The sequence below is a fragment of the Perognathus longimembris genome, chromosome 1 (genome assembly GCF_023159225.1).
Source record: "Perognathus longimembris pacificus isolate PPM17 chromosome 1, ASM2315922v1, whole genome shotgun sequence".
NCBI classification, from domain to species: Eukaryota; Metazoa; Chordata; class Mammalia; order Rodentia; family Heteromyidae; genus Perognathus; species Perognathus longimembris.
In genome coordinates, this window is record NC_063161.1 from 7334636 (window position 1) to 7403811 (window position 69176).

At 54.1% G+C, this 69176-nt stretch overlaps 2 protein-coding genes across 5 annotated transcripts; one reads left to right on the top strand and one right to left on the bottom strand.

Moving 5' to 3' along the window:
- Nucleotides 1-2011: 2011 nt before the first annotated feature.
- On the top strand, nucleotides 2012-45619 carry Tmem184b (transmembrane protein 184B). 4 transcript variants are annotated; one of them, XM_048355495.1, is made up of 9 exons: nucleotides 2012-2114; nucleotides 30179-30427; nucleotides 30955-31120; nucleotides 38306-38396; nucleotides 38817-38892; nucleotides 41374-41465; nucleotides 42007-42176; nucleotides 42562-42756; nucleotides 44545-44825. In XM_048355495.1, exons 2-9 carry the CDS (start codon nucleotides 30236-30238, stop codon nucleotides 44808-44810), a joined length of 1248 nt encoding a protein of 415 aa, XP_048211452.1. In that variant the 5' UTR covers nucleotides 2012-2114; nucleotides 30179-30235; the 3' UTR covers nucleotides 44811-44825. The 4 variants fall into 4 exon arrangements, with proteins under 4 accessions (XP_048211452.1, XP_048211469.1, XP_048211461.1 ...); XM_048355512.1 differs by lacking the exons at nucleotides 2012-2114; nucleotides 44545-44825 and adding exons at nucleotides 14044-14805; nucleotides 45367-45619; XM_048355504.1 differs by lacking the exon at nucleotides 2012-2114 and adding an exon at nucleotides 19712-20334.
- Nucleotides 45620-49524: 3905 nt separating this feature from the next.
- Nucleotides 49525-59893, bottom strand: Maff (MAF bZIP transcription factor F). Its single transcript, XM_048355533.1, has 3 exons — nucleotides 59653-59893; nucleotides 51623-51687; nucleotides 49525-51276 (listed from the first exon to the last, which is right to left on the bottom strand). Exons 2-3 carry the CDS (start codon nucleotides 51656-51658, stop codon nucleotides 50830-50832), a joined length of 483 nt encoding a protein of 160 aa, XP_048211490.1. The 5' UTR covers nucleotides 51659-51687; nucleotides 59653-59893; the 3' UTR covers nucleotides 49525-50829.
- Nucleotides 59894-69176: the final 9283 nt, after the last annotated feature.

The following is a 69176-nucleotide window of genomic DNA, read 5'->3' on the forward strand; positions in this document are numbered from 1 at the left end:
AGTTTATGTGTTATAGGAAGAAGCCAAATGGAAAAACCGGCAAATTATGTATTGGAAATGAATGCCAGGTGCTGGTGGCTCATACCTGTAATTCTAGCGACTCAGGAGGCTGAGACGTGAGGATTCTGGTTCAAAGCCAATGGACATAGGAAAGTCCATGAAGTTTTTCTTATCTTCAACTAATCACCAAAAAGCTGAAAGTGGAGCTGTGGCTCAAGTGGTAGAGTACTAGCCTTGAGCACAAAAACTCAGGGATAGTGCCCAGGCTCTGAGTTCAAGACTCAGGACCAGCTCTAAATACATACATACATACATACATACATACATACATACATATGTACATACATAAATGTTTTAGGAAAAGCAAGCTTAGTGAAGGGTGAATTTGGAATGCATTTGAGGATTTGGGCAGTTTTACTGGGCTGGGGATAAGCTGAGCCCAATCCTTAAAGAAGGTGAGAGAGGAACCGTTCTAATGTCTAGAGGGAATTGCTGTCCCAGCAGAGGGAACAGCCTATGCAAAGGACTTGAGGCTTCTCTCTCTCTCTCTTTTTGGTGCTAGTACCAGGTTTTGAACTCAGGGTCTGGGTGTTAGCCCTTAGCTTTTTTGTTCAAGTCTAGTTTTCCACCACTTGAGCCACACCTGCAATCCCAGCTTTTTTTTTTTGAGGGGAGGGGGCGAGAGATAAGAGTCTCACAGACTTTCCTACCCTGGATGGCTTTGAACTGGGATCCTGAGATCTCAGCCTCCTGAGTAACTAAGATTACAGGCGTGAACCACTAGTGTCCAGCTTAAGTGTGTTTAAACTATTCTAGGACCAGCGAGATACCGGGGTGAGATGAAAGAAGGGTAAGAGATGAGTTGAGACAGGTCTGCTCTGAGACCAACATGTCAGGCAGACTTGTAAGGACTTCAGCTTTGATTTAGAATGGAAGGTTTTGAGCAAAGCTCTATGGTTTGCTTTAGGTTTTATTTACTTGCTTGAATTACTGGTGGTCCAAGCCAGGGTGCTTCCTTGAGAATGCCAGGCACATGCTCTTCCTGTGACTTAGGTGTTAAAGAAGTGCTCTGAGTCCCACTTGGGCCTAGACCAGAACAAAGGCCAGGGACCCAACCCTCTTGGGGTCTAAGTGTCAGGTGGATAGAGAAAGAATTGGGACAGCTGTGGGAGCAATTATTCGACAGTCCGAGTCACAGGTGTGGACAGAAGTGGTCAGCACGGGGCAAGCTGCAAGTCCTCAGGACTGGTCAGCTGGGGGGCCTTGTTGAAATGAGCAAGTCCTTGTGGTCCGGCGAGGCCAGCTTGCACACCTGTCACAGGATATCCATCCAGCAGTCCTGTCCTTCCTGGATCCCAAGGTGATGGAAAAGAGACTGCAGAAGAGCCTGGCTGGGCGCGAGGGACACAGGTACCATGGAGGCTGGGACGCCAAGCCGTTCTCTGGCTTTTAGTCAAGCCCTGGAGGTCTGCGGACCCCAGCGGGGAGTCAGTGGCTTCCAGGGGAAGCAGCTTCTAGGTCCCCATTACAGAGTTGGAAGAAAAAAAACCCTTTCAGTGCTTTGCAGTTTCATCTCTGGTAACTGTGCACAGCACTCAGTGCGTCTTCATGACATGACTCCACACGCATGGCATCCTTGGCACAACCGACACTGTGTTTTGTCTCTCCCCAAATGATAGCCATTAGGGACAGTCAGTGAAGACTTAGCCACCCAGACAGGCGCTAGGAAGAGAGTTTGCCAGAGCTCAGGCCTGCAGTCCTAGGAAGCTCAGTGTCAGGCGGAACTTGAGGAGCTGAGAGAGCCCCCCCTCGCTCACCGCCCAGTGAGTTGGCAGAGCTAGATTAGAACCAGGCCGCCCCGCCCCTGGAAGCCTTCAGCCAGGGCTTCTCCGCGCGCGGCCCCTTTAAGACCCGGGGAGTGATCTCAGCCGCGCGCTCCCAGCCCCGCCCTCCCCGGCGGCGCTCCCGGCGCGCATGCGCGTGGAGGCGGCGCTCGGCGGGGCTCCGGACGCGCCGGCGGCGGCGGCGACACCCGGCGGCCGCGCTTCCCGCCCCGCCCGCAGGACACGGCCGCCGCGCGACGCCCGCACGCGCCCGTGCCATGGGCTCCTGAGGTAACCCGTCCGGCCCCGAGGGGTCGGCGGCAGACTCGGGGGGTGGGGGCGAGGAGGCTGGCGCGCGGGGGGCTGCTGGGGTTTGCAGAGGCCCGGGCGGGGGTGGGGGGAGAGGGGCGCCCGCGGGGATGTGGGCCGCGTGTCCCCGGCGGGGCGGGCACGGAGGGGGCCTGGCCTGGCCGGGACGGGGCGGGCGCGGGGCCGCCCCCGAGCTGCGGGGCGCGGGCGGCCGTGGGTGTGCCCGCTCCCCCTGCGCGCGCCAACGTGGCGGGGCCCGCGGACCTGGCGTCGGGGGGGCCCGGGAGGGAGGCGGCGGGGCTGCCGACCGCGGGGCCGTGCGGGGCCGGGCGCGGCCGGGCGCTGGCCGTGACCCCCCCCCCCCCCCGCGCCGGCCCTCGGCGTGGCGTGATGGGGAAGGCGCGAGCCGGGCGCTCGGGCGAGTGTGTTTGGAGCTGGGTCGCCGGGGACCCGCGGCTCCGGGGGGACCCCCGTGACCGGTTTGGGGTGGTCGTAGCAGTTCCTGTGAGTTGTGAGTTTTATCCACAGGCACGCCCTGGGGCGCCTGGCCCGGATCTGTCTACCTGGCATCCAGGGCTAGGAGGTCCAGGCAGCCATGCTGGGGAGTGGGTTTGGTTTCCCAGTCCATATCCTGGGGTGTGTGTGGGGGGGGGGGGGGAAGGAACATTTGATGAGCCAGACATTTCACCCCTTCTTCCCTCCCTTCTTCCCTCCCTCCTCCTTGGGCCCAGCGTGAGCCAAGCAGGTGTTTGCCTGTTTGATACCTGTGTGTGAGGTGAAGGCTATGTATTATTTATCTGGCCGCGGGTGCTTTATGTAAGGAAAGAAGTAGCAATCTGTGCCTGGAGGCTGAGGTGCTGCCTTCAGCCGGGCACACAGGCTGGCTCACCTGACCTGCACCGGAGGCGCAAGTCTCAGAGGGATAGCTTCCACCACTAGCCATACACACAGCGCCCCATCCCAGGTGCCATGACAACGAGCCCTGTGGGCTCTTGGCCTCCACACATCCCAGTGTCTTGTTGGAAGGACTTGTTGGGACAGTGGGGTGGGACAATCCAGAAGCCAGGCCTGTGCCCACTTGGACAGAAACATGTGATACCCCAAGCATCAAAGACCTCTCAGTAGTGACACTGATATACAAAACACAGGGGATGAAAGTAGAGAGTTCAGGCTGGGGGGAGGACCTAAGTTGCTCGGCAGGAAAGACTTGCACAAAGGGACATTTGGGCTGAGGCTGCAAGGATGACTGACATTTTGCTTTCCAAGTCTGTTTTCCCAGTTAACTTCAACAACAGCCATGTGAGTCAGGAATTGTTCTTCTGCCTACTTGAGGATGAGGACAACTGAGGCCCAGAAGAAACCCATGGCTCACTTGTCCATGACACAGGCAGGCCTAGATGGAATTATCCTTCAGCCAGAGCCTCTCTCTTGTCACATCTTGTAACTTATTAGGATCTACCACCACGCAGGGGTCAGGCTTCGTGCTATTTCCAGTTCTTACTATACTGTATTCTCTCCTTATGTTCCCTGGAGTAGAAACAACTAGGGGCACAGAGGTCTGATGATGAGTGGGACTGGAGGCTCCTAGTCTGCTGGGAGATGGGTAGAGAGTGATCTCAACCTGGTTGGAGACCCTTGTGACCACTGGGCGATATACTGAAGCCACTAACCTCCCTCTTACCCCCACTACCAAAGGCAATTCAGGCGACCTTGTGCAGTCCTGGGGATTCTGGATATGTTACAAGTTGCTCCCATGGTGGTAGGGATTGTATAAGGAGCCTTTTAAAATCCTCTCAGCAGGTTGGAAGAGAGCTTCCAGGACAGATGCTTGCCAGTGACCCAGTTGTCCTAGTTCCTTGGGATTGGCTGAATTCTGTGAGCTTCAGCTGTTTGGAAGTTGTTTCTTCCACTCTCTTTTTCTTCTGATGTTCGAACACAGGGCTTTGCACATGCTGGGCAAGCTCTCTACCATGGAGCCACTTTCCCAACCTGTTCCCACTCTTGTCTTTGAGATTTGTGCTGTTTGCTGGCGGGCCTGCCCAGCCCTCTCCCAGAGAGGGGCTCGGTGCTATTTCCAGTCCCTGCTGTGCTCATTTCTCTCAGTACATTCCCTGGAGTAGAAACAGCCTTGGCAAGGCAGGGTACAGCCCTTTATTGTTTTGAAAACCTGTAGCAGCGAATGTGACTGGGGATTTGGTGTGTGTGTGTGTTCCGAGAGGCCTGCAGCTGGGCCCTAGGAGCTCTGTGGAGTCTGCCCCAAGATCTTTGGCTGAGGCTGTTGCATGCAGGTAGCAAACTTACTAAACACCTACTGTGTGGCAGACACTGCTGCACCTTCAGAAGGTAGGCCAGAAATGTGGGTTGTACCCGCTTAAAAGGCTGTGTGTGGTTGGTCGAGGAAGACCAATGTGTAACAGATGTGTGTAAGACAGTGCTCTACTTGTGTTGAAAACAGAGGGCCCTGAAGGGGCTCAGAGTACAATGGGAACAACAGCTTGTTTATTGAGCATTTACTGTGTGGCAGGCACAGTTCAAAGTGCTCTCCTCCTCACCTTCCATATCCGAGCTGAGCTGGCCTCAGACTTGCTCTTCCCTCACTGACCTGGACTGTGCCAGATATCTCCTTGGTCCTGAAAGACTAGGGCTGCTGGATCTGCAGAGGAAGAGGAGGGCCTTCTGGGAACCCTAGGCCGATGTGCAGTCCTGAAAGGCCTTGTCGCTCAAATGGGGCTTCCATGGGCCAAGTTATGAAGACCTTTGAAGGATCCACTAACGAGTTTAAATGTGAGCCTGGTTTACTAGGAACCCTTGAAAGACTTGCTCAGCTGTGTTTTAAACGGCAGAATCATCTTCCTCTACCCTACTTCACTGATTCCTGCAACAGCTCGATGATGACCTGCCTCCTTTCTGTTTGCTTCCCACCAATCCTGAATCTTTGTAGTTTCTGTTGTCCCTCCTTTCTCTTGTTGTGTCCGGAGCTAGGCCCCTGGGCCCTTCCTGGTAAATGTGTCTGCTCCACACCTGGCCTCTTCTACTGCTATGAATTGGCTCCACTGCTCTGCAGTTTTGTTGCCTCGAGTCTCATGGTCATCACTGATTCATGCACTCACTGGTGGGGAATGCCTTTGAGATCCATGGTTCCCATCTGCTCCTGCCCCTCACCAAGCCCTCTGCTCTATAAATACAAGCCCAGGGGAGCAGGGGTCAGAACTGGATTCAGAGCCAGCCCAGCTAGCTTTGGCTGCTGTCTAGCTCGTGAGCTCACTACAGACTTGCTTGCTCTACTCTGCTAGCTGCTCTGGTCATTGGCATTTTATGCAACTTTCTTGTCTCACCAGAGTGTGAGGAATCAGGCCATCCCTCCCTGCAGTGCTAATAATGGCTGTGGGATCTTTGTAGAATACTGCTGAAGCTCAGCCAAAGAGGAGGAAGGGGCAAAGGGGCAAGGGGCCTGTGGTGACTGGCTAGTATGTGAGAGGGGGGGAATTCTGACCTGGATGCCTTCACATAGGTGCTTGAGGATTTGAGAACAGAACAAACAAGCTCCCTGGGACCAGGAGGGAGAGCGTTTAATGAGCTGAGCAGTTCTAAAGACCTGGAGTGAGAACTGGAGATGTGCTTCAAACCTTTCCTTGCCAGGTTCTCTAATTCCTGACCTTTAAAAATGTGTGTGTGTGTGTGTGTGTGTGTGTGTGTGTGTGTGTGTGTTCATCCTGGGGCTTGAACTCAGGGCCTAGGTCCTGTCTTTAGCTTTTTTTTTGTTCAAGGCTGATGTTCTACCACTTGAGCCACAGCTCTCTTTCCTGCCTGGGCCGGCTTTGAACCAGGATCCTCAGATCTAAAACTCCTGAATAGCTAGGATTTCGGGCTTGAGCCATTGACACCTGGCGAAAGTGGAGATTTTATTTATTTATTTATTTTTATTTTTTGCCAGTCCTGGGGCTTGGACTCAGGGCCTGAGCACTGTCCCTGGCTTCTTCTTGCTCAAGGCTAGCACTCTGCCACTTGAGCCACAGCGCCACTTCTGGCCATTTTCTGTATATGTGGTGCTGGGGAATCGAACCCAGGGCCTCATGTATATGAGGCAGGCACTCTTGCCACTAGGCCATATATATCCCCAGCCCCTAAAGTGGAGATTTTAATAGTGAGGCTGGGGCTGTGGTGACTGAGTAGGTATTTGGTTTGTAGCTCAATGTGGCTCCTGACATTCAACAGCAGTGTTTCCTGTTACCTTACAGGCCCGTTTATTTATTCAGGAAAGAGATGATGGTCTTGTGTGACAGGCAGTATGTGGGGAGCTGCATCCTTGGGAGAGAGACATCCAACACAGGACAGTTACAACTGTCAGGGGTTCTTTGAGGTGTCCTTAGATCATTTTTGCCTGGGCAAGCACTTTTCTGGTGAGGTAACAGTTAAGATGGCACCATGTGAAAAAGTAGAGAAAGCAGGTTTGTAAAATTGTGTGTCCCTAGGACTCAACACCTAATGAGCCAAAAATAAATGCAATCAAATGGGATCCCTCCCTCCCTCCCTCCCTTCTTCCCTCCCTCCTTCCCTTCCTCTCTCCTTCCCTCCCTCCCTCCCTTCTTCTCTCCCTCCCTCCCTTTGCCAGTCGTGGGGCTTGAACTCAGACTGAACACTGTTCCTGAGCATCTTTTTGCTCTAGGCTAGCACTCTACCACTTGAGCCACAGCGCCACTTCTGCCTTTTTCTGTGTATGTGGTACTAAAGAATTGAACCCAGGGCTTCATGCATGCTAGGCAAGCACTCTACCACTAAGCCGCCTTCCCACCTGGATCTCTTTCTGAAAGACAGAAAGGGAAGAGGTATGGTGGGAAGGAGTCGAAGGAGAACAAGATGGACACTCACATTTTGGATTTCCTCCACCTTCCTTTCCCATGGCCTCTCCTCCCTGTAGGTGATGTGGTGGAGGTACCCTAACCAAGCATTCTGCTTGACAAGACTGTGGCATGCTCAACAGCCTTTGCTCCTGAAACTTCACTTTTCCACACCCTGGAGGGAATTGAGAAGCTGGAATTAGACTGGCTGCCCAGGCAGCATTCGCTTACATGCTTGTCTGTGCTGTTAACACTGCTGAAACTCTGTGCTTGGGCACAACCTAGAAAGCTGGCGTGCGGTTTCCTGTGGCTAGCTTTTCCAGTCTTCAGATAGTGATGGCTCAGTGTCTGGCATGAAATCTTGCATCAGGGAGATGCTAGCAGGGACTGAACAGATGGACAGTGGATGGGTTAATGGCATTGCCACTTGAGATAATGCTGGAATTATTCTTGGAAGGGGAGGGATGTCCATGGTGCTGAGAACAAGATTGTTTATTAGGACTGAGGTTATTATTTTATTGGGACGCAGTAGTGCCCTAGACTAGGCTTGAGTCTTCCCAAGGGCCAGTGCCTGTAGAGGGTGTGGGAGTTCTCAGGCCTGAGAGGAGGCAGGAAACCCAGTGGACACCTCCTTTCCTTCTCCTGTGGGGCGGAAACTAGAGGGGGAAGATCCCACCCAGAAAACCTTTGTGCCTGACTTGCATCACTTCCAGCTCTGCCATGTTTTCAGAAGTGACACATTATGAAGTACTGACTTAGTAAGCAATTGACAGTGTCCCTGGCAGTTTCGGCAACTTCGGGTAACAAGTATGATGTAGATATACTTGTTGTTTGTAGTAAACTTGGAATCCAGAAAGGATTAGGATAAAACTGGTTGTGGTAGCACAGGTCTGTAATCTCTGAAGGGGGGGGAGGGAAAGCTGAGGCTGGAAGATCATGAATTCTAGACCAGCCTGGGCTAGCAAGATCCTGTTTTTTTTTTTTTTAAGCTAGGTGTTGGTGGCTCATGCTTGTAATCCTTCCTACCAGGAGGCTGAGATCTGAGGATTGTGGTTCAAAGTCAACCAAGGTAGGAAAAATTGTGAAATTGTTATCTCCAATTAACTATAAAAAAAGCAAGAAATTGTGCTGTGGCTCCAAGTGGTAGAGCACTAGCCTTGCGCACAAATGCTCAGGGACGCTGACCAGGCTCTGTGTTCAAGCCCCAGGACCAGTACAAAACAAAACAGAAAACCAAGAAAGTTGGCTAGATACGGTGATTCATGATATCCCAGCCACTCAGGAGGCAGAGGCAAGATCATCTGTTCTTTTTTTTTTTTTTTTGGCCAGTCCTGGGCCTTGGACTCAGGGCCTGAGTGAGCACTGTCCCTGGCTTCTTCCCGCTCAAGGCTAGCACTCTGCCACTTGAGCCACAGCGCCGCTTCTGGCCGTTTTCTGTATATGTGGTGCTGGGGAATCGAACCTAGGGCCTCGTGTATCCGAGGCAGGCACTCTTGCCACTAGGCTATATCCCCAGCCCAGATCATCTGTTCTAAACAGAGCCATAGCGCTTTGCTTCAAGTTCTCTGTAGGAAAGATGATGTCCCTATCGTTGATCCTGGTCAGACTTTGTGTAAACACTGGACCAAGAGTCAGTCAGGTGATGAATGGGGTGAGTCACTTGTCCTATCTGAGCCTCACCCCTCAACAGAGATTTCTTCACCTCCTGATACTGCAAGGCTCAGGTGGGTTCTCAGAAGACTCGTGAGTCCCCCGCTGGGTGTGGTGGTCCATGCCTGTTAATCTTAGCCCTCAGGAGGCTGAGGCAGGAAGATCTCGGTTTCTAGGCCAGCCTGGGTATGGTTTGGAGGCTGAGCAAGAAGGAAGAAGGTTCGGAGCATGTGCATGTACAGAAGTAGGTGTACACGCTATGCACGTTGCCTCTCTCCCAACCTGAAACCTGTCCGATGATCTTCCTAAGGATTCTTGTTCCCTTGCTGGGATCATGGTGGGTCTCAAGAGGGCTGCTTCTCCAAGAGAGGATAGAGTGAGAAGTTAGCGTGTCTGTCACCCTGAAAGACAGCCACATACTCTCTCTATAGGGTATCTTTATTTTCTCCTGCTGTGACTCCTGTGGACAGGCTATATCTTGGGAGGCCCTGTCTTGCTGGCAAGTGGTTCGAACCTCTCCTGTCCCTCGATCTGCTGGGTGAGCTGTCCCAAGCACTCTAGGAAAATCCCAGAGAGAAAACTAACTAGCCCCATGGTGCTGTTATGGCTATACCAGATGGCAGAGCCTTTTGGTTTCTGTCCCACCACATCTCATCACCATGGCCTTCATTTTATGCAGAGTGAGCAATGAGTAGGGGGTCCATCCCTATCAGTTTGAGGGCCTGTAAAGCACAGGAACAGGTGTTGGCAAAGATGTGTGAGATTACATTCATCTTAATATTAGCATCTAATTATCTTAATTTTCTCTTCAGTGTAATTTGTGCCGGGCTTTGCACACATATTTCACACATATGCTTTCATTTAATCCTAACATTGCCTGTGCACCTTGGAATACTAATAATTATTGTTTTATTCTTATTCTGTAGAAAGAGATACTGAGAATCAGAATTGCCTAAGATCATGGGGAGGGCAGCCGCCAGGTTTTCTGGCATTTCATTCCCTGATGGCCGTAGCACTGGCCTCCACAGAGAGCTCGCAACCTCCACACACGTGGAGAGCTCAGCATGCTGGATTGCTGCAAAGTGTATCATTGAGGGTACAGGTCAAAACTGGGGGGCCAAGAGGCAAAAGTCAGCTCTGCTTGCGTGGGCTGAGGGGCATTTGAGCTCAGGCTTTGTGTACAGTAGAGCTTTACAGGTAGAGAGGTGAGAGGAAATATAGAAAAGGCTTTCGGGAAGTGGGGTCACTTGGAAACATACAGGACAGGGATACAAGCAGGTGACTTTAGACACCCTCCCAGCGAACCCTCCCAGATAACTTGGGGTCTTTCTCTAGGAGTGTAGCCAGTCATCTCTCTCTCTCTCTCTCTCTTTCTCAGTTATGAGGCTTAAACACTGGGCCTAGGTGCTGTCCCTCAGCTCTTCAGCTCAAGGCTAACATTCTACCACTTTGAGCCACAGTGCCACTTCCATTTTTTTTATTTTTTTTTGGCCAGTCCTGGGGCTTGGACTCAGGGCCTGAGCACTGTCCCTGGCTTCTTTTTGCTCACTGCCACTAGCACTCTGCCACTTGAGCCACAGCGCCACTTCTGGCCATTTTCTGTATATGTGGTGCTGGGGAATTGAACCCAGGGCCTCATGTATATGAGGCAGGCACTCTTGCCACTAGGCCATATCCCCAGGCCCCACTTCCATTTTTTTTTTTTGGTGGTTAATTCGAGATAAGAGTCTCCCAGACTTTCCTGCCCGGGCTGGCTTTGAACTGCAATCCTCAGATCTCAGCCTCCTGAGTAGCTAGGATTACAGGCGTGAGCCACTGGCGCCTGGCAAGCCAGTCATCTCTACATGAGTTTCTCAATGCGATTTAAAGGAACAGGACGTGTAAGAATGTAAGATTGCCGGGACAGTATGTGTTGTTTTGTGACAGTGGCCTGATGTGCTGTGCATTGGTTAGAACTTCCCTAGCAGTAGCTGCAGAGTGACTAGGTGACTTAAGGAGCAGAGCTTGGGCAGGGACATAGGCAAGCTGATGGTGTTGGTTCTCTCCAGTGTTTCTCCCACACTGCTCAGGACAGAAGACCTTTCACCCACACTTTCCAGGAACTGGTCCTGATTTGGGGAAATAGTAGGAAACCTCATCTTGATCACTGCATACCCTCAATTGCCCTCCATGGAAGGACATTTGGATCCCTTAGAAAGACCACCCCACCCTTGGCAACATGCCTGCTTGAAAAGCGATGCTTAGGTGGCCATGTGTTTGGGCATGTGAACTTGGTGGTAGGTTCACAATAAGAGCCAATCATGAGTGGGTATCATGGAATGTGAGCCAATTAAGAATGTCATGGGGGCTGGGGATATAGCCTAGTGGCAAGAGTGCCTGCCTCGGATACACGAGGCCCTAGGTTCGATTCCCCAGCACCACATATACAGAAAACGGCCAGAAGCGGCGCTGTGGCTCAAGTGGCAGAGTGCTAGCCTTGAGCGGGAAGAAGCCAGGGACAGTGCTCAGGCCCTGAGTCCAAGGCCCAGGACTGGCCAAAAAAAAAAAAAAAAAGAATGTCATGGAGCATGAACCAATCTAGAGTGAGTGTCACGGAGCATGAGCCAATTGAGAATGAGAGTCATAGAGCACGAGCCAATCAGAAGTGAGTGCCACGGCTGGGCATATGGCCTAGTGGTAGAGTGCTTGCCTTGCATACATGAACCTGGGTTCTATTCCTTAGCACATATGTAGAAAAAGCCAGAAGTGGTGTGCTGTGGCTCAAGTGGTAGAGTGAAAAGAAGCCAGGAACAGTGCTCAGGTCCTGAGTTCAAGCCCCAGGACTCTGGCAAAAACAAAACAGAACCGAAAACAAAAGTGAGTGCCACGCAACATAAGCCAATCAAAAGTGAGTGTCACCAGTCAAGAGTAAGTGTCTTAGAGCATGGGTGTCTTGTATGGCTGTGAAGTTCCCATAGCTTTTGCAAAGGAGACAGCAGGATGTCCTTTTCTCTCCCTTGGTCTGGCTAACCTGCACACTTGTGACCTGGTTCTGTCAATGCCTTCTTCCCTGCCAGGCTCTCCTCTCTTCTGCACACTGGTGCCTTCACTCAGGAAATCTAGTGTTGTCTAGGGTCGTGGTGACTCAGCGCTCTCCTTTTCCTTTGCCCTAGGACCAGGCCGTTGGGGCGCTAGGAAGGGAAGTGGATTGGGGTCCTTTTTACTTCCGCAGTGCTGAGGGTGGAACACAGGACCTTACACATGGTAGGCAAGCACTCTACACTGAACTATCCCCTAATTACAGCTCTACTGTTTGACTTACAGTTGAGGAGAGCAAGTTCATGGGCTAGAGACCTGGACAAGTTGGTGCTGATATATTTGAAAACTAAACTTTTCTTTACTGTTTCTTCCCTTGAGCACCTTAAAGGTACACATAGTATCATCCCCATCACTCAGGTTCATGTCTTGGGTAAATAACAGTATTCTGCCTTTGTTGCCACATTTCACAAAATTACAATTTTCTTTTTGAATGGGGGAGCAGTCTTGGAACTTAAACTCAGGGCCTAGGTACTGTACCTGAGCTTTTTTGCTCTAGCTAGCACTCTACCACTTGAACCACAGCCCCACTTGCAGTTTTTTGGTGATTATTTGGAGATAAGAGTCTCATAGAGGGGCTGAGAATATGGCCTAGTGGCAAGAGTGCTTGCCTTGTATATGTGAAGCCCAGGGCTCAATTCCCCAGCACCACATATACAGAGAAAATGGCCAGAAGTGGCGCTGTGGCTCAAGTGGCAGAGTGCTAGCCTTGAGCAAAAAAGAAGCCAGGGACAGTGCTCAGGCCCTGAGTCCAAGCCCCAGGACTGGCCAAAAAAAAAAAAAAAAAAAAAGTCTCATAGACTTTCTTGCCTGGGCTGGCTTTGAGCTCTTAAGCCTCAGATCTCAGCCTCCTGAGTTGCTAGGATTACAGGCATGAGCTACTGGTATCTAGCAAAATTACATTTTTTTTTTTTTTTTTTGCCAGTCCTGGCGCTTGAACTTGGCCTGAACACTGTCCCTGAGCTTCTTTTTTGCTTGAGGCTAGCATTCTACCACTTGAGCCCCAGCACCACTTCTGGCCTTCTCTGTGTATGTGGTACTGAGGAATGGAACCCAGGGCTTTGTGCATGCTAGCCAAGCACTTTACCACTAAGCCACATTTCTAGCCCCAAAATTACATTTTTAACACCCAGTACCTGCACTTGTATGAATTTATCTTAAAGATGTATTAAATGTATGTGAAAAAAATCACTTACTTGAAAAGTTAGTCATTGCTTCCTTTTGGAACTAGGAAAAGACAACCTAAATTGTCCACTAACGGGGAGTCACACACAAATAATGGCCACCTTTCTTAACTACAGAATACTGCGCAGCCATAAAGAATGAGGTGGAAACTCTGCATGTTGAGATGAACAGTAGCAAATGCAAATTGTGGGGGTGGAAGAGGTAGGGAGAGGGAGTTGTGTCTGGACACCACTGTAAAACGAAAGGGATGGTGCTTGTGTGTCTAGAGGGCATCTGGGCAAGGAAAGAAGCTGGGAGCTGTGGTGCCTCTAGGGGGCGCTGGTGCCAGGTGATTAGCTGCCCTTGGTGCTAGGAACCTTCCCCCTCCACCCCCAGGAGGCAAGGTCTCACAGTGAGTGCTGCCCTGTCTAGCTCCAAGTTCCCTGAGCTCAAGTGATCCTCCTGCCTGAGTAGCTAGGACTATAATAGGCACATATTACCATTCCGGACTCCTCTGTATGCGTCCATTTGTTTCATGTTGTTTTTGGTAGTACTCAGGGCCTCTTGCTTGCTAAGCAGATGCTGTATCTTGAACTGCTCTGCCAGTCTCTTCTTGGGTTGGTCCTTTTCAACATAGGGTCTCACTTTATGCTTGGGTAGGCATAAACCCAAATCCTTCTGTTTGTGCTTTCTTTTGACACTGGGATGGCAGTAGGCAACCGCTGTGCCCAGCCATTAGTGACAGTGAGTTTCATGGGCTTTTATGCCCATGCTGGCATTGAACCAAGATCTTCCAGTCTTCGCCTCTCAAGTAACTAGGATCATAGGCTTGAGCCACTGTGCCCAGCTTCCCACGTCCCTTCTCACCGTCAAAGTATGAACTATGACCTTGCCAAAAATTAAATGAAAAGCATGAGAGTTGTGACTGACTGCAAAAACTCCGACCACTCCCTCCAGCCTGGACAGCCAGCCTCACCAAACCCTGGGTACTACCACTGGGGACTACTGGGTAATAACTCACCCGTCATCCTGGTGCTGGTGGCTCACGCCTGTAACTAAGCTACTCAGGAGGCTGAGTCCTGAGGATTGTGGTCCAAGCCAGCCCCATGAGACTCTTATCTCCAGTTAACCACTTGAAAACTGGAAGTGGTGCTGTGGCTCAAGTGACAGAGCCCTAGCTTTGAGCACGAAGAGGCTCAGGGATAGTGCCCAGACCCTGAGTTCAAGCCCCATAAGTGACCTCCTCCCCCCCCCCCCAAAAAAAAATACACCAGCCTCATCAGACCCTGACTGCTGGGTAATAAGAATACACCAGGATCTCACCTGGTAAGACTGAGGATGAGGGTTTGGAGGTTCCTTGGTAAATGTGTTCCCCTGGCCCCTTCCTCAATACCTCTGGCCAGCTTTGGCACTAAATCCTGGCTGTGGTTGGCTACTTACTTCCCTCTAAAACCCTCAGAGTTCCCCGCTGATGGCAGAAGGCTGCTTCACCAGCCCTGGGTGTCCCAGGCCCCCTGTAGTGGCCTCCAGAGGTGTGTTTGATGAGCTCCGACTTCCTGTTCCAAACTCTCCTTGCCCACCTTTCCCTCTGCAGCTCTGCCCTTTGCCCTCCAGCAGCTGGAGCTGTTTCTCTGGGTACTTGGGGCTTTCGACACTATCATGGTTTCTGATTCCTACCGGGCTGCAGGCTCCTCCCTGGTGGATCTGTGTCTGCTTACAGCCTGAGATTTGTTCAGTGCTTGCTGAGTGAGAGAAGGGTAGCAGTGGAATGGACTGGTGACAGCGGTGACTGGCTGATACTCACAAGAACATGCCTCTGGCCAGGGCTCTGCACTGTGGGATTGTGGGCCCCTTCTTCGCATCCTTGAGAAGCCACAGCTTGTAGCTCCTGTTTCCCTTTGTGCAGATGAGAAAGCAGAACACATCAGAGTCCTACATACACCAAGGTGTGGGGTTTGGACACAAGTCTGACTACCTCAAAGCTCCTATATCTCGTTACTATTTCTGCCCCTGCCTCACACTCTGGTAGTACTAAAACCTTGGCTTGCTCTTATAGCCTGTCCCACTGGTTATGGGCACCCAGTTGTGTGTCTAAGGGTACTTTTGACTGTAAGCTTTTTGTTGTTGTTGATTGTGGAGCTTGAACTCAGGGCTTGGGTGCTGTCCTTGAGCTTTTCTGTTCAAGGCTAGTGCCCTGTCACTTGGAGCCACAGCTCTACTTCCAGTTTTCTTTCTTTTCTTTTTTTGCCAGTCCTGGGGCTTGGACTCAGAGCCTGAGCACTGTCCTGGCTTCTTTTTGCTCAAGGCTAGCACTCTGCCAACTTGAGCCACAGTGCCACTTCTGGCCGTTTTCTATATATGTGGTGCTGGGGAATTGAACCCAGGACTTCATGTATGTGAGGCAAGCACTCTTGCCACTAGGCCATATTCCCAGCCCCCACTTCCAGTTTTCTGATGGTTAATTGGAGATGAGTCTCGTGGATTTTCCTGCGTGGATTGGCGTGGAACCGTGATCCTCAGATCTCAGCCTCCTAAGTAGCTAGGATTACAGGCATGTGCCACCAGTGCCCAGCAACTATAAGCTTTTAAAGAGCCAGCATAGTCTGGGATGCATATAGAAAGTGTTTATAAACTTTTCATGAGGGTTGACTTACTAGAAAGAAATACACAAATCTCTGATGTATAGATCTGTAGTTTTTTTTATATCTATACATACTATGTAAGTTATTGTTCTGATGGCCCACCACTGTGGGCCTCCTCCTGGCTACCTCCCAGGTAATGGCTGCTCAGCACCTGTGATTCCTTAGCCTGGTTTTGAGCCTCCCTCGGGTTGCAGCACAAAGTCTGATGTCTGGCTTTCTCCCCTCCACATTGTCAGTAAGATGATTTGTTCTTTTCCACAGTGCGGAGGTGTCTGCTGACTGAATATGCCTATTCATGTAGGCCTTCTGTGGGAGGGAGGGCTCTGGGCTTGCCCAGCCTCTTCTGCTGTGAACTCCCTTGCCCTTGTCTGTGGGGTGCATGTTCACTCATTGCTGTGTGAGTACAGTGTGTGTGTGTGTGTGTGTGTGTGTGTGTGTGTTGATGCTGCATCCCTGGCTCAGTACATGTTTGTGTGAATGAAGGTCAAGTTGAAATCTTTTCACTGAGAAATCTTGGGCTGGGTTTTATGCTGACATGGTTTCCTGGACCTGGCAGGTATGGGGGTCTTAGCTCAGATACCCTGCTCCCATAGGGCGGTAGAGTGTTTACTATTCCGCACCCGTATGCTCAGTGCCAGTCACTTGTAGAGGGGCTCCCCAGCCCAGTAAACAGGCTGGGCATTGGTCCATTTGTACTTATTGGAGAAAGCTGGGGGGATTAGAATTTGGACTGGTGTGTACTAAAAATACATAATTGAAGTTGGGATTAAAGACCTCCTGCTGAAGGATTTTAAATTCCTCTGTTCTCCTTTATTTCTGCCTCTCCTCCACTCCACATACCCAGACAGGTATGTGATTGGTTGATTTTTTTTTTCCCCTTCCTGCTTGAGAGATTCGTGGGAATGTGCCCTGGGAGAAGAGGAGATGTGGACCTTCTAGAATGGCCCTACATGGGTTGTGTTGATTAGAGGGGAGCGGGAGGGAGGGGACCCCTGTCCTGCTGTGAGGGCTTGTGGTCCCCTTTCAGAAGGCTGGCCAGGCAGAGCTGCCAGCTTCTGGCCTGGCTGCTCTCTCCCTCTAATCCCCTTTGGAAAAGGGCTCCGCTGTAGGCCACCGCCAATGCCTCTGATGTGGGTCAGCCTCCCCCTTGAAGGCAGCCACCCAGAAGCTAATGGGACAGAGCAGCCCCCAGAGGCAGCAGGCAGCCGAAGAGGAAGCTGTGTGGTCAGTTCAGATTAACAACACTCAAGTCAGGGTCTAGTCCTGTGAAGATGGAAGTTCTTCATGGGTAGGAAGTACAAAAACAAGGCAGCTGTCTGAGTGTATCTCTGTGGCTACAGCTCAGACGGGTTCAGAACTGAAACTCAGATGTAAAGTGAGCCAGGCAGAGATGGACTCGCTGGGTCTCTGAAGCCCTGGTTGACTGGAGGATGAAATGAGCAGGAGTCAACGCAGTAATAATGGAACTCCAGGCCCAAGGTTTAAATAGGGAGAATGGGGGAAGGGAACGGGAAAGGCATGCAAAGTTAAAACAGTCCAGGTCACACATGGGGCCTGGTTCACCCTTTGCTCATTCGTTGTCCGTGGAGGAGTTCTGGAGAATTGTTATCACTGGACCAGAGCGAGAACAAGGTGCTCTCCTGAGTTTGGGGCTGTTTTCTATAAGATGAGTTTAAAAAAGGCATTGCCTCTGTGAAGGGCAGTTTGGCTTCCACAAAGGATGCTTCTCACTGAATCTTCTTTCCTCCTGGAAACAGCGACTGCAGAGTTGACTGCAGCAGAGATCAAAGGACACAGAAAGAAAGTTGGGGGACTTAGTTCACAGGCCCAGAAAACATCTTTGAAATCTCCTTCTACAGTTCTAGATAGGGCCACGCACAGTTATGCTAACTTGCCAGGCCCTCTTGCCTCTCAGCTCCCTCTAATGTGGGTTTGGAGGAGCGCCCATGCTACAGTTGAGGAAGCTGGGCTGGGTTTTGTAACTGGCGTACACAGCTGGGACACACAGTTATGGGCAGAGCTGGGAGTAAAGTCTTGTGTCCTGGCTCCCAGAGCCCTTGGAAAGTGTGCAGGGCCAGCAAGAGCCCTGTGAGGAGCTGGCACTGGACGGTGGGCTTCCAGCCCCACCCCAGCCTCTCTGTTCCTGGTGCCATAACGTACATGCTGACTGCCTATCCATTTTTGGAGGCCCGAGTTCCAAGTTTGTGTCATTGACATGGCCGTTCTCCTTGGGACTAGGGAGGATTTGGTTTCTGGGGGTCACTTGTGTTCTGTGACTTGTGACCTCTTCCTCCATCTTAAAAAAAATTTTTTTTTATCATTTATTTATTTGTGCTAGTATTGGGGCTTGAACTCAGGGCCTTATGCTCTACCACTGGAGCCTCTACTTCCAGCTTTTTGGTGGTTAATTGGAAATAAGAGTCACTTTGAATCTTGATCCTCAGATCTTAGCTTCCCGGGTATCTAGGATTATAAATGTGAACCACTGGTGTTTCCTCCATCTTCTAGGTGCAAGAATCTTTTTTTTTTTTGCTAGTCCTGGTGCTTGAACTCAGGGCTTTGGTGCTGTCCCTGAACTTCTTTTATTCAAGGCTTGCTCTCTACCACTTGAGCCACAGCGCCACCTCTGGCTTTTTCTGTATATGTGGTACTGAGGAGTTGAACCCAGGGCTTCATGCATGCTAGGCGAGCCCTTCCTCTATCTTCTAAGGGAGCAGCAGAGTGTCCTCCTCTCTTCTCTCTGCTTCCACTGTCACACTGCCTCCCTTACACACACACCCGCTCCCTCCATGTTAGAAGGAGTTCTGTGATGACATCAGGCCACCCGGAAACTCTTGGTGGCCCCTCTCTCTCCTCAGAGTCTCTTCTTCAGCATATCTGCCAAGTCCCTTTTTGGCCTGTCAGGATATGCTCCCAGCTTTGGGGGTTGGCTGTAGACTTCTAGGGTTGCCATCTGCAGTGTAAATAAAGCCTATGAGGCCACAGTGAGGTGTCTCCTTACACACGAAGTTAAAAATGAGTGGAATCTGCAAGAGGTGCTGAGATGCTCTGGAATGTGAACTTTCTGGGCCGGAGGCCATAGTGGCTATACCTAGCTTTGGGCTTGTGTGGGGAAGGAGCATGGATTTGGAGAGGGATTGGTCGGCTCTCTTCCCTGGAAAAGGATGCAGAGGGCTGGGTGGAGAGGCAGGGGAGAGTTGACAACGCTCTTGAGTTGTTTCCTGAGCTTGCTGTTGTAGTTCCTTAGGCCTTGCCAGGGCCTGGTTGAGCTTTGCCCAAGATCCCCTTCCCACTTCCCACTTCTCTGATAGGTTCTCAGCCCCTTCTGGCACGAGTGCTGCTTTCTTGTAGGGAGAAGGTGGAGAGGACACTTAGAACTCGCCCCTCTCTTCTTGCTTTGTGAACTGGGTTTGCCTGAGTTGGTTCCCAAAATTCCTACCAGCCCCAGGCCCTGAGAAGTGAGCCTAGCTTGATGGCCTCCCACTTTCTGCTGCATCCTGAAGCTCCTCTCAGAAGACGCATGCACCTGCCTGGACACCCTGACTGAGGGCTTTGTAAACTGTAGAATGCCACAGGTAGCGCTGCCAGTCGATGCTGCACCCCTACCAAGCATCGGCTTTCCGGCAGCCCGGCACAGGTATGCTGTTCCAACAGCACACTTGTCCCCATGCTGTGTATCCTTTGTCCCCAGAGCAGTTGTTTAGCAAATCCGTTTTTAGTAACAGTGTCAGCTGGCCCCTGGACCATGGTCCCAGCCCTCACAGAGCTGGTCTTACTGGAGCAGGCATGAAATGACTGAATGTAATCACAGTTGTGGCAAAGACCACGGAAAGAAAGCACAGGCACAAGAGAGATGGCAGGGGGTGAGGGTGTCGCGCTGGAGATCTGTGGAGAGCAGAGTGATTGGTCGTGGGACGGCGCAGTGGTGGACAGTATCAGAGACCGAGAGTGAGAAGGAAGCACACGGGCTGGCCTACTTGTTCTTTTTTCCAATTCAAGCAAGTGGGATGCTGTGTACAGGCCCTGAGACTAGAGTACCTAAGGCCTGATCTCTGACCTCCAGAAAGTCAGTCTACTGGGGAGAAGACAGCTGGATGGCCTCCACCTGCTGCCCTTCCTGGTGCCTGCCTGCCTCCCTCCTCCTTCTGTCCCTCCAGGTGAGCCCCAGGTCCTTCACCTGCCATGTGCTAGCAGTGACAGTTCACAGAATGCAAGATTGGCACCAGGCCAGGTTCCCCATGGCTCAGTGGTGTGATTCTCTTCTTTCACGCCTCCCTGCGGTGTGTGTGGCATTGTGCTGGGCCTAGAGAGGCGGTGAAAGTGTGGACAGTGGGAATGCTGGCAGCCAGTCACACTGTGGAATGAGCCCATCAGAGCCCAGCTGGAGTGAATGGGCCCAGGAGCTGCCAGTATGTTTAAGGATGTTTAGGGCGAGATAAGAGTAAGTGCACAGGTATGGTAGATCACACTTGTAATCCCAGCAACTCAGGAGGCAGAAATTGGGGAAGGATCACGCTTTCAGGCCAGCCACAAGCTGGAGACCCTATTTGCAAATTAACATAAAACTGGCTCAGGTTTTACAGGCACAAAACCCTCTGGCTTCTTAATGCTTACTAGTAGGCACAGGCCCTGATTTCAAACCCCAGTACTGCCAGAAAAGAAAAAATAGTATTCATCTGACAGTGAAGACTGGGGCAGAGGGAAGGTACTGGACACATGGTTGTGGGCTTATACATGCAGGAGCTACGAGGATGACAAAGGCAGGGAAGAGAGGACAAGGACCCTGGACTCTGAGTGGATTTCAGACCTAGAGGAGGACACGCAAGTTAGGAAGTAAGTGTAAAAGTCATTTCCTCTGGCATCAACTCCCGCAGCTCTGGAGAGCTGCCCGGCCTCCTCCTCCTCCTCTTTCCTGTGCAGAATCCAGAGCATGCAGAAACCCCAGAGGTCCCTCTTCAGTTACAACACACTAATTGTGTGGCAAAAATCTGCCCTGAATTGATATGGAAATAATTATGGTCTTTAAAAATATCTCACCTAGGGCAATTAGCTGTGCTTTTCTCTGTGGGAGTACTACGCCTTTGGTTGAGGGGCTGTCAGAGGCCCCGTGAGGGTGTTACACTGTCCATAGCAGGGTGCATCGCACATAGAACGTGTTATGTACACACACGGGAATATCATTGGGCCCAAAGGCCATGACCATGGCAGGACAGTACATAGACCGTGTTACGTACACACATGGGAATATCATTGGGCCCAAAGGCCATGACCATGGACAGTACACACCTGAGCTCTTCTCCCCAGAGTCAGAGTCCACTACCTGCCCAGTCCCAGCTCAGGTGACAGAGCCCAGATTCCAGCTCAGTTCCCTGACTCAGCCTGGGACAAAGTGCCAACTGTGTGGCATGACCTCCTTGCTGACAGATGGACACTGGGAAGGCTGGACAAGTAAGTGCTGCCATCTGGGGAGTGGGGGGCATGAACTCGTGAGATGTACCTCGGGAAGAATCAGGACTGAGGGGCACAGAGACTGAAAGCCTTTAGACTGCCTGTGCATAGCTTTTTTTAAAATCAGTCATGGGGCTTGGACTGAGGGCCTGGGCACTGTCCCTGAGCTTTTTGCTCAAGGCTAGTGCTCTTCCACTTGAGCCACAGTGCCACTTCTGGTTTTGGGGTGGTTAACTAGAGATAGGAGTCTCACAACTTTCCTGCCGGGGCTGGCTTTAAACCACGATCCTTAGATCTCAGCCTCCTGAGTAGCTAGGATCACAGGCATAAGTTACTAGTGCCCAGCTGTATGATAATTCTTTAAAAGTTTATTTTGTTGCACGTGCGGAACCCTCTGGCTTTTTATGTTTGATTGTTTTGAACAAGTGTGCTATAGTGCTCTCAGGAGCATTTAAAGGTCTGGCTTTGCATTTGGTTTTCCTTCATTGAATGGGACCCTCACCCAGGACCCAGCGGCACACGAAGAAAGTGCTTGCTTCATTTCTTCTTTCCTATCTGCTCACTTATTTTCCATCCCAGACATTGTTTTTTTTGTTTGTTTGTTTTGTTTGTTTGTTTTTGCTAGTCCTGGGGCTTGAACTATGGGCTGGGCCTAAGTACTGTCCCTGAGCTCCTTTTGCTCAAAGCTAGTATTCTACCTTGAGCCACAATGTCACCTCTGGCTTTTTTTTTTTTTTTTTTTAATTTTTGGTCATGGGGCTTGAACTCTGGGCCAGGGCGCTGTCCCTGAGCTCTTGCTCAATGTTAGTGCTCTGCCACTTGAGCCACAATGCCACTTCCAGTGTTCTGGTAGTTAATTGGAAATAAGAGTTCACAGACTTTCCTGCCTGAGCTAGCTTTGAACCTCTATCCTCAGCTCTCAGCCTCCTAAGTAGCTAGGCTTACAGACATTAGGCACCAGAACCTAGAACTTCTGGCTTCTTCTGTGATTAATTGGAGATAAGACTCACTGACGTTCCAGCCCACGCTGGCTTTGTGATCCTCAGATCTCAGTCTCTTAGGAAAAATTAGAACATTCCTCCTAGCCAGAACAAATGAGAAAATTTTATTACATAAAGTTTTCTAGGTGCTCAGATTTGAGTGTTCTTTTTTTTTTCTTGCATTAAAAATATCAGTGCCCAGGCTGGGAAGGTATATTAGTGGTAGAGTGCTTGCCTAGCATGTAAGAAGCCTATGTTCGATTTCTTAGTACCATATAAGCAGAAAAAGCCAGAAGTGGTGCTGTGGCTCAAGTGGTAGAGTGCTAGCCTTGAGCAAAAAATAAACCCAGAGACAGTGCTCAGGCCCTGAGTCCAAGCCCCAGGACTGGCAAAAAAAAAAAAAAAATTATGTCCAATATATTTCTTTGGGTAACAGAACTCTGCAGTATACCAAATACTCATTCTCCCGGTGCTCTCTGCCCACTTGGGTTTCTCAGGAAGCAGCCCCGTGACGCACGCCCTTCCTGGGGAGGGACGAGGCAACTAGGCCTGCAAATGTTTGAAACCAGCGCTGGGAAGCTGCCCCTGTCAGCCAGTTGTCATAGAAATGGCCAAATCGGGAATCATTTCTGTTTTTCCCTTCTTACTGTTCTATTTTTGTGCGGTGCTGGGGATTGATGCTTAGGTGAGCATCGTAACTCTGAGCCCAGTTTGACCATTCTGATTGCTTTTCTGTAGGATAGCCAGTAAAGCACTTATCTGGGTAGCTTCGCTCGCTGCTGCCTCCATTTCGCTTTTGTAGGAAGTTCGGTTCTGCTGTCTGAAGGGTGCTACTTGGGAAACTAATTTTTGTGTGTGCGTGGGCCAGTACTGAGGCTTGAATTCAGGGCTTTTTTCTGCTCAAGGCTGGCACTCTACCACTTGGGCCACACCTCCAGTTGTTGAAGGATTCTTTTCTTAGAGCCGTTCATGAGGGTGTCTGTCTCCCTGCCCTACACTGAGACCCGGCACTTAATTCACGGTGCAGTTTTGTTGCATTGCTGTCTCCCGCTTTGAAAAGAAAATCAGAAGCTAGGGCTGGGAATGTGCCTTAGTAGTAATGCTTGCCTTGAGTGCAGAGAGGCTCAGGGGCAGCGCCTGGGTCCTGAGTTCAAAAGCCCCAGGATCAGCAAAAATGAAAGAAAGAGAGAAAGAAAGGAAAGAGAAAGAAAGGAAAGGAAGGAATCACAAGCTAGGTACTGTGGTACATGCCTCTTCTCTCAGAACTAAGACAGAGGGGTCTCTTGAGCCTAGGACCCAGGAGTTTAAGACTATCCTGAGCTACAGAGTAAGACCCTGTCTCAAGGGGGGGAGGAGAGGGAAGAAGGTTCTAGGTGCCATGCTATTTTTCACCCTCAGATACGTCAGCATGGATCTCTACATGCTGGAGACTTTAGAACTATTTTGAACTAGTTGGAGACTCACAGGAACTTAGGAAAATAGCGTAAAGGGGCCCGTGTTCCCTTCTCCAGACACCGCCAGTGGTGCCATGTTCCTTCTGTAACAACATCAAAGCCAGGAAGCAGCCTGGAGAGCAGGGCTGAGAACTGGGCCATAGAACCTCCCTGAGACCTGATGTCCTCTGTGGGATATCAGTGTGTACAGTTTCTGTAGTCCACTGTCTGTCCACTATCCCCTGGGAGAAACTGGCCTGCACACCCATCCCCCTTCTCACCCATCACTGTCCTCTGCCGGACACTCCCTTTCCTTTGCTTTGTGATTTTGAGAGTGTCCTATAGATGGAACCGTACGGTGAGTGACCTTTGGGACTGGCTGGTTTTACTAAGCATAGTACCCTTGAAAGCCATCCAGATTGCTGCTGCATCAATAGTTGCTTGGCTTTTATGCTGAGCTAGTAGTCTGTGCTCTGGAGGTAGCGCTTTTATCTCCTCTTCACCTGTTGTAGAACATTTGGGCTGTTTCCAAGATTTGGCGACTACGCATGCAGTTGTAAACACTGGCATGCAGGTTTTGTGTGGACGTAAGTTTGCATCTCTAGAAGTAGTTGCAAGTGATTACTGGGTTCTCTTTTAGGTGTATCTTAATGTTTGGATGGGAAGTTTGTTTTTGAGACAGGGTGTTCATGTTACTCAAGGTGGTCTTGGACTCGGAGCTTAAGTGATCCTGCTGCCTCCTCCTCCCCAGTGCTGGTATTATAGGAGTGTGCCTCCAAGTCTTGCTGCATGTTATTTTAGTCTTGGTTTTTTTTTTTTTTTTCAGTCCTGGAGCTTGAACTCAGGGCATGGGCACTGTCCCTGAGCTTCTTTTGCTAGCACTCTACCACGGGCCACAGTGCTACTTCCGGCCTTTCCTGTGTATTATGTAGTCCTGAGGAATCGAACCCAGGGCTTTTTTTTTTTTTTTGCAGGGCTCTGGTATTTATATATTATACATATACATTTTTTTCCATGTGTATACACAGATAGTTTTCTCTCTGGGAAGTATTAAAAAATTGATCAACCTTCAATCTATAAAAAAAATACCTACTCTACCTGATAGAAAAATCTCTCCTCCAAGTTTATACTGATTTACACCCAAAGCTTTCCCCAAAATGTACAATACGAGGCAACATCTTAAGCTGTAGTGTAGAAGGTGGGCCAGGGGAAGGTAGAGGGATGCAGGGTAGCATGTGTGGGCACAAGCACGTGTACACTCACACTTGTGTGCACTCATGCACGCGCGCACACACTCGCACACAGTGGACAGTCTGGCAGGTTGAGCCTCGTGTGGGGGATGCCGCCCTGGGGCAGTGCAGGTGTAGGGTGGTAAGGGCTCCTCAGTTTCTGGTCTGTGTGCAGTATTCCAGCCTGCCCTCCTACAAAACATACCCTTAGTGACTTTAAGTCAGACACCAAGAAGGAAACCTAATTCCAGAGGCCTGAATTCTGGCCTGAGAAGTGTGAACCTCATCCAGGTTAGTGATGGACACTATGCACCATCTGGGGACACTAAACTCTAGGCTACCAGAGAAAGTCACATCTCTGCAAAGAAGCAGCACCTGCAACTAGAGGCAGAGGGGTTAGTATGTCCACTTATCCAGGAAGTGAGTTTTGTATACCATTTTAAGTCCTCTGCTCATAGCAAAGCGAACCCAGGGCTTTATGCATGCTAGACAAGCATTCTACCACTAAGCTACATTCCCAGCCCTGCATGTTAGTTTTATAAAAAATCATCAAGCTCTTTTCCAATGGCTGGACTGTATTCCCTCCTACCAGGAATGTAAGTGAGATCCAGTTTCTTAGTATCTTTGCCAGCATTTGGTGTTGTCACTGTTTTTAATCTTGTAATGTGATGCCCCTGCACCTTCTAAGTTAATTGTGTGTGTGTGTACTTTTTTTTTTGCCAGTTCTGGGGCTTGAACTCAGGGCCTGAGTACTGTCCTTGGCTTCTTTTCTTTTTTTTTGTCAGTCCTAGGGCTTGGACTCAGAGCATTGTCCCTGGCTTCTTTTTGCTCAAGGCTAGCACTCTGCCACTTGAGCCACAGCGCCACTTCTGGCTTTTTCTGTGTATGTAGTGCTGAAGAATTGAACCCAGGGCTTCATGTATGCTGGGCAAGCACTCTACCACCAGGCCCCATTCCCAGCCCCTAAGTTAATATTTTTTACATTAAAATCCACAGTGTAAGGTCCACCTCAGGAGGGCTCCATGCAGATGTCCCCACCTGTCTAAAGTCTCCGCCCAGAACCTGCGTTACCTAGGTAACTGGCATACTTAGAGGCAGCCACTTCTCCTCACCTGGCCACAGCTCCCAGCCCCTGCCCTAGATAGGCAGGGGCTGGGCAGGGGTTGCCCCTTCTCTCTGGCCATGCATCATCTTGGTCACAGGCCAGCAGTTCAGGAATAAACCTTTCTTTCCTGCTTTAATACGAGGTGATGTTCTCCTTATTGGCTACCTACTTTTTAATAAACCTTACACATTTTGTTTCCCTTTCTTTTTGTTGGTCCAAACTGGGACTTGAACTCTTGGTACCTGACACTTTTGCTCATTGGCTAGTGCTCTACCAATGAGCCATGCCTCTAGTCCCTGTAGTACATTTTGAGTGATCTTGAATTAATTTTCATAGATGGTATAAGGGATTTGGTATTTTGTTTCTAGGTGTCCATTTGTTCAGCATTGTTCAGTGAAAAGACTACCTTTCCTACGTAGGTAGGAATTTTATTTTTGCATACCTACCAAGGCATTGTCACACCTAAAAAAAATCGACAAGCTTCCTACAACAGTTGGCAGTGTGAGGGTTTGTTAACTCATACAGGTTGGCTCTATGAATAAAGTTGATGTAAAAGCTAAAAAAAAAATCAACAAGCATTCCTGTGTGTTAGCTATTTCAAAGATGTGTTTTAATTGTCAGTTGTTGGCATAGGGACCCAACAAGGTCTCTCAACTCTTATTCTATGACAGCTCCTTAACCGCCTTTGTTTTTAGGCCATCAGTTGGTTGGGGAGCCTGGGCCCCTTGTCCCACACACGGTCCACTGTCCAGTGCGGTTACTGCTTTCTTATGGCCTTGTGCATTCTGTACTTTGGCCCTCTTTCCTGGATACTGGTGGGTATGCTGGAGGCTTGGCTCATTTCCAGTTCATACTGGCCTCGAGTCCTTCTAAAGTGGGGCTGTGCGCCGGCCTCCCTGAGCACCAGTGCCTGCCCATGGCCGGGAGGAGTCGGCAGTTCTCAGGACGTGCTTGTTAGAACAGTGACTCCAGCACGTTACCCTAGGGCTTTCTATTGATGCTTAACATTTGACTAACTAAGGAAATTGCTGGGGGTGGGGTGGGGGGGGGAGGGTGGAAGAAAAATGAGGAAGGGGGTAACAAGTGTGACAAGAAGTGTACTCACTACCTTACATATGTAACTGTAACCCCTCTGTACATCACCTTGACAATAAAATTAAATAAATAAATAAAATTATAGGAGGGCAGAGTGTTCTTGAGAGCCCCGCCAAGCAGAAAAGGCTGGGTATGGTGGTGTGTGTCTGTCATCCCAACTATAACAGGAAGTGTAAATAGGAAGGCCAGGGTCCAGGCTGTCTTGGGTGGAAAGCAAGACCCTATCTCAGAAATAACTAAAGCAAAAAGGGCTGGCAGTGTGACTCAAGTGGCAGAACACTTGCCTAGCAAGCAAGCAAGCATGGGGCTGTGGGTTTGGAAAAGAAGAAGAAGAAAAGGAAGAAAGGCTGGAGCTGGTTTGTCATGCCTGCAGTCAGCTATTTAGGAGCCTGAGATCGCTTCCCACCTCCACCACACACCACACACTGAGCAGTTTGCAGGACCTAGCGTGGTGCAAGCGGTTAACAGAAGCTGGCAGTGCTCAGGCTCAGCCCCAGGAAGCAAGGCCAGCTCTCAGCTTTCAGAGGACTCCACCCTTGTCTCTTGAGTGCCAGGGACTGCATGTCTGCAAGTCAGGGCATTGCTTTCAGTATGGAGGGTGGGAAGGGGGGACAGTATGGGCACCCTGAAATCATTGGGTGCCAACTGGGGAGACTATAAAACCAAGTCTCACATCTTTGTTGTCATATCCAGGATGTAGATGTTACGTCAAAGGTGCTTTGAGACTGGGAGAGTGCAAGGGAATGGGGTGACATTGTTCAAAAAGAATTACACTCTGCCCGACATAAGTAACCATAACCCTTCGTACATCAATAAATTAAGAAAAAAGGTGCTGTGAGAAAAATATCTGAGGTCATATTTGAGGAAACAAGGTTGAGGCGCTTGTGTGCTTCCTCTTCTCCCTCTCATTCTCCATGTCTGTTGTCTAATCTGGGATGACAAAGATGATGGTGTACAGCCCAGATCTTTCTTGCTAAGGAAACATTTCTGGCACTGTTTTTCAGCTTTGCACTCAGGCTACCAGAGCTATTATTAGGCTTGTCACTGTGTCTTCTTTTCTAGAACTTGCCACCAGTCTTTATATATAGACACCTTCTCCGCTTTTGAGATTCTTAATATAGATGTCTTCCCACTTAGGAGTTTTTAATCTAGATCTAGCCCTTAGTCGGTGTGCTGGGATTGTTTGTATACAGGAGAATAGTAAGGAGCGCGTTGTGGGTACCAGCTCGCAGCAGGAGCCAGCCAGCATAAATGGAGGTGGGGAGTGAGGGTGGGAGAGGAGCCAGGAGCAAGGTGGGCCTTGTGGTAGACAGTGGGTAAGGAGGTCTTTGGATGGGTCAGGTCATGAGCCCGTTGCACCCCAGGAAGCACAGGGAGCTTCCACAGGTGTTACTACCTTTGGGCCTGGATAGCAGCTCACTGTCCTGGAAGGGGCATGAGCGGGTTGGTCCTCTGCACCGACTCAAGAGTTCAGATCAAGATGGTGGTGTTTTGGGTTTTACCACACTCTGGATCAGGTAGCAGAAATCCTTTTTTTTTTTTTTTTTTTTTTTAACCCAGTTGTGGGGCTTGAACTCTGGGCCTGGGTGCTGTCCCTGAACTCTTCAGCTCAAGATTAGTGCTCTACCACTTGAGGCACAGCACCCCTTCTGGCCTTTGCTGTTTATGTAATGCTGAGGAATTGAACACAGGCCTTCATGCATGCTCTGCAAACACTCAACCACTAAACCACATTGCCAGCACCTGGGCTGTCTCCTATCATCACAAAGACCAAGCCTCTGACTGAGGGACAGTTGGCAGCTAGCAGTCTCATTGTGTCCTCATGTGGTAGGAAGGGCAAGAGGTCTCTCTTGGACCTATTTTATGAGGGCATTGAAGCATCTAGGCATCTTATCTCTTATGAGGAGGCTTTTTTTCTGCTCATGAGGGTTTCACTTTTGTGATCTTGTCACCTTGGCGATCAGATTTTAACCATGGATTTTGAGGAACCATTATTCCAGAAGATCCTGCTGGAGCTGCTTTGCTATCTAGAAGTGAGCCCTACCTCTGGCTCTGTAAATTTCCAAGAACCAAACAACAGCTCTTTTTTGGGCCATAACAGGGATGTTAGCTGGGCTCCAGTGGCTCATACCTATAATCCTAGCTACTCGGGAGGCTGAGATTTGAGAATTACAATTCAAAGCCAGCCCAGGGAAGGAAAGTCCATCAGACTCTTATCTCTAGTAAACTACCAGAAATCTAGAAGTGGCGCTGTGGCTTGAGTGGTAGAGCATTAGCCTTGAGCCAAAGCAGCTCAGGGACAGAGCTCTGAGTGCAAGCACCAGAGCGGGCACCAAAAAAGTAACATTTCACACGTCACTGAAGTGACTAATAGGAAACTCTACCTGGGACCCCAGTGCACTTACTAGAAAGACCTCTTGTACAAACTGCTTTCACATCCTACATACCCTGGGTTTCGCTCATGTTCCCACTAACTCTTCTTGATGTTAGTGTCCGCTGCCATTGCTGTTATTCTTTGCTTCTCTGTGAAGGATCGAACCTTCTTTTTGAAGTAGGGAATGAAAACCAATGAATAACTGAGTTGATCATTGTATAAATAGCTGGGCTGGGAGCTGGGGGTCCAGACAGTCTTGCCTCAGAGAAGGCCAGAGGGTAAACACATGAAGGAAAGACAGGGCCGTGTGTTGTATAGAAAACGTTTGGGAAATGGACAGCAGCGTCTGTCTGGAGAGAGTACGGAGCAGGCTTTTCAGAAGGCAGATTCCTGAGCCAAGTTTGTAAATGAGCAGTGTGCGTCTGGGATGTGGAACGCTTACCTAGCATGCACATGGGTGAATCCACAGTTCCCAGCACGGCAGCGGGGAGGGGTGGTAGCCTGACACCCTAAAATTGGGGAAGAGCTGTAAAGTTTCCCAGTTAGCACAGCTGGGTGGTGAGGAATGGGTGTCAGCCATTAGGGAAACTGGGGGAACATTTCTTTAAAAAAAAATCCCAAGCTCTTCGAGATTACTGTCGTAATCCTGAGGCGAGGTGGCACATGTCTGTAATCCCGGCACTTAAAGGCTGACACAAAAGGATTGAGAGTTTCAATCAGCAAGACTCTCAAAAGCAGGCAGAGCACAGAGGACCCACCCCGTACTCTTGCGGGGTAGTGTAGCAGCGCCAGCTTACTCTGACAGAGCTATTAGGGTTTTGGCAGAGGCGGGATGTGCCCTGACGGAGGTCTCTGGTCACAAGGCTGCTGAGTGTGGCCTGGAAGGGGCATGGCCGGGCCACGGCTGGGGCGGATGTGGGCCTGGGGTTGGGCTGGTCCTGCCGTTAAAGGTGGTGTTGGGAACTGGGAAGTTCTTTCTGATGCCGCCGCTCACGAGGACTGCTTCTCTCCAGGCTAGCCCATCTGCCACTCCAGTCGATTCTCTCAGGGAACCTCCTGCTGCTGGCATCATGACAGTGAAGGGGGCTGAGCTGGCCCCAGACCCGGCATCGGCCACCACTGCAGCGGCCCCGCCCAGCGTTACAGCGACCCCTGAGGGCAGCCCCACAGCCATGGAGCAGCCTGTGTTCCTGATGACCACCGCTGCCCAGGCCATCTCTGGCTTCTTCGTGTGGACAGCCCTGCTCATCACCTGCCACCAGGTATGGGGCTCAGCAGGGGCCTCCAGAAGGAACCCTGAGAGGTTTCTAGTGCAACTCAGTGTGGCTTGGCAGGCCAGGCTGGGCACCAGAGTGAGGAAAGCCCTATCTGTAGGGCCAGCTGACAGGCCTCTCTCCCTGTGGCATCCTGCCAGCTTCATATGTCCCCTTTGCCCCCCACCCCCATTTTGTAAATGCTATTTTATATGACCAGAGGTACAGAGGCAATTGTGCCTTTGTGTTCCTCTCCTGGGAGTATCCTCCTTTGGGCTCACTTTGTGTGACTGTCTCGAGCCCTCTGTGACCCTTCGCTTTGCGTGGAAGTTGTCTGGTTCACTTTTGCAGGGGAGGACTCTGAAGCTCAGAGTCACTGGACTCAGGCTGCAGTGAGAATAAGGGACGAAGCCAGATGCCAAGGTGTCTTATCTGTCCCACCTCCCATTTAGAGCAGGAGGAAGAGGGTCTTAGACCAGGGAGGAGGGAGTGAGGTGGCAACAGAATGTCTGGGCTCACCTTCACCCTCTCCCCAGATCTACATGCACCTGCGCTGCTACAGCTGCCCCAACGAGCAGCGCTACATCGTCCGCATCCTCTTCATTGTGCCCATCTATGCCTTCGACTCCTGGCTCAGCCTGCTCTTCTTCACCAACGACCAGTACTACGTGTACTTTGGCACAGTCCGCGACTGCTATGAGGGTGAGGACAGCGGGGTGGGAGCACAAAGGGGGCTTGGAAGTTGGTGGGAGGCAGGGACAAAGGGGCCTCCTCTCCACCTTCCTGCCCAGGGTCTGGGGCTGCATACAAGCCTTTGTCCTCAGGCTCTTTCTGAGGGGCCTCTGGACCCCCGAGAACTGATCCTGACCCGCGCTCACCCACTCGGGGTTCCATCTACCCCACACTGACAGGTAACAGCGATCCGGTAGACCAAATCTCTGTGTACAGAGTACTTGGCTACGGGGTCCCAGGACACCGTCAGAGAGTCCTGCTGGAGCCAGGGACCCTGCCTGTCTCATTTCTCTGTTCTGACATTTTCCATTAGGGCCAGGCAACATGTAAGTGGTCATGTGTGGATAGGAACCCCAGCTAGCCTAGCTCCTCAAGGGGAGGGATATATGGAGCAATCGATGGCAAGCTGGTGGCAAGGCCGAGCCTGCCTCTACTCTCTTGGGTCTAAATTGAAGGGCTGTTTTTCACATGAGGTGCACTGCTGTGCTTTGACAAAAGGGACTTGTGTCTTTTTCCCAGGCCTTGTTTCTGTCTGTTTATTTGTTTTGTTTTTGTTGCCAGTTCTGGGCCTTGGACTCAGGGCCTAAGCACTGTCCCTGGCTTCTTTTTGCTCAAGGCTAGCACTCTACCACTTGAGCCACAGCGTCACTTCTGGCCGTTTTCTATATATGTGGTGCTGAGGAATCGAACCCAGGGTTTCATGTATACGAGGCAAGCACTCTTGCCACTAGGCCATATTCCCAGCCCGCTTGTTTCTGTCTGTAGAGAAGAAACATCACCTCCTGTCCAGACCTTCACCCTCAGGCTGGGCTCTGGGTGGCAAAGAGGAGAAGGCATACTTCTTTCTAGCTGCCCACCATTGCTTGTCTTTTGAATGGTGCCCTTTCTTCCTCTTGTTCAAAGAAAGCAAAATTAAACAAGCTGGTGCTTACCCTCTTGCCCTCTGAGGTCTGTGGCCACTGAATAATCACCACAGGGAGACAGTGATGCTACTCTCCAGCCCCCAGGGAGAGAGGGATCTGCCTAGCCAAGAAGTCATGGGGGACACGGGCAGCGCTGGCCTCAGCCAGAGCAGAGCTCAGTGGCCACAGAGGGAGGGTTCAGTGAGAGGCCACCCCGGAGACGTTCACTGCCCTGCGGGATAAAACTTGGGCGAGGCTGGGCATCCATGGCTCACACCTATAATGCTAGCCACTCAAGAGGATGAGATCACACACACACACACACACACACACACACACACACACACACACACACACACACAACTAAAAGTTTTAGGTGAGAAAAACCTGAGGGAAAGGCTAGAGGCCCAAAGAGAGGCCACAAGCAAGTGGTTTCCAGGAGGCTTCCTGGGTAGCAGAATTCATCACGATTGACCCCAAGCAGCTGGGGTCACCTCCTGTCCCTTGTTGGACCCGTGGATTGCTGGGACTCCAGACACAGGAAATGCCTGAGGATTAGCAAGGAAATTGAGGCACCTACCATCCCACTGCACCTTCCTGCCACCTCCCTGTGCCCCCAAGTCCCCCCCCCCCCACTTTTGCTGCTGCCTTATCAGTCTGGTTCCCAGCTGAGCACATCAAGTGTTTCCTGGCTTTGGGAGCCTGGCATGTGCCATCTCCCCAGGGCCTGGGAAGCTCTTCCCAGCTTGTTCCTGCTCCCCAGGGTCCCCTCGAGAGGAGGTGGTGGCACTGGTCCTTTTTTCTTTTTAAATTTTGGAGGCTGGGGCTAGAACTCAGGACTTCACACATGCTAAGTATGTGCTCTTTCTCTGAGCTCTATCCCAATCAACTCCATGAGTATTGAAAAAGAAGGGACTTTCCTAGTTCCTACTGGGTGCTCCGCCGTGCTCCTGCGGAGGGCCCTCTTTGTTCCTGGCCATGCTCCTGTCTTACACTTCCTGAGAGAGTACTGAGGCAGATGAGGACCTGTTTAGTGATCCACTGAGCTTGAAGTTCATGGAAATAGTGAGTTCCTAAGGATCACTCTGGGCTGCAGAAGGTGCCACCCTCAAAACGAGCACCCAGAAGTAGCCTCCACCCACTTAGTTCTCTCAGAAGTGAAAAGCTGAGCCTTTTGTCCCCCCCCCCCACCTTCTGTCTCCGTTTCCTTCCTTTTTCCCCACTTCTGTGTGTTGGAGTGGCAAATGTATTTTCTTCTTGGCCACTCCCTGAAGATGGGGTGCTGAGCAGAAGGTAAGGGACACAGCCAGAGAAAACTCCAGTGGCTCTTGCGCTATACTCCAGAAATGGCAGCAGATGGTCGGTGGACACCTCTACTCTGGAAGTCTCTTTGTTCTGCGAGCCTGTACCAGCCAGCCTCACTCCTGTGGGAAGGTCCTCACTCGAAACCTGCTGTGCTGTGAAACCCATCTTCTAGTAACGCATTGGTCTGGCCTGGCCATTCCAGGGTATTTACACACAGCTCGCAGATGCTCCACCATTCAGGCTGCCCTGAGTTCCCCAGCTTTTAGTGTCTGCATGCCCATTCAGGTCTCGGCTACCCGCCCTGTGCAGCTGCCCCTTAAAACTCAAAGGACTGCCAACGCTGGTTCTTAGTTCCCTTCCTCTCATCCTTTCTCCTCTAGGCCCCAGTACCCACTTAGGCATCAGGGAGGTGCCTCAGAACTCGGCCTGGGGACCCTCATTTCATACTCAGCTAGTCAGCCCCGGTGAAGGCCACCCAGAGCATTATACAGACACTTGTTTTTGTTTTGTTTTCTACTGAGGTTTGAACTCAGGGTTTCATGCTTGCTAGATAGGCACTCTACCATTGAGCCATGCCTCCAACCCGATTTTGGACTATTTTTGAGATTAGTTCTCTGCTGATGGGTGCCCTCCTCCCCATGCTTCCACTAGCTGGGAGCTCACGCCTTCCTGTGCTCAAGATGTCTGTTAGAAATGCTTCCTTCCATTAAACTCAAGTCCTGGGTCTGCTGCGTGGACAAGATGCTGTTTCAGTGACTGGATGCTTTCTCTCCAGGCCTCAAGACTCCAGTGCAGTTCTTTTTGTTGTTGTTGGTTGTGAAGCTTGAACTCAGGGCCTGGATGCTGTCCCTGAGCTTTTTTGCTCAAGGCTAGTGCTCTTACCAATATGAGCCACAGCTCCACTTCTGGTTTTCTGGTGATTAATTGGAGATAAGAGTCTCACAGACTTTCCTGCCCAGGCTGACTTTGAACTGCAGTCCTTAGATCTCAGCCTCCTGAGTAGCTAGGATCACAGGTGTACACCAGTGCTCAGCTTCCAGTACAGTTCTTGTTTCGTCTCCATCCTGGTCTCTTCATGATTGCATGCCTTTGTCTCTCCTTAAGATTTGATGTCCAGAATGAGCAGAAAGTTCCAGATACCTGATTATCTGGGGGAATGGGACAGGAAGGGAAAAGGAAGGAGAGGAGAGAGAAAGTGCATCTCTGCCCTCTGGACTGGCAGGCCTGACCTTGGGGGTCCCTGATGTGTCCCCAAGGGCTAGCATAGAGCCTGGTGCACAGGCTGCAATGAATATTTATTCAGTGAGGACCCTGGTGATTTTGTGTCTCTGGGGCCTCCCCATGGAGCAGAATTAGAGCCATGGTCCGAAGGGTGGCAAGCGGCAAGCCTGCTGCCTATTCTCCCTGGTCTGGGTCTCCGCTCAGTCTCTCTGCTCTTCCTACAGCAGGCCACTGAATCTGTTGTTTCTGGCTTGTGCGTGTAGGTTTCCAGTTTAAGTTCCAGTTTAAGCACTGTTGCTGGAGGTTGGAGTAGTGTTCTGTGAGGCTCTGTCATTTCCTGGGACGGGGGTGGATTTGTCTGGATAGTTAGTGGGCTCTGGTTTGGGCATTTGAGTCACATCCCAGAAGATTCTTATCTCCCTTTTCTGAGTCAGTGAGTCCATTATTGACTCACTAATGATTCTTTAAAGGAAAGTGTCAGCAAATTGGTATTTACAGACTGATTGGCTCCAGAGCCTTAAAAAGATCAAGAAGCTTGAATTAAGAGGCAGATGACATTTGACGTGTAGCTGGATGTGGAAAGCTGGACGGACCATGGAACTCAGGTGCGGGCTGAGACTCCTTACCTGCCCAGGAGAGGAAGAGTAGGCCACACAGGCCAGCCCTCCCTCTGCCCTCCCAGCAACCTTCCAGCAGCCTTCCCAGCAACTAGACCTGTGTCCATCTACCTCTGTGTGGGTTGAGTAGGCGCAGGCCCCTCTGCTTACCATGGGGATGGGACTCAGGTTTTACCTGCAAGTTCACAGTCTGGACAAAGCACCATGGACGGCCCCATTGAGCCTCCGCCAGAGCCCCACACTCGTGTTCCCCTTGTAGCAGCCCTGCCCGTAGGAGTTAGTCCCAGCTGGAGACACATGCGGAAACCAAGGTATGGAGCTTGTGAGGTCATTCATCTCATAAAAGGTGGAATAGTGGTCCACAGCCAGACACTGAGGCCCAGAGTCCAGGGATCTTCACCCTGCTCTCCGCAGCCTCATGTCCAGGAAGGATCTGACAGGTCAGCAGTGGTGTGAGAAGTGAGCATGGTGGCAGAAGAGGTGACATCTCTGTGGTGCTGGCCCTGAGGATTAGCAGAGAAGCCAGAATGTGCCAGCGCACAGGCCCGAGCAGTCCGGGGGAGGGGGGCCTAGGAATGTGAGTGGTGGCATAGGTTACCATCCCACTTAGCGTGGCCGAGTGAACAGTTAGCACCAAAGCACTCGAGCTGTAAAGTAGCCATTAGTTTTGTCCATAGGCGCCGTGGGTCAGGAATTGGACAGGACTAGAGGGGCAGCTTGTCGCTGCTCTGAGGTGTCTGGCCCAGCACATGTGGACACCGGGGAAGGCTTGCTCGCGCAGTGCCTGACCCTGCTGCTTGTTGCCCCGAACCCTCGGCTTTCCCACCTGCCCCACGCCTCCTCACAGCACCAGGCTGGGCCCCACGGCAAGCTTCTCAAGATCAGGCACCTGATGTAAGCACAGTGCCGGTGACTTTCATAGTTACCCAGCTCCACTCAGACACACAGGGAGGGAACGAACCCTGGCCTCCTGGAGTGGAGTGTCATCGCAGGTGCGGCCATCTTTGGAAAATGCCACCTGTCACATCTCTGTGCCCAGCCGGCCTTGAGTGGCTGTGGACAAAGGTTATCAGTAGACTGGTATGGGTTTGCCTCAACCCCCTCCCCCCAGTTCTTATCACTGAAGAGGGACTGGAGATGGGTGGAGAGTTTCACTGTCACCAGATGTCCTGAGTCAACTCCCATCCAGGTACGCAGGACCTAGGGCCAGGGCCTTCAAGGGGCGTTGGTCTGAGGGAGGCAGGTGGATTAACAGTGGTGGCCGAGAAGCCAGCACTAGGAGCCACTGAGGCCTGAGCCCTCCCACCCAGGAGGAGGGGCTCCACTTACCCCATTACTGAGGCCCCCCGGGCCCACGTACAGCAGAGCACAGAGCCGTGTCACAAGCCGTCGGCTCTGTCATAGCCAGGCGTGCTCTGAGCCATGGATGCAGACGGTGGGAGCTCTTTGTGGCTAGCGCACTGAGTGGCATAAGGCATCCCAAATAAAGTCCAGGTCGTCACGGTCAGCTTCTGCCAGTGTTTTATGGGCCTGGTCAAGGCGGGGCTTCGGTGGCTTCCTTGTCCTCCAGACTATGTTGGACACTCTCCTCGTTTCCTTGGCCTCAGCCCTGTTCTGCCTCTGTGCTCCCTCCTTCGTGGCCCTCTGGGACACCCTGTGACCTCCCCTTATTATGCTCTTTTCCCCAGTGTTGGCACCCTGCAGCAGGAAGACTGCACCAGCCTACACAGCACACTTCACCTGTTACATCTCACGCGCGTGCGCACACACGCGCATGCACGCACACTGATACAATATATCCCAGCATCCCTTCTCACTCGCCCTTGCCCCCTCCTTCCAGAGCACTTTCAGCAGTTTTCATTGTTCTGTTCTCCCAGATGCAAATGGCACACGTCAACCTATTCATCCTCTTTCACCCTCTAAGCCCAACCCCCTCCCGCAAGTGCCCCCACCCTGCAAAAGAGCTTGTTTCTCTTTCTCCCCTCCCCCACACCCTCACAACCCCCCCCCACTCCACCCCCGTTCTGCAGACTTCATTAGGGTCCTTTGTGTCGTCTTTATAAATAGTTGCAGTATATCTCAAAACCATTCACCTTCTTTCTGTCCTCTTTGTCTTCCTAAGTAGTCCTGTGGTTAAATTAATGTTTTATGTTTATTTATTTGTATATGTAGGTACATATACATAAATACCATGTTCATGAATATGTATATCTTTTAGATCTTGCTTCCACATATGAGTAAAAACATTCCCTCTTTGGCTTTTTGAGCTTGGAGTAGCTCATCAAGTACGATACCCTTCAGTTCCATCCATTTTCCTGCAAGTGACATGGTTTCGTTTTTCTTTTTGTCTTTAGGTATTAGGGCTTGATCTCAGGGCCCGGGTGCTGTCCCTGAGCTTTTTTTTTTTTTTTAAATTCAAGGCCAGAGTTCTTCCACTTGAGCCACAGCTCCACTTCTGGCTTTTTGCTGGTTTTTGGAGACAAGAGTCACATGGATTTTTCTGACCGGGTTGGCTTTGAACCACAGTCCTCAGAGTCCTCGGCCTCCTAAGTAGGTAGGGTTAGAGGCGTGAGCCTGCAGTGTCCAGCAGTTCCCTTTTTCTTTATGGACACAGCCCACTTCTGCCACGCGGGCCGGCTGAGCTCGCCCAGACCTTCGTACTGCTTCTCACGTGTTTCCTGTCCCCCTGGGGCACACAGTGCTGGGCTCTTGACGCGCCAGCGCGGCTTGCGGGATGGACGCAGCTTCTGTCTTTGCCCACAACTTCTCCTCAGACCCCAGCACATTGTCTTGATAGGATCGTGATCTATAACGAACACACTGCCAGCCTTCCCGAGCTCCTGGGTGCCCGCAGCGCTCAGCCTCTCTGTGAGATCCTGGATGTGTGCTTCTCACTCCCATGCCCTTCTTTGGGGGCGTCACCTGCCCTGTATGACTGCTCGCTGCCTGGTTTACAACTTGCAAGTAGATGTTAAGTGCACGGTGAACCTCACGTCCCCAGGCTCCTTCCTGGGGCTGTGTGCGGCTGTGACTCACTTTCTGAGGTTTGGATCCCACCAGCCGTGTGTCCGCTGTGCTCGGCTGAGTGGTTTCTCTGGGCCTTTTTACAGCCTTGGTCATCTATAACTTCCTGAGCCTGTGCTATGAGTACCTCGGGGGAGAGAGTTCCATCATGTCCGAGATCAGAGGGAAGGCCATTGAGTGAGTATGTGAAGTCTCCCTGAGCCCCACGCCTGGGTCAGCTGGGCACAGACCCTGCCCTGCCCTGCCCTGTCTTTCCCACACCTCCTGTGTGAAGCCGTTCCTCTGGACTGTTGATGGGGTTGCTCTGGAAAATTCTTTTCCTCTCTTTTCCTGTTACCCTTGGCCTTAACTGTTTGTCGTGTTTTTCCCTCCTGTGGTTTTACATTCCATGCTTTTTCCCCTGAGTTGTTTTGCAATCCCAGGGCCAGGGTGGCCCTGCTTCCCTCATGGCCTGGTACTCACACAGATTCTGTGCTCTGCCTCTCCCTGGCCTTGGCTTCAGGCTCGGAGGCCCCCCAGCTCAGTACCTTGACTTCTCTGGGATGGGGTAGGGTGGCCATTCCCTGCTCACCAGTCCATCGCCTGTGCTTTTCCCAGGTCCAGCTGTATGTACGGCACCTGCTGCCTCTGGGGAAAGACCTACTCCATTGGATTCCTACGCTTCTGCAAACAGGTTCGTGCTGCCGCTGCTGGGTCAGGAGGAGCAGGCTGGGAAGCTGGAGGACCCTGCTGGAGGCTGTCCTGTGCTCACCTGTAGAGGTCCCCGGGCCCTCAGCAGCCACCCCCAAGCTGTTAGGGAGACATGGTGTCAGCAATATGTGCCTAGACAGGCAGCAGCATTGGGCTGTGCCGTTTGGCCCAAGTCTGTGAGAATCAGAATTGTGTGGGGATTCTTGAACCTCAATTTGAAAACTTGTCAGCTGTGGCCGGGGGCAGTATGGTTTCAGATTAAAAACACCGGAATGGGGGGGCTGGGGATATGGCCTAGTGGCAAGAGTGCCTGCCTCCTATACACGAGGCCCTGGGTTCAATTCCCCAGCACCACATATACAGAAAACGGCCAGAAGCGGCGCTGTGGCTCAAGTGGCAGAGTGCTAGCCTTGAGCAAAAAGAAGCCAGAGACAGTGCTCAGACCCTGAGTTCAAGGCACGGGACTGGCCAAAAACAAAACAAAAACAGTGGATGGTTGGGCCTGGGCAGCCTGTCTGCCCTCCTCCTCCATTTCCAGTTGGCACCAGGGAACTTCTCATTTCCTTGGCTGCCAGTGTGTGGCTAGAGGCAGGGGCATTAATGTCTGGACACAGGCACCTGGCCATGTGGGTCTGACTTCCAACTTTTCCTGACTGCATGACCTCAGATAATGAACTTAACCTCTCTGAGCTTTAGTTTGCTATCCTATCAAATGGGTATTATGGTTTTTATCTCAGGGCTGATTGTAAAGAACAGATGTGGTCATGGCTGTCATTATTTAACCTAGCCCTGGCTCCTTCTGGGAGGTAGAGTCCGAGAGTGACACACCCAGTCTTCATGACCTGCCGTTGGCCTCCCCAGGGCCTCCGTCCACACCAGGGTAGCCAAAAAAGGAAAAGGAAATAAAGCCCACAAACAGAGCCATTGCGGCTCGCCAGAGAGCTGGAACTGGGACCAGGGCTGCAGTGTAGCCGGGCCACAGGGCCGGTCCCAGGGAGGCCCGGGACTGCCGCTCTGCTTCTGCATCCTCCCCCTTGGGCTGTTTCAGAATCTGCCAGGGAGCTGCGGAGAAGGAGTTACAGCTGTCCCAGCCAGGGTGGGGCATGAAGAGCCATTGTTTACTGTGGTTCAGCTGCCAGTTCCAGGCCGGCTGTGACTCACAGCCTTGTTCGATGGTTATATTGTCCACAAAATTTTGATCTCATGATCGAGAGCTGGCGTCACTGTGTTATAAATTATTCCCCAGCCGTGTGGGCCCAGACGCTCTGCTGTTGAAATGTTGACTATGGCAGGGAAGAGGAAGTGAGAAGACTGAGAACAAATGAGGGCTTTTTGCACTTCCCCTTTGTAGACAAGCCCACGGCTCATCCCAGAGCCACAGAGAGACCAGTACATTCTCCAGGCCAGAGCCCAGAGCCTGAGGCAAATGGAGTGCTTGCTAGGAGTAGAGTGACCCCCGTCCAGTCCAGCTGAGGTCTGGAGGGCCCCCCCTCTCCCCCCGTTTTTGATGTGTGACTCATCCCAGTGTCCAGTGTGCCTGGGGCCTGGGGGATGGTCCAGGGTGTGGCTGCTGCTCGGGTTGTAGCGCCGCCTCTGCCAGTCAGTTTGTCTGTGCCTCAGTTCCCCATCTGGCTTGAGGGCCAGGAGGGGTTCAGTGCCATGTGCCTCCTACGCAGCAGCCTCCTGGGCTCCCCCGGTTTCCAGAGGCTCGTGAACCTGGAGGATCTGTGGGTACATGGACTCCCCTTGAGTTACCAGGAATGGTGGAGCCTCCCTGAGGGTGTTCCTCTGCTCGCCCGCCACAGTCGGTTCTGATGCCCAGAGTGGGATGCCTCCAGGAAGACCCTGCTCTGGCTTTCCTGTGCCCGCCATGGCAACCCTCTGCTGTGTGGAGGGCAGACGACCACTTCACCAAGGTGCTGCCACTCAGAGGCCAGGAGACGGCCCGAGCTATTGCTTCGAGTGGTCAGCCATGCCCAACTGAAACAGCCTTTGGGCCTCCGTACCCGTGTGTGGGCTGTCCCTCTCCTTAGCTTGCTGGTCCCGCAGGCTGTGCCAGCCCCAAGACTAAGCACAGGTGAGGAGCCAGACGTGGTGGATGAGAGGAAGGAGGGAGGTCCTTGCCCGCCTGCTTCCTGTGGAGTTGGAGTTGGTTCTCAGCACCAAGGCCTCCTGGCTGCCTGTCTCCCGGCCCCACCCGCCTGCTGCAGCCCCTCCTCAGTGGCCAAGCGCAGGGCTTGCCTCTGGGCCTTGGTAGTTGCTGCTCCTTCCGCCTGCCTTGGGAGTGTGGCCTCCTCTCAGCACCTTCCTGATGGTCTAGCCTACATGCCCCACCTTCCCCTGTAGACAGCAGTCCCCTGGGGGCAGCCATGGGACCTCCTCTTCTGTCCCTGGTGTCCAGCCACAGGCACAGACCCGGTGCTTCTCACACGCTCTCATCCTTCTCCTTGCTCTCCCCAAACAGGCCACCCTGCAGTTCTGCGTGGTGAAGCCACTCATGGCCGTCAGCACTGTGGTCCTCCAGGCCTTTGGCAAGTACCGGGATGGGGACTTTGAGTAAGCTGGGGATCCTCCCTTGGGGTGTTGGGGGGAGAGGATGTGGCTGGGGGCTGGGGGCAGGCAGACAGGCCCCATCGCTGTGACCTTCCGGCGCTTCACAGAGCTCACGCCCAACCCAGGCAGCAGCTGTCCACATCCCTGGTCCCAGCTCAGGAATGAGCTCGTGGCGCTGCCCATGTGTAAACCACACACAGCCACTCGCCCCTCCCGCGTCGGGGAGTGAGGACAGATGTCCATCCGTATAGCAAAAATGGCTCCCGCCTGGCCCCTGCTCATGAGCACTACCTGTGCACCCTCCGATGGAAGGCGGTCCCCCCTCCCCCCCATGACCCTGGCTCTCCTGCCGGCGTCCTTCCCAGGAGACCTGAGGGCAGCAGGCCGAGCGCTGTTCTGCGTGCAGGCGCACTGCCCTAGCCCCGCCCCCTCCCTCAGGTGGCTCACTGTGCTCTGCTGAGGAGCACGGGCATGAGGGCAGGGAGAGGGTGGGAGCGTCCTACCCTCAGTAGGGTCGGTCCCAAGCAGTGTACCCTTCCCACAGTGTCACCAGCGGCTACCTCTACGTGACCATCATCTACAACATCTCCGTCAGCCTGGCCCTTTACGCCCTCTTCCTCTTCTACTTCGCCACGAGGGAGCTGCTCAGCCCCTACAGCCCTGTCCTCAAGTTCTTCATGGTCAAGTCTGTCATCTTTCTCTCCTTCTGGCAAGGTCAGTCGTTTTGTAGCCTCCTGAGGCCCCTGCACATTCTGTCCTCTAAGCCCCATTTCCTGCCCCCTGCTCATGGCTCTGGGGCTGCTGCCCCAAGCCACCAGTGTCCTGAGGGACCCCAGCCTAGAGGTCACAGGGATTTCAGCCACTGGGCCCATGTGAGGGGTGAGGCTTCAGGGACACCTTGGTGGTCCCCTTGTGGATGGTGACCCTGTGTAATTAGGGGTGTCTGTCTGCTTTGTGGCTGGCGGGGTTCCCCACCCAGTAGGAGCAACCAAGCTCTCTCTTGATCTCACTGGGGTATGCAGGCATCTGAGTGGGGCTTTCTGGGGAAGGAGGCCTGAGAAGGGTCCAGTCTGGGGCCTGACAGTGCCTCCCTGTCCAGGCATGCTGCTGGCCATTCTGGAGAAATGTGGGGCCATCCCCAAGATCCACTCAGCCCGCGTGTCAGTGGGCGAGGGTACGGTGGCAGCCGGCTACCAGGACTTCATCATCTGTGTGGAGATGTTCTTTGCAGCCCTGGCCCTGCGGCACGCCTTCACCTACAAGGTCTATGCTGACAAGAGGCTGGATGCACAAGGTAGGAGCCGAGCTCTTGGTCACCACGCCAGCAGAGGGAGCTCCAGAGCACACCCGGCATCCTGCTGGGGTTGCTCCTGCTCTAGGACTGCAGAGGTCAGGGTATAGAGGGGTGGCCGGGCAAATGCTGCTGATGCAATCCTGGAACCGTCTTGCAGCAAGCCCCTGTGTAGAGACCCAGCAGGGATATAGAAAGTCCCGGCCGAAGTGCCAGGCCTGTGGTGCACGCCTGTAATCCTGCTGAGGCAGCGTGTCATGTTTGAGTCATGCAGGAAGCCCTGGGTTCGATTCCTCAGCACCACATAAACAGAAAAAGCTGGAACTGGCGCTGTGGCTGAAGTGGTAGAGCGCTAGTTTTGAGCAAAAAGAAGCCAGGGACAGTGCCCAGGCCCTGAGTTCAAGCCCCAGGACTAATGAATAGACAAATTCAGCATTGTGTATAGAGTCTGTCTTGTCTTGTAATTCCATCTCCTCTAAAGTTTTGTCCCCACACACCCCTCCCTCCTCACGTTATTTGAGACAGTCCAGTCATGCTATGCCCGCACTGCCCTGGAGCTCCCGGTCGTCCTGCCTGGGCCTCAGGTGTGCTGGGATTACAGGCCTGCAGGCGTGTACAGTTCTTCTGGCAGTACTGTGATTTTAACAGCTTTCTCTTTATACCAGTGGTGAGAACTGTGGTTAGCAGCCCAACTCTTGCATGCGCGCGCGTGTCCATTCTGGGAGATATTGTGGGTTAGGAGCTCCAGGGTGACTGGGTGCCAACTGGGGGGTGGGGTGGAGGAGGGCCTCTTCCCTGGGAGGAGGGGGAGGCTTGGATTGAGCCAGACTGGCCTTTCACAGTGAGCTGCAGAAGGGGCTAGGGGGTGGGAGCCTCCTGTTACAGTCTTTCTATCAGTTCTGCTTCCTGAGTGGCTGCCCCTCCTGCCCTGGCCGGGAAGAGGCTTTAAGATGTATTGGACTTTGCCCTGTTCCCCCCCCCCCCCTGCCTCAGTGACCTGACTTGCAGTCATTGCTCAGAGTGCACACCTGCTCCGTGCTCCACCCTTTGCCAGCAGAGGCTCTGGCCGGTCTGCTCGGCCTCTAGGAAAGATCTGACCATCGCTTGCCCGGTGTGGAGGCCATGCCCTTGGACTTGGTCTGTCTGGCATCGCCTGGTGCCTGTGGGAACGTTGCCCTTGGCCTCGAGCCAGGCTACCCCAAGGAGCAGGCTGAGCTGTGGCATGGAACCACTTCCCTACCCGAGGGGCCTGGTGGAGGCTCACTGCTGCCATCCTGGGCCATCCTTCCACACGCTGCTCCAGACACAGCTGCCAGGGAAGAAACAGCCTAGCAGGGCAAGCGGCTGCTGGCCGACGCCTGACTTCTGCTGGTCTGGGGTGTGACCCCCCCCCCGCCCCCCTTCCACAGAAGTGCCCGTCCCTCCCAGGCTCACATTAGGCAAAGCTAGCTCTGCTGGCCCGCTCTGAGCCTGTTTCCTTAACTGCAAGCCAAGTGAGGTCTGACAGCTGCAGTCAGGATGGGGGGCTGGCTTCGGTGTGGAAACAGAGCCCCCACCCCCGTCAGGACGACCCCGTTAACCTGAGCACCAAGGGAAGGGTCCCCCCCACACAGAGCGAGCCTTGGGAGGCAGCCAGAATGGGGTGTGCGCTGGCCAGAAGGGTGTGTGGTGTCTCCTTAACCTGGGGGCGGGCGCCTGTGGTTCACTCGGTTGTCTCTTATCTTTTCTATCTCTCTGGCTTCTTTCCTCACCCCTTTGCCCTGCATTTGCCCTGGGTTTGGCCGAGGGCAGTGCCAACATACGGCCCTTACGGTAGGTCCTGCTCTCCTGTCTGTCTGCACATTGTCCTGCACGTCTTTCTGGTCACTCACCGGCATGCCTTGATGTACCCCTGTGCCCTGTCTCCCCACAGGCATCCTGGGGTGGGAGAGCCCAGGGCACCTGCTTGCCAAGGGCTCTTTACAGAGCTTGCCTGCTTTGCCTGCTCTCTCATTCTGGAACCTGCCCTGTTCTGTTCTGGGGCACAGTGCCCCTTAAAGGGACCGCAGGGGGTATAGCAGTGCTTCCATGGCAGAGACTCGAGGCTGAGTCAGACGTCCTGGTCCAGAGTTGAGCTGACCCCTCCAGCGTGGCTTGGTGGCCATGCTGCCTTCCTGAGCTTGTGCAGTGAGTCATTGGGGGGTGGGGGCGGGGAGGAGGCCCAGCGGGACAGGGAGCACTCGTCCTCTCAGAGGGAAAGCCAGTGGGCCAGCCCAGTCCCGAGGGGCCCTGCCCCCCCCTCGGGTAGGAGCTGTGGGGAGACATTCCAGGTTCCTCGTAGCCTGTTCGTCACTACTCGTCTCCCTTCCCATCCGTGCACCCCAGCTCCTAGTGGTTGTCCATCTCTGCCTCTTCACATGCAGCCCCTCCCCCCGCGGCCCCCCAGGCTCCCTGGCTGCTCTCCGCTCCCTAGGGAGACAGCCCTGCCCCTTCTCACGTCCTGGACGCTCCGTCTCAGGAGGGGACGGCTGAACGACAGCCCGGGTGTCAGGGCCTGTCCTCAAACGAGGGGCAAGGGGGGAGCGGCCTTCCCGCCCTCTCGGCATCCACCCCACCCCTGCGTCCTCCCTGCAGGCCGCTGCGCCCCCATGAAGAGCATCTCCAGCAGCCTCAAGGAGACCATGAACCCGCACGACATCGTGCAGGACGCCATCCACAACTTCTCGCCTGCCTACCAGCAGTACACGCAGCAGTCCACGCTGGAGCCCGGGCCCACCTGGCGGGGCGGCGCCCACGGCCTCGCGCGTTCCCACAGCCTCAGCGGTGCCCGAGACAATGAGAAGACTCTGCTGCTCAGCTCTGACGACGAGTTCTAGGCAGGGCACGGTGGGGGGGGAGCGGCGCCGTGCCCTCCCCTCGCCGCACAGACCAGGAGGTGACTGGTGCGGCCCGGCCGTGGCCCTTTATTTATTGGACCAGACGCTCTCACATATCACTTCCAGAGGAGCAGGCGGGTGCGGCCTGCCTGGGGGACAGCCCGGCTCTCCGGGCCTTCAGGAATATGGACACAGACAGGGCCATGGGCAGAGGACGCGGGTCTCGATGCCACGCACCTGCAGCCTGTCCTGGGCTGAGGCACGTCAGGACCAGCCGTGCTCACGTCCAGAGGTCTGTGTGTGGACCAGCGGCCTCGGCCTTCCAAGCCACTCCCCAGGAGAGCTGAGCCCCAGCCCCGTCCCCCGCACCGTGCAATACCCCAACTGGGCTCTTCCCTACCTGCTCCTCTCCCTTGCCCACCCTGCCCCATGCTAGATTCGCCTCTCTCCAGGCGAATCCGGTGGGGATGTGGACACTGGACCCCTCCTTCTGGTCTGGGACTGCCTGGCATGCTGCGAGGATCACGGCCAGACCCTGCGGTCCCGGCCAGGCAGGCTGGCCCTCCAGGCCCATGGCCTGGTGAAGCAGGCGGCCCTGGGCTCCGGCTGCCCTTGCCATGGCCACTCGGCCCACTCTGGCCTGGCAAGGATGGCCAGCAGCCGGCTCTGCCCTATCTCCCGGCTTCTGCTCTGGATGGAGTCCGGGACAGAGCCCTGGCTTCCTGGCTGCTCCTCACTCAGGGGACGCCCCCCCCCCCCCCCCCCCCCCCCCCCCCCGGCTGGAGCGGTCCCTAGCCGCTCCCTGGGGCTGCCCCCTCCTGTTTGCACAGGGAAGATCTAAGTCTCCACACGTCACACCAGCCCCCAGGGAGGCCGGGAGGGATGGCCATGCTGCCGGGGGCCGGAGGTGGGAGGGGTGGTCCCAGACTCCTTCCAGGTCCCCTGTCCACACAGGGCCTGGCATTCTGCCTTGTCTGGCCCCTAGCCCATCTCCTCTGTGCCTTAGTCACATGTGAAAGCCCCCTCCCCAGCCCCCAGGGGGCCCCAGACATACCTTGGGGGTGTCTCGTAGTTGCTGGCACTCAGGATCCTGCAGCACGGGGCCAGACGCCCTGGGACAGGCCTCAGGAGTGGCTGGGGCCTCCTGTTCCCCCCCCCCCCCGTTGTCCCGTCCACCTCACAAACCTGAAGCCTCCTTGAGAGCCGGAGACCCCAGGCCGACAGCTTATGCCGGCCGCTGTCCCGGAAAGAGCCCCCGGGGCCTGGAGCAGCGAGTGGAGTGGAGGAGGCTGCTCCCTGCCTTCACTAGAAACCTTGTGGTGGTTCCCCCCGGGAATGACTGGGCTCCTGGGATCTGTGAGGAGGGCCCATGGGGGGCAGTGGCTCCCCAACAACCTTCCCAGCCTCGTGTGGCGTGCCTAAGGCCAGCCCCGGGCCCCTGGGGGGGCGGCCCGCCGGCCCGCTGGTCTCGAGCTACCAGGAAGGCACTGGCAGACGCAGGCTGTGCAGGGAGCAGCCCCGGCTTCCACATTTGCTTTCTCCAGTCTGTTTCACTGACGCGTTTTCCTTTCTTCCAGGCCAAAGTGTGTTGCTGATTTCTGCCCCTCAGTCTTCTCCCACCCTGGCGCTTGCCCACGAGTGTGGACAGCCTGGGGGGAGCCCAGTGGCAGTGACTCAGTAGCCTCTGGGGACGTGGGGGCCGGATGGTAGCTGTGCCAGACACCCCTGTCCTCCCCTTCGTAGGACGCATAACCTACCTTCTCTCTCTCTCTCTCTCTCTCTCCTTTTTTTCAGGTAGAGTAGCTCTTTGTACATAAAAATACTTGAAAAATTAACCGTAGGATGTGTGAGAAGACAGAGTCCCTAGTTTTGTATCTCGTCGTATGACTGCTATGAGTTCCACCAGAAAGCACTCTATTTTGGTCTCTGTGACATTTTGGATGCGTGACAATTGAACACATGAAGTGAGGAAGACGTATATCTATGAGATAATATAGATTGTATTGAAATTTCTCCTGCCTGCCAGTGAGTTTCTTTTCCTGCCTTTCTCCCCTCACGTTGAGGCCTGGTTTGGGGGGGGGGGGGGGCGGGTGCTAGGCAGGGGTCTCCACCCTCTCCCCGTAGATGGTGCGGAGGCAGTGAGGAGAGACGGTTCCATTGCTTTGAGCCAAACTCCCCTTCCAGGTTCCCCATTAGACCGGCCAGGAGCTGGTGTACACATGGGGTCTGTTGCCGGCATCCGGGGGGGGGGGGGGGGTAGAAGAGACGCTCCCTCCGGCTCTCTGCCTCCCCGAGCCCATCTCTGTCCCCGGACCCTCAGCGCTTTTGGGGGGGGTACTGTACTGTGGGCACCTGCTCTCAGCCTGCGTGCCTTTCTGGGGCGGGGCCAGCTGCTGACCTAACACTCAGGAATGCCGCGTGGGTGGGGGAAATTCCCAGCCAGCCTGCGCCCTGGAGGTAAATAGTCCAGGAGCCTCCTGCTGCCCGCGCCTCCAGCCTGAGCTCAGCACTTCAGGACGGGTTCCTGGCAGAGTCTCAACCCTGCAGACCCAGCCAAGCCCTTCCCCGCACTCACACTCCAGTCCTGACGCATCTCCAGCCTGTCATCCCTCTCTGCCCAGCCACACACACGGTCCTAGGCCTCCCTATTTGACCTCAACATTTACTCTGCAACTTTAAATATAGCACCTTGCCGGGCATCGGTGGCTCATGCCTATAAGCCTAGTCACTCAGGAGGCTGAGATGTGAGCGTTGCAGTTGGAAAGCAGCTCTAGCAGGAAACTGAGACTCATCTCCACTAAACTAAAAAAAAAAAAAAAAACCCACAAAACTGTAAGTGGAGCTGTGGCTCAAGTGGTAGAGCACTAGCCTTGAACAAAAGTACCCCCTGTACAACACCCAAACCCTGAGGTCAAGCCCCAGGACCAGCACAAAAAAAAAAAAAGATAAATACAGCACCTTCATTTTTAGGTGGGTAAACTGAGGATCAAAAGGCTACCCAAAGGAGGCAAGCACTCTTGCCACTAGGCCACATTCCCAGCCCCAGAACAACCAATCTTAATACCCATTTCTCCAGAGAATATCTATAAATGTCCAATAAGCTGATAAACAGATGTTCAAGGTCATTAAGAAAATATAAATTAAAACCAGTGAGATAAACCTATTTACAGAATTTCCTGTCCAAGAATAGTAAATGACACAATTTTTCTCATTGTACATAGAACGTTCACCAATGAAACAGCATGTCTTGGACCACAAAATTAAAGTATGTTTAGTCATATGAATTATATTCTTTGACTATATTAAGATTAAAGTAAAAACCAGTAGCAGAAGGTGAATATGACAAAGACTGTTATGTGCATATATAGAAATGCCATGATTAAACTCCTCACTATGTAAGTTTTTATCTATTAAATAATTTTTAAAAAAAAGTTCCAAGGGACCCACAACTAAGGAAAGACACAGATTCACAAACCTCAGCGCTCCTGAGCATGCCCACTTGGGCGGGAGGACAGCCCAGGAGGTCTAGCAGAGGGTTGACTGGAGGGACTCCGCGGCTCAGGATTAAGACAGGTCTGCAGGCTCCAACCAGGAAGCTATTCCTGCCCCTACCTTCCTGACCCTTCCAGAACATGGAGCAACTCTTTCCAGCTTGGCTGGAGAAAATCAGACCTGTGTGAAAGTGCTGGAACGATTACCCTGAGATCTGTAACTTTTTCTCTGCGTGGCATTGTGGGTCCCATTCTTTGAACAGGTGCCCAGGGACTGTAACCCTGCCCTCTAGGGAGGCCTGCTTCACCCTCCACCCACCCTGCTGCAAGAGCCAGTGACCCGCTCGGCCTCCCACCCTCCGGAGGGTCCCCACTGGCCCATCTCAGCTCACTCACTCAGAACACAAGAGCCCAGGACACACTTCGTGGAAAGAGCTTGACTTTATTCAGAAAGTCTACAAAATGCAGAAGATAGATAACTGGCTCACTGTAAGTCAGAAAATAAATAACTTCTGGGGGCCTGGCAACTTTTAAAAATAAGTTCTTTGTTGTTGTCACCATCTGGCTTCCTGTAAATATAAGATAAATGATTTATTTGCAGATATAAAATATAAAGTCCAGCTCAGAGCCTGTGCCACTTTTCTCATAGCAGAAACTGAACTCTAGCTGGGGAGAATAACTTAGATTTGTGCAATAAATAAAACAGTGGGACTGGACAGCTTGTACACAGTATTTGGGTTGGGGGGGCTGGGTACCCCAGGAGAGTGGCCATCGGTGGCCGTGGTCAGCCCCCACTACAGTGGATACTCAAGGGTTCTGGTGGGATCCAGACTCCCAAAGACCCCCATTCTCAGCTTTGGAAACTGCAGGATCTGCACCTACCCCATCTCCCAGCATGCCACAGTGGTCACCTCCACTGTTCCCTTTCTCTTTGGCTGGCCAAGTCCAGGGCACCCTACCTACAGGGAGAACCCTGGGGTGAGCCAGACCAGCTCCTTCCCACTCCTCCCTCTTTGTCACCTTCTCTCTCCTTCTGCTTCTCTCCCCCTGTCTTACAGAGTCTCCAGGCCGGGAAGGGTGCCCCCTAATTATTTTCAGTCCCTGTCTGCTGTCCCCTTGAAATCCGGGACTGCCATCTTAGGACCACAGTGAGAAAGCCCAGCTTTGGGGTCTAGCGCCATCATGGATCTGCGGCCTTGGGCACTGTCCATCTGACAGCTTCCCCGGCTTCACGGGGCTCCGCTGGCCATAGGAAAGCCTCTCCTGGCTTTGGAAAAAGCCAGCCATCCCAGGCCCAAAGCAGATGTGGGAGGGGGGGGTCTTCCAGTGTCGCCTCCCGGCATGACAGCCCCACAAGTGAGTTGTGGGAGGATTGGGAAGAGTGTATTGGCACCATGAGAGCCGGTTCCAAAATGAGGCGTCCTTTCCCTTCTCCAGATAGACAGCTCCTCCAGAGTGGCTGCAAACGCCATTCCTCCCGATCGATGGGAGAGGGCTGAATTGAGTCCAAAGAGAACCAGGGCCCCCGGACACGGCACCCACCTAGCCAAATCGCCCTTCCCCGGGGCTACTAGGTCTGTGTTGGGGGGTGGGGTGGGGGGGGCTGGTACGAGGAAGACAGCCCGGAAAGGGAATGTGTGACCTCGGGAGAGATGGGTGGGACCTGTAGGCACTTGGGAAAGGAGCGAGGGTCTGGGGGGGCGGGGCCTGCGGAGGGGCGGGGCCGGGCACTAGGAGCAGGGGGCGGGGTCCGCGCTGGGGGCGGGGCCGTGCCCGGGGCCCGGCGCGGATTTGACGATGGTGATGACGCTGGCGGGCGCCACGCGCGCGGCGGGCCCGCGCGCGGCGGCCGCGGAGCGCGCGAAGCCCTGCAGCGCCTCGCACTTGCCGCGCAGCGCGTCGAGCTCCAGGCGCATGGCGGCGTTCTCGCGCGCCAGCTTGTCCACCTCGCGCTCCAGCTCCGACTTCTGCTTCTGCAGCTCCTCCTTCTGGCACACGCGCTTCACGCGGCAGCTGGCGGCGTAGCCGCGGTTCTTGAGCGTGCGGCGCCGCTGCTTGAGCCGCGTCACCTCCTCGGCCGACAGCCCGCGCAGGTTCCGGTTCAGCTCGCGCACCGACAGCCCCATCAGCGCCTCGTCCGACAGGTGCGGCGTGTTCTCGCTCAGCTCGCGCTTCACCTGCGGGCGCGGGGAAACTGAGGCCCGCGCTCCGCTCCCGCCCGGGGACCGCTCCCTCCCCACTCCCCCTCCCCACGCCCGCGCTCCCATCGCCGCCCCCCCCCCCTTCGGCCCCGCGACGGGGCTCCAGGGGAAAGCAGCCCCGACGGGGTCCGAGGTCATCCCCAGGGCTCCCCAAGGATCGTCCAACCCCGCCCCGGAAAGCACCTAGGAAGGGGGGAAGCCGGTGGCGGGAGGGAAGGGACCCGCCCGGCGGCCTGCGCTGAGCCGCCCCCGGGATTCCGGGAAGGGAAGGGGAAGTTGGGGGGTGGGGGGGTGCAGGCCCGGACTGGGGGAGGCGGCTCACCTTCAGGGCTTTGCTGGACAGGGGATCCACGGACATGTTTGCACAGTGCCCTCGGGTCTGCAGACCTGGGAGGAAGGCGCTCGGGTCACGTTGGTTCATTCGGTTACTTCCCCCTCCGTCTACAGTAAAATCCCAACTCCACACCTTGGCACTCAAGGGCACTTTCCTCCCACCACAAGGGCCCAGCATAAGTGGCCTCGTTTGATTGATTGATCATTTATTTATTTTGGTGTTTAATCGGAGTCGAGGGGTCTCATGGACTTTCCTGCCCAGGCTGGCTTCAGACGTGATTCTCAGATCTCAACCTCCTGAATCGCTAGGATGACAGGCGTGAGCCACCAGCGCCCAGCCCAAGCGGCCTCAGGAAATGGGCATTCCAGCCTCATGGCTCTGCACCTGCTGCTCTTTTACTGTTCTTACCCCTGCAGCAACATCTGGAGGGCGAGAGAGCACACGGACCTAGCGCCACACATCCCTGGGCCTCTGGAAGGAGGCCAGTGACCTCCCCCATGCCTTCCTTACCCCAGGGTCACCCCAGAGCCCAGGGTGACCCAGAGCCCTCGGCTGTTGATCAGATCACGGGGTGCCTATCTCAAGACCCTTCCGTGACTCCCTTGTTACTTGGAGTAAAGTCATCATTGCCACTGCAGGGGCCCGCATAGTTCTCCCCCCTCCCCCCTTCGCCCCCCCCCATTACAGCACCAGCGCGGCTCCCTGGCTCTGCCCACCATGCCCGCCTCCTCCAGATCTGAGACCTCAGCTTGTGCTTGTGCTGATCCTCTCGGCCCTTGCACAGGCCACTCCCTCTGCCCCTCGAGTGTGAGTGTGTGTGTGTGTGTGAGTGTGTGTGCTGGTGCTTTCATTTGCCTTCTTTTTTTTTTTAACTCAAGGATGGCCCTTTACCATTGGAGCCACTTCTCCACTTCAGGCCTTTGCTAGTTAATTGGAAATAAGAGTCTGTCAGACTTTCCTGCTCAGGCTAGCTTCGAACCGTGATCCTCAGATCTCAGCCTCTTGAGTAGCTAGGATTACAGGCGTGAGCCAGTGGCACTGGAGTAGCAAAACCGGCGGCAGGTAGGAGAGACTCAAAAGGAAGCTGGGCGAGAGAAGTGAACAGACTTCCCAGAGAAAGCTCATTAACATGAATGGCTTACTCACCGCGGAGGATGGGCAGTCTCCTTAAGAGAAATGCGAATTAAATGATCCCTAAAGACTGTTGAGACTTTAAGCATCTGGCTCAAGGTTTGCCTCTGCGCTCCGCCCAGTCCTTCTAAATCCAACCTCATGTTCCCTCCGTTTAGAATCCCTGCCACACTACTGCTCACACGTTCCGTGCGACCCGGGGCAGGTGGGGTGACTCGTGCCAGGGTGGGGACAGCCCAGTGCGTCTTGGGAACTCCCTAGCCTCGCCTGGCCCACACATCAGAGGAGAGCATAGGGACGGACGGGAAGTTGTCACTTCAAAAGATTCCCCTGGCAGAGGCAGCTGCTGACACCGGGGGCTGGGAGGGCGGTCGAAGAGCCACCAGGCAGAGTCCATGCCTGCAATCTCAGCGCTCAAGAGGCCGAGACAACACAAGTGAGCTCAAGACCTCCTTGGGCTACACATCAAGATCCTGTCCTGAAAACTAAACAACACACAGGAATATAGGAACAAAGGGTGAACACATGCAGCCGTTGTACTCATTAGACACTATGCTGAAGACGAACTAGGTGGAGAGGGGAGGGAAAAACTAGAAGAGAGCCAGCGAAGGGGTGACATTGTCCAAAAAGAAAAAAGTACTCTTTACCTGACTGACGTAGCTGTCACCCTTTGTATATCACCCTTAATAAATGACAATAAAAATTAAATTTAAAGAAAACCCTAGACAACAGGGTCTGGATCATAGCTCAAGGGCAGAACGTTTACCAAGCAAGTGCTAGGTCCTGAATTCAAAGCCCAGTGCTGCAAGATCAAACAAAAATGAACTGCAAAACCCAGCAAGCGTGTGTAGCTGGGAAATGCTTCAGCAACAGTCCCGGGGGGCAGGGGTCCTGGGAATATGGCTCGCCTCCTGTACATGAAGCCCTGGGTTCGATTCCTCAGCACCACATATATAGAAAACGACTAGAAGTGGCGCTGTGGCTCAAGTGGCAGAGTGCTAGCCTTGAGCGGGAAGAAGCCAGGGACAGTGCTCAGACCCTGAGTCCAAGCCCCAGGACTGGCCAAAAAAAAAAAAAAAATCCAAAACAAGCCAAAGAAAAAAAAGAGTCCCCAGGGAGGACCCAGCTCCGGGTGTCACGTGCAGGTCCTGGGTGGGATTGGGGGTCCGCTTCGTAGAGGCCGCTGACCCGCAGCCCCGAGTGCCTGACATGTCGGCTCACGCAGGGCTTTGGCCTCCATTCCCGGCGGGGCTCAGGCCCTGGCTTCCTACCTAGCTGCTGAGGGGCCTCTATGCCCTGTTCTCGTCCTCCCTCAGCCAATCCGGGGACCGCCCGCCTGCCGTGACTTCACAGACGCCGCCTGGAGATACTCACGCGCCATCCTCACCAACCGCACCCCGCAGTGCCACCTTGGAGAGCCACCTGCCCCGCCACCCGTCCGGGGAGGGCCAGACAGATGTTCCTCCCTCCCCAGGCCGGCTGCAGCCAGAGTGCCACTTCCCCCCGGCTCCCCCACCCTAGGGCAGAGTCCAGGCCTGGGTGTCTGGAGCCCAACACCCTGCGTCCACCTCCTGAATTCCAGCCACAAGGAATTCCTCTCGCTTCCTTCCGCCCGCCCCTCCCTGCCTCCCTTTCCTCGGGGTCACCTCCCACCCGCACTCTTCCCCTTTCCTCCCTCCCTCGGTGTGGCACTCCCGGTCATCCTCCTGGTACAGACGTCTCCACCAGGAAGCCCTCTCTGACCCCCACCAGGGGAGGCGATGGTCTGTTTCCTCGCCAGCCGTCCGTCTAGACAGCTGAGTCAGCCCTGGGTACTTGGGGCCGGGGCAGAGAACAGAAGACAGGCCGGGGGGGGGGGGGGGATTCCTTCACACGGTCACCCAGTTGGCCAGTGCCCCAACCAAGCTCCAAAGCCAACCTACTGGGGAGAAAATGGCGACCTCAGGTCCCTGGAAGCAGTGCTGAGTCGTGTCTCTGCGTTTCCCCGGGCTGTGTGACCGTGGTTGGGTCCCTTTGCTCCCCTGAGCCTCCGCGTGCCCATCTGTGGGATGGGATCAGTGTCTGCCACTAGCAGTTGCGTGTGGCGTACACTAGAGGGCAGTGATCATGCAAAGGTGATGACACCTGCAGGGTCTGTCCAGGAGGTAGCGGACCCTTGGCCAGCACTGGTTTTTCTCCAACGCTGAGCTGCCAGTCGCTGCAAGGAGGCCCTACCTCCTTACACTACCAAAGAGCACACCAGAGAGAGGCACATCCTGCCTGCAGTCACACAGCAGCCGAGTTGCCGCCGCTCTGAACACCTATAAAGGTGCAGGGCTGCTGCTTCTTGGTCCTTCCACACTGTCATCCCCCAGGTCTTCCCGCCAACATGGGTATAACGCCCAGAGGAGGCAAGACAGAGGTCAGAGGTCACACAGCCTGAGACAGGCCACACAGAACTATATGCCGCATCGCAGTGTGGCCCTGGCCGAGCCCCCTCTCTGGACTCTGTTCCTCACCCCTGTGCCTCTCTGCACAGGTTCGCTGACAGCTTGTTGGGTGCTGGGTTCTGAGTTCTGGTACAGCACCCTGGTCTCTCGTAAGTCAGCTGTCCTGTCTGGGTCCTGGTCTCACGTGTAAAGTGGAGATGAATTCAGGAGGTAATGGTTTGAGCCTGTAATCCTAGCTAGGTGGAAGTGGAGATGAGCGATCATGGTTCAAAGCCAACCTGGGCAAAAAGAAGTCTGCAGGCCGGGTGCTAGGGGCTCAGGAAGCTGAGATCTGAGGATCGTAGTTCAAAGCTAGCCCAAGCAGGAAAGTCCATATCTGCAATTAACTAACAAAAAAAGCCAGAAGACAAGCTCAGGGACAGCACCTAGGCCCCTGAGTTCAAGCCCCAGAACACACACACGTGCGCGCACACACACACACACACACACAGACACACACACGTTTGCAAGGACTCCATCCCCAGCTATGGGGGAAGCACAAGTAGGATCGCAGCCCAGCCCTGGCAGACAGACCCTACCTTGAGAAGAAGCAATACAAGAAAGGGCTCAGGTGGTAGAGCACCTGGCTAGCAAGCACGGGGCCACGAGCCCAGTCCCCGGTAGTGGCCCCCAGAAGTGGGGTGGTCATAATAGCATTCGTATCCAAAACCTAACCATGTTGGACAGGGCGAGGGAATACTCATGCTCGGCTCCCCCCACATCACCCCCTCCGCCGGGCACAGACATCACTAATCAGGCACAGACATCACTAATCAACCACAGCGCTGGTTCCCCGTGAGACTCAGCCCCTCAGTCTACGATACAGGCTCTCCATCATTCTCAACCCAACTCTGGTTTCCATCCACAGAGCCTGGACGTGGCCTCCGTCCTCAAGCCAGCCAGAGGCCCGGGAGGTGGGGGGCTGGGGGGCTACTCTCCCTTCTGTCCCGCATGCCCCCGCGTGGCCTCAGCTCACCCCCTACTCCTCACCCCAGCCCCCTCTGCCAGGAATGTCCTCACTCAGCAGCCAGCCAGTGACAGAGGGACTGGCACCGGAGGGGACTTTCCCCTCCCCTCGGGCTCTGGGCCTCCAGCCAGGGCTCCTGGGAGCAAGCCAAGGGGCCTAGTGTGCTGGCTAAGACCCCCGCCCCTCCAAGCCCCCTCCCGCCCGAGCGCACCTCTAGACGTGAGCGTTCTAACAGCACTTCAAGGCCCAGGGGTGTGTTCACTCCTGGTGTGTGTGTGTGGGGGGGGGTGCTGTCCAGTCATGAGGCGTGTCCCTTCTGTATCCCCCTCCCTGGCCCCTCAGTCCATGCCAAAGATGTCCTGCAGACACTGCCCTCCCCACCCCACCCCACCCCACCCCCCGCCCTTCCTGCTGGCCTGGGCTCCTCTCCGGCCGCCGGGCCAAGCCGCTCACTCTTGCTTGGTGAGGACAGAGGGAAAAAATGTGTTTGCCTCGATCTTGGCAGCTAGCGCTGGCTGGGACGCCACCTCCCTGCCTGCTGGAAGGGGACGAGGCTGGAGAAGGGAGAGCAGTGCAGAGAAGCAGGGCCCGGGGTTCTCGCCCTGGTTCTGCCACCCACATGATCCAGGCCCCACACTCCGCGTGCCAAGCCTCCCTGAGCTAAGGCACCACCCAGCAACGACGGCTCTAAGCGAAAAGGGCCCGATTCTGGAACCCGGAGCCCTAAAGCCACCAGCAGAACACAGGCCCTGGGAAGAGGAAGGAAATCAGGAAGGCTTCCTGGAGGCGGGGGGCATGGGAACACAAACAGCCCTCCTATCAGTCCTGACCATCCAGCGTCTCCGCGTGCAAAGCCAGAGACCGCTTCCTCTTTCTGCTGCATGGGGACCACAGTCGCCTGCTCACTGGCCTCTGGCCTTGCCTGCCGCCCCCTCCAACCCCAAGATCGTCAGGAGATCGTTACCCAGACAAACCTGACCATGTTTGGCTTGTCTCAAGACCCTGTGCTGCCTGCCTCCCCACCAGCTCCCCAGAGGAGCCCCCCCCGGGGGGGGGCCCACATTGTTCTCCCTGGCCACCCTCCTCCCGCCAGCAACAAATGAGCGCAGACGGTGGATTTCCTGATTTACTGCTACCCAAAAGGTGTGTGGTGTGTGTGTGTGTGTGTGTGTGTGTGTGTGTGTGTGTGTGTCCCGGCAGTACTGGCTCACTCTGGGGAATTCCTGCAAGACTCCTACAGCCTGTGCCCAGGCTTTCTACTTCCTTGTGTTTCCAGCGCTTTCTCCACACGTCATGAGGATTTTCACAGCCACCGAGCCTGTGCTCACTTCTTCAGTCACCAAACATCCGAGACCTACTGTACGTCTGCGCTGGGCCCCGAAGGCCCAAAGAGGAACCACAGCCCTGTCCTCAAGGGCTTCACAGGCAATCACCAAGACTTCTTGTCTCCCACGCTCGCCCTGGCTAAGCCAGAGCCTTGTCATACACTTTCAAGCCCGACAGACTTCCCCCTGGCGCCGGCTAGCCTCGTCACCGAGGGCTTCGCATGGAGCTCTGTGGCTCCTTCTCCCACCTCCCAGAGGGCCGTTTCTGGATCTGGTTACCCATCTCATCGCAGCACCCGGCCTGTCACAGAGGCCTAAGGCTAAAAGCGTCATCCAGGAGGGCTGGAGGTGTGGTTCAAGCGGCACCCACCTGCTTAGCAAGCACAAGGCTCTGAGCTCAAATCTTAGTACTGCCAAAATAAAAAGTACAACCAAGCCTCTGAGGGGACCACACTGGTGGCCCCGGAGGGATCCAAAGGGAGGCTGAACCTTTCCCTGCTAACTTTCCATGTGTGACTGGGCCAGCTAGCCATTTCCCCTGGTCTCCTGACCCCCTGGCCCCACTGGGAGATGTTTCCTGCCCTGGTTTGTGAACGGGCCTTTCTGGTTCCTGTGCTCCTGCAGCCCAACCTTCTCCATCTTTACTCACACTCTGTGCAAGTACACACACACACGTGCGCGCATGCACACACAGCTCCTGGTCTAGGGGCTGGCCCTGCTTTCCCACGGTTCTGGAAAATAGGCCGTGTGTACTGGCTGCCACTCCACCTGCCACCCTGCCAGTCACGGGAAGGTTGCCGACTTCCTCCTGTAGATAAGGGGCGCTGGGGGTCCCGACTGCCTTAGCAGAACTCACAGGCTCCAAGAGTCAACGTTCAAAGGTCACTGGATGGCCACCCTAGCAGATGAACGGCCCCTCCTGCGATTGGGTAGCCGTCTGAGGAGGAGGGCCGAGCGGGGGACGGTGGGCTTCAGGCCCACGCTGTCCACGGGGCTCCCAGGTGCCTGGGACTAAGTTTGCCCCGCCCTGCCGAGTACAGGAAGACCACAACTGCCACTGCCTGCCCACCCTGCCCGGTCCACAGCTGCCAGCCGACCCGGTTCTTCATCAGACTCGGGGGCGGGGGGGGGGGCAGGGAGGAGAGTCCCCCAGTCCTGGGATAGGTCCAGTCTAACTTGTCCCACCTGTGAACTGAAACTACCAGGAGTGTGGCAACCCGCCCCGCCCCGCCTCTACCACCGGGCAGGTGCGCCCGCAGACGGGAGCTGGGGATCCTTCCTCTAGGGCAGTGGTGGGGGTGTGGGGGGGTTCCCGGCTCTCCCTTTTTCTCCTGAGATGGAGCCCCATGGTCAGCTCTGGGAGGAACTGCTCCCCCCTCTTCTCCCCCACCCCCAGGGAACTCTGCTCCCCTGGGAGTTCTCCTCACCCGATCACGGGGGACCTCGGGTGAAGGGGGCGCCCTCACTCCCGCACCTCACCCCCAGCTAAGCTACCGCACTCTGTGGCTGCAGGCGTTGGCTCGGGGCTGGGACAAACCCCGGGGTCCCAGGGCTACAGCCCTGGGAAACTCCAGACAGCGAGGGCCGGGCGGTCCCTGCTGGTGAGGGGCTCTCAGACCCGGTGTGACCGCGGCCCGCAGCCTCCGGAGCGCGGGGAACCCTGTGGGCACGCGGGGCACAGCCTCCCGGAGCGCGGGGAGACATGCACGGCACGCACACGCTCCCCGGGACACGCACCCGGGGCGCAGCGCGGGGCCCGCGGACGCCCGCCGCCCCCGCCGCCGCCCTCGGACGTAAACAAACCGCGCACGCACGGCCCGCGGGCGCCGGTCCAGGGGCCGTGCTCACCGAGGCACGTACGTGCGCACCCCGCCCTCGCCCGCGCCCCGCCGCTCGGACGCGGACGCCGCCAACCCGCCGCCACCACCCCCCCGGCTCCGGCTCCGCGCCCCATCAGGGCCCCCAGATCCGCTCTCCACGCACACCCCCCCACCCATTCGCCAGCGGTCCGGTTCGGCGATAGAGAGGGCCCGCACGCCGGGGCGCGGAGCCCTGCCTGGGGGGGGGGGGGGTGGAAGGGGGTCGCCCGTCCCCGTCCCGGTCCCCGTCCTACCCCGCGCTCCTCACCCGCTCGCGACCGCTAGGCCCGGCGCCCCTCGCACGCGCGGTCTCTCGGCTGTCCCAGCCCCGCAGCTCCGCAGCTCCGCAGCTCCGCTCGGTCTCTCCTCCGGTCCGAACCGCGGGGTTCGGGGAGCGCCGCGCCGAGTTTTGTTGTGGGGCGGACGGCGAGGGGCCGGAGCCGCGCGCGAGTTGTAAGGCGAGCTTCCCGGAATTACTCACTCACAGGATTCCTTTCATTCATAAAAACCCAGTCATGGGGTGACGTCACCGCCCCGGCCAAACCCCCCCCCCACCGGGCCCCAAACCGCGGCCGGGTGCGTTAACCCCGCCCCTAACCCGGCCCCGCCCCCACCCTCAGGCCCCGCCCACGAGCCCCAAACCGCGGGCCGGCGCGTTAACCCCGCCTCCAACCCCGCCCCGCCCCACCCTCAGGCCCCGCCTCTGAGCCCCAAACAGCGGCCCGGCGCGTTAGTCCCGCCCCCAACCCGGCCCCGCCCCACGCTCAGGCCCCGCCCCCTGGCCCCAAACCTTGGCCGGGCGCGTTAATCCCGCCCCCACCCTCAGGCCCCGCCCCCACCCTCAGGCCCCGCCCCCTGGCCCCGGCCCTCCGGCCGCGCTCCAGGCCCTGGGCGCCGTCCCGCGCGCGGCCGCTGCGTGCGCTCACGTGACGGCGCGAAGGCGCTGCCAGGGTGTTGTCCTTTGCTTGACGTCACTGTCGACGGCCCCGGCCTCCTCTCCTTCCGACCTCCACCCTCCGTCCGGGTGAGCTCATCCAGTCCCGTGATTGTAAATGGCATTGTGTGCCCGTGAGCCCCAGATCCGTATTTCCAGAGCGACGCCTCCTCGCAGTCCCCGCGGCCCCCTCCGCGCCTCCCGTGAGTGTCCGGAAACCAGTCAGCCCCAATCCAGCCCCTCCTCGGCACCCCGACCTCTCCTGCACACCCCTCTCAGCGGCTCCAAGCCCCTCCCGACCCCCTCTCCCCACCTCCAGCCCCGCCTCCAGCTCAGTTTTCCCGGAGCTTCCCCCACTTGGCTTCTAAAGGCTTTCTTTATGCCCTAGCCAATGCCCTTCCTAAAACAAAGGTCACATTGTTAAGCAACTACTTGGAAGGCTGAGGCAGGGAGGTCACTTGAGCCCAGGGGTTTGAGACCAGCCTCGGCAACATTATGGGACTCTAAAAAACAAACAAAAAAACAGATTGTAGCCAGGTGCCCAGGGCTCACGCATGTAACTCTAGCTACTCTGAGGGTCAAGATTCAAAGTCAGCCCAGGCAGGAAAGTCCAAGAGATCCTTATCTCTAATTAGCCACCAAAAAGCCAGAAGTAGAGCTGTGACTCAAGCAGTGGAGCACCAGCTTTAAGCACAGGAGCTCAGAGACAGTGCCCAGGCCCTGAGTTCAAGCCCCAGAGCTGGTGAGTGCACACACACACACACACAGAGACACCAGATTGTTGAATACACCCCTTTATGCTCAGCACTCTTAGTTGCTTCCCTTTTCCTATACATCTATGTATTATTGGTAAGCTCTGCATCTCCTCTTGGCCATTTGGCTTCCTCTCTGCCTCTCTCCCCTTGCGTTATCACCCTCCATGTGCTGTTTACTCTTCGGGGTTTTTGTTGTTATTGTTTGTTTTTGTTTAGCCTGTCCAGAAGTTCAATGGGCATGGGTGCTGTCCCTGAGCTTCTTTTGCTCCAGGTGAGCAGTCTTACCACTCGAGCCACACTGCCACGTCCAGCTTTCTTGCCCAGGGTTGGCCTTGAACCTCCGTCCTCAGATCTCAGCCTCCCAAGTAGCTAGGATTACGGGGTTGAGCCACCTGCGCCCGGCTTGCTTACTCTTCTGTTCTCTCGCTTGGCTCCTTTTGGGGGAGTAGGATGGCTGTGGGAGTTGGTACCGGGCTTCAACTCAGGGTCTTAAGCTTACTCAGCTTGGTGTCGTGACTGGTGCTGTATCACTTGAGCCATGCTTCTCATCCAGTTTTGTTGCTGGTTATTTGGGAGATGGAGTCTCATGGACTTTTTTGCCCAGTAGCTGAGATTACAGGTGTGAGCACTCTTGCCTGGATCTCTTGGTCTCTTTCTTATCTTTCAGGTGTCGCTGCAGATGGACAGGACTTTCCTGGCCTTCCTGGCTAAAGGAGTCTTGACCCCTGACATTTATTCTTGTCACCCTTGTATGCCCGTTTGTCATTTGCTTACTACTAGCTTTATGACTGTGGGACCTTGCCTGCTGTTTTCAACCCACATTCTGACTGATTCTGATCCAGGTCTTTGGGAGTGTGCTCCAACCATGGGGGCATGGCAGCATAATGGGAGGGATGGACACAGTGGCTGGGAGGAGGGGGGTGTCACCCTTGAAAAGAAAGTGGCTTTGAAGGCAAGATGGGGAGGGCTGCAGTTCCTCCTTTTGCCTTTGCGCTGGCCGTTCTGTCTGCCTGAAGCAGCCTCACCCGGCACGAGTGCTTCTGCAGATCTTTCTCCACTGTGCACGCACAGGACAGAAAGGCTTCTTCCCTTGTGCAGAGTAATTTGATTCCAGTGCTCATGGTAGGCTTTCAGGCCTCTGGGCATTGGTCCATCTGGCATTGCTACATTTATCTCTTCCCTCCCAAAGGCCTGGGATTTTTTTTTTTTTTTTTTTTGGTGTTTTGTGTTGCCAGGTTTGAGCTCAGGGCAACTTTCTTGTTCTGCTTACTTGCTTGACTGGTGCTCTACTACCTGAGCCATGCCTCCAGTCCTGCTTTTTTACCGGCTATTTGGAGTTGGAGCTTTGTGGACTTTACTTCCCAAGGTGGTTTCAGACTTTAGTCCTCCAGCCCTCAGCCTCCTGTGTAGCTAGGATGGCAGGAGCAAGCCTCGAAGGCCTTGGATTTTATATGCAATGGCTCCCTCCTGTTGTGGGTAAGCGGATGTTGAGCCCGTTTTCTCTAGCACTCAAACCGACTGCGTACTGCCATGTGCTTGCACAGCTAAGAGAGCCACGCAAGGTACCTCTTAGTGTACTGAAGTTCTCCAGAATGCCCCATTCTAGAAACTACAGTTGAGTTATCTGCCTTCTCCAGCCTCATTTCCAGCCTTCCCAAGAGCTAAGGTCAAGCTGGGCACTGGTGTCTCATGCCAGTAAACCTAGCTACTCTGGAGACTGGGATCTGAGGATCCTGGTGCAAAGCCAGCCCAGGCAAGAAAGTCTGTAAGACTCTTATTTCCAATTCACCACCAGAAGACAAGAGGTGGCACTGTGGCTCAAGATGGTAGATTGCTAGCCTTGAGCAAAAGGAGTCCAAAGACAGAGCCTAGGCCCTGAGTTCAAGCCCCATAGCCACTACCACCAACAGCAACCAAGAGCTGAGGTCATATGCCCTGGCGCACAGTAGGTGATCAACTAGAGAATCTAGCTGGATCTGAGCGGCACCCCGGCCACTACACTGCCTGGATCTGTGGCACACAAGGGGATTTGTGCTTCCATATCCACCTTGCAGAGACTGCTTCCCACTCGCCTGGCCCCCTTTCTGGTCAAGGTCAAAGTAGATCTCCAGTGTTGAATTTAAAAGTTAAGGTGGTAGCCGGGTGCTGGTGTCTCATGCCTGTAATTCTAGCTACTCAGGATGCTGAGGTCTGAGGATAGCGACTCAAAACTGGTCTGGGCAGGAAAGTCCATGAGACTCTTATCTCCAATTAACTACCAAAAAGAGCCAGAGGTGGAGCTGTGGTTCAAGTGGTAGAGCACTAGCTTTGAGCCAAAAAACAAAAGCTCAGGGCCAGCGCCTAGGCCTTGAGTTCAAGCCCCAGGGCCAACACACACACACACACACACACACACACACACACACACACACACATACACACACGTTGTGGGGTCTCTCTAGATTGAAGGAACTCCCATTGGCCAAATCCAGGACAGTTTTAGCAGCCATATAACTGGTGATAATAGATTTTTGGTTGGTGTTTTGTGTTTTTTTTTTAACTGTATTTTTTTTTTGTCTTTTCTGTTTTGGTACTGGGGATGGAACCCAGGACATTGCACTTGCTAGGCAAGCGCTGTGCCACTGAGCTACATCCCAGCCTGTGATAGTCGATTTTAACCCATTGAATAGGATAAGAATCTATACGTTCATTCTGATGAGTAAACAAACAGCCAGGTACTGGTAGCTCATACATGTACTCCTAGCTACTAAAGAGGTTGAGATCTGAGGATAATGGTTCAAAGTCAGCCCAGACAGAAATCCCATGAAACTCTTATCTCCAGTTAATCCACAAAAAGCCAGAAATAGAGTTGTGGTGGAGCATCAGCCTTGAATGAAAAAGCCAAACAAGAGTGGAAGGACCCAGCTGGGAGGGTGGCTCAGCAGTACAGTGCCTGCCTAGCATGCATGAAGCTCTGGGTTCGATTCCCCAGCACCACATACACAGAAAACGGCCAGAAGGGGCGCTGTGGCTCAAGCGGCAGAGTGCTAGCCTTGAGCAGAAAGAAGCCAGAGACAGTGCTCAGGCCCTGAGTTCAAGTCCCAGGACTGGCAAAAAAAAAAAAGTGCAAGGACCTGAGATCAAACACACATGCACAAGAAATCTTGCAATTTTTCTTTAAAACTGAAATTATATCATGGTGAAAACAACAACAACAACAAAAAACCCATGCTGTAATCATAGCTACCCTGGGGGATGTGACCCACTGGTAGAGTACCTCTCTATCAAGTGCACAGGCCCTGAGTTCAAACCATAGGACCACCACTGAAGACTAAAAACTGAAAGTGGACACTCTCAAGGTCACCTTGAGTGTGGCTCCGGGCCCAGTCCTCAGCCTCTCATCTCTTTCCGCTAGGTACCCTTGCCCAGAGCACCTGATCCCCAACACTGGAACAACGCCATCAATTCACGCCTCCAAGCCTTTGGCACCGTGCTTAACCCATAATAAAAGATCAATAATAATGGATTCGACAGGGATGAATGAGTAACACTGCTTCCCCAAAACCTGCTTGTCCCTTGGGTGAGTGACTTGAGTCACACCAAGCCACCAAGAGGGAGGTTCCTTCTTTCCAGTTTCTAGAGAGGGCCCTGCCCTCTGCCCACACAGCCCCACCCGAGATCCCTGGCTCACCTGCCTGGGTGGGGGTGGGGTGGGGGTGTCAGATCACCCGGCAGGGCCCAGCCACCTCCCATGGGACTCCAGCTCTGCGACAGGTGCCCAGTGGATTCAAGCCTGAGCTCGGTAGCCCGTAGACAGCTCCTGACTGACTGCACGGTCAGGAACACTCCTCTTGCCTGGCCTCAGTTTCCCCCTGCAGACTGAGAGTGCAGGACTAGGCCAGTGGTTTTTCAAAGACCAGAACCAAACTAGACTTTGAGGTGAAGGCTGCCCGGCAGTAGGCAGGCCTTCCCCCGCCCTCCTCTGGGGAAGATGGCGGGCTAGCTTGGGGAGACTGCCTCCCCTGGGGAGGGAGGCTGAGGGAGGGAACTCCTGTGGACCTCTTGCCTGGCATTTGAGGGGCCCTGTCCCAGCATGGGGACAGGAAGGGTGGATGGCTCTCCGGGGGGATAGCCTTTTGTGGCCCTGACCCTGGGACCCTCAGACTTCCCTCCCCCAGCAGGGCAGCCATCCAGCACTGGGCCATGGTCCCCGTTTCCATGGCTCCTTTGCTGGATGAGAGCTGTGCCCAAAGGACCTTCTAGCACCTGGAACTTTCTGAGAGCCTCTGCCCACTACAGGCTCATACCAGTTTCTTCCTGTTGGTAATTAATAATAATTAATATAGCCAGGTACCAGAAGCTCACACCTATAATCCTAGCTACTCGGGAGTAGATGAGATCTGAGGATGGCAGTTCAAAGCCAGCCCAGGCAGGAAAGTCCACGAAGCTTTTAGCTCCTATGAGCCACCAGAAAACTAGAAGCGGTGCTGTGGCTCAGAATGGGAGAGGGCTAGCCTCGAGCAAAAGAACTCAGGGACAGTGCCCAGGACCTGAGTTCAAGATCCAAGACCACCACCAACAACAAAGATAATAAGTTTAAATTAACATAATAATAATGAGCTTGCTATTAATGAGACATTTCCTTTGTACCTGGCACCAAGCTTGGTGCACACAGCCTGTTTGCACGTTATGTGTTTTGATGGTTCTGTTGTTAGTGTCACAGAAACCAGCTGTTAAACACCCCCCCCCCACCCAAATAAAAGTCAACCACAAAGATCTGCCGTGGTGGTGTGTGAAATCTCCACTTTGCCTTCTCAACAGGGCAGTAACTCACAAATGGTCACCAACTCAAAGCTCCGGAAGTAGACACAGCCACCATGCTGGGGGCAGGAAATATTGGGGATGGTATCTGGGAAGAGGTACCCCTTTTGTGTGTGTGCCAGTGTTGGGGCTTGAACTCAGGGCCTGGGTACTGCTCAAGTTTGCTACTCTACCACTTGATCCATGGTTCCACTTCCAGCTTTTTGGTGGTGAATTGGAGATAAGAATCTCCTGGACTTCCCTCCTGCCTGGGCTGGCTTCAAATCTCCATCTTTGGATCTCAGCCTCCTAAGCACCTAGGATTACAGGTGCCCGGCTTTGGGAATCATTTTTCAAAACCCCTTGGTTCCTAAGTTTCTGGCTGCCCTACACCCCAGCCCCTGCCTGGTCCTTCTCCACCTCCGATTCGTCATGAGGCCCAGAGCTCCGCCTCCGCCCATCTCTCTTCTCCCTGCGATGGCCGGTCCCCATCTCAGTTCCAGGCGCCACGAGGCATGGGAGACACCCAGCCTCTCTTGTATGTGCTCACTTGTCCTCGCTATACAACTCCACCTTGTCCTAATGGCCACCCTTGCTGCCTACACCGTTCTAGTGTCTCTTCCAAGGTGGTGATACATCTCCCAGAGAGAAACCGGGCCGCCATGCTTAACCCCTTCATGCCTCTCCCAGCTCACCTTGCCTCCTCCCCTCCTCTCCTCTCAGTCCTCTTTCTCTTCCTTCAGCAGTGGCCTCCATTCAAGCCACGGTGTGGATCTACAGAGCAACCTGCCTCCAGCCCCCAGGCCGAGGCTAGAGAGAGTTTTGTAAACACCTAAACTTAAGTCTAGCCATTCCTTTGCTCAGAACCTTCCGGAGCTCTCTATTGACCTGGAGGCCTTCGGGACCTGCTGTCTACCTGCTGCAGCCGCTCCGAGCTAGCAGCTCTGTCCTCCACCTCCTCCTTTCACATCCTCCCAGCTGGGATTGCCCTTTGTCCCCAGCTCAGAGGTCACTGTTTCCAGATCCTGTCCAGATCACCGGGGTAACTTACCACCCAGCACTCCCAGGCCCCACGCAGGGCAGGTACACAGAAGGAGTTTGGGAAGTGCTTATTGGGTGGATGAATGGATGGGTAGATGGGTGGGTGGATAGATGGATGAGTGGGTGGGTGGGTGATTGGAAGGGTAGATGGATAGATAGGTGGGTGGGTAGGTGGATGGAGGGGTGGATGGATGGATAGGTGGGTAGATGGATATGTGGGCAGATGGATGGATGGATGGGTAGTTAATTGGAAGGGTGGATGGGTGGGTGGGTGGGTAGGTGGATGGGTGATTGGATGGGTGGATGGATAGATAGGTGGATGGGTGCGTGGATGGATGGATAGGTGGGCAGACGGGTGGATGGATGGGTGGGTGGGTGATTGGAAGGGTGGATGGATGGGTGGGTGGGTGGGTGGATGGATAAATGGGCAGATGGATGGGTGGATGGATGAGTGGGTAGTTGGAGAGTGGATGGGTAGATGGATGGATGGATGGACAGATGGATGAGTTGACCCATGTTCTAGAAGGTCCTTTGGCTCTCTGACCACCTATTTATTTCCCTGAGTCACAGGAAGACACACAAGGGGCCACCAGGACAGAATGTAGATAGTTCGTGTTTATAGTGATTTTGGCAGCCCCACGGTCTAACTTAGAGACCTTGCTCCTCCTGCCCTCGCCCATCACCCAGGGCTCCCAACTCCTCACAGCTCTAGAAGCTTCTTCGTCACCTCTTGGATGGTAGGACCTGTGTGTCCAGCACCACCACCTTCTCTTCCTCCCCGCCCCCCCCCCCAAGCTCGGATGGAGCGGGGCTGTCAGAGTTCACTGTTCCCAGGGGTCAGTCGTTCTGGGGGTCCGGTCAGAGCTGGCTGGGGGGGGGGGCACACACATCCATCTATCCATCGTCACTAGTGACAGCTGCGTCTTTCATGCCTGTGGCTATGCAGCCAGGCAGCCAGGGAGGGCTGGTTCAGGTCTGCTCTGGTGCCCTCTGCTGTTTGGCTGTGTCCATCTTCCTTGGAATATTCTGGAAGATGCTCGAGCTATTTTCTAGTCCTTTGCCTATTTCCTACAATAATTTGAGTTGGGTTTGTCACAATCAAAAGAGATCCGATCTGTTATTTTCTTCCTGTTTTTTGTTGTTGTTGTTTATATTTTCTTTCTTTCTCTTCCTTTCCCCTCCCTCCTTCCCCCCTTCCTCCTTTCTTTCTGAGACTGAGTCCCCTATGAACCCAGGCTGGCCTCAATCTCTTAATCCTCCGCCTCTACTGCCCGAGGGCTGGGATTACAGGTGTGTGTCACAACACTCACTGTCTCTCTGTACTCTGTGCCAGGAATCTCTAGACATGTAGTCACATTGCCATGTCACCTTGGTTTCACTAACTTTATGCTGAGGACTGCCAGGGACCATGGCTTCTTGTTGATCAAGCATGACATGTCTGTCATTCTCCAAAGAACCAATCCATGTGGAAGTCCTGTGGGGCAATCACAGATATTCTAGTTCCTTCCTCCTGACCATGAGCCAAACCCATTATCCAGGGAGGAGGTCTCCAAAGGGACGAAGCCTCTGCCTGACCCTTGGGTATCTAGTTCCTAATGTTGTTGCAGAAAAGTGTTTGAGAACACATTGAGGTAGAGGAGGAGAACGTTTATTTGTAAAGTTGTTGGTGCTCCAGTGCGCTTGAGGGGTTATTTGTTACTGCAGCATTCCCTTACCTATACTACCTGATAGAATTGGGAACGAGGCCCACTCTAATTTCATGATTTTGACTATATTGTTTACTTGTTTGTTTGTCGGTCGTGGGGCTTGAACTCTGGGCATGGGTGCTGTCCCTGGGGTCTTCAGCTCAAGGCGAATGCTCTTCCACTTGAACCACAGTGCCACTTCCAGTTTTTCTGGTGGTTCACTGAAGATAAGAATCTCATGGACTTTCGTGCCGGGCTGGCTTTGAACCATGATCCTCAGACCTCAGCCTCCTGAGTAGCTAGGATGACAGGTATGAGCCACCTCTCCCAGCTTATTTTAATTTTTTATATTTTATTTTATTGTCAAGATGATGTACAGAGGGGTTACAGTTATGTATGTAAGGTAGTGAGTACATTTCTTGTCAAAGTTGTTACCCTCCCTCATTTTTCTCCCACTTTCCCTTGCCCCCCGACTATTATATATATATAGTGTATATATATTATTTATTTATTTATTTATTTATTTTTTGCTAGTCCTGGGCCTTGGACTCAGGGCCTGAGCACTGTCCCTGGCTTCTTTTTGCTCAAGGCTAGCACT

Bases quoted from the DNA above. Each gene is read 5' to 3' on its own strand.
- Maff (XM_048355533.1), bottom strand. From the start codon at position 51,658: ATGTCCGTGGATCCCCTGTCCAGCAAAGCCCTGAAG. The intron at 51,277-51,622 runs GTGAGCCGCCTC...CCGCGCCCGCAG, and splicing joins TGTCCAGCAAAGCCCTGAAG to GTGAAGCGCGAGCTGAGCGA.
- Tmem184b (XM_048355495.1), top strand. From the start codon at position 30,236: ATGACAGTGAAGGGGGCTGAGCTGGCCCCAGACCCGGCATCGGCCACC. The intron at 31,121-38,305 runs GTGAGGACAGCG...GCCTTTTTACAG, and splicing joins AGTCCGCGACTGCTATGAGG to CCTTGGTCATCTATAACTTC. The intron at 42,177-42,561 runs GTCAGTCGTTTT...CTCCCTGTCCAG, and splicing joins CTTTCTCTCCTTCTGGCAAG to GCATGCTGCTGGCCATTCTG.